Consider the following 67,977-nt stretch of genomic DNA (forward strand, 5'->3'; position numbering starts at 1 on the left):
CTCGGTCCAATCCACTCTGCATCAATCCAATCCCCATTGATCTAAGCCAACAACCCCCCGCCGATCCACGCTGTCGACAAGTACCGCAAGTCCAGAACCAAAATCCGACACCCAACTCAGCCTTCCTCTTCCAAATAGCCACCTCGAACACACCAGACTCACACATAGTCGACAAAGCCCGTCCGACGACGGGGCAAGGCTCGCCGTCGGACAGGGACGATAATGCCCACTTTTTCTCTCTCTAGGGTTTTGTATGGGATGAAAAGTTATCATTTCCTAAATTATATTTAAGTTAAAAACATCATTTTTTATTAAAAATTTCAGAAATTTAAAAAAAATTGAAAAAAAGTCTAATAAATGTAGTTTTTTTTTTTTTTTTAAAGTTAAAAATGATTTTAAAATGTTTTGACAAATATACCCTCAATTTTAACTGCTTCTAACAATAGAATTAACGGCAGTGAGTTAAATGAAACACGGGTGTAAAACTGAGTGAGTTAAGTGATATTGTTGAAAATACATTGAGTTAAGTGTTGAATAAGTCATAACTCAATGACCATTGGTGATATTTCCCCTAGAAAGAATTGGTGTTATTAATGGAGCAAAATTACACCTATCATCTATTTAGAAAATAAATACAAAAACTTAGGAAGGTCTTTGTCACGCCCCCAAATCCAAGGCCAATATTGTACTGAAATATGGCTCGTGAATTTGTGACGTGAGTCAAAACAAATAAAATTTTCTTCTTGAATAAATCAACAGGAAGTAAAAGAAATTATATACATGTTTGAATAGTACTTTTATTAGAAAACAAATATCGGTAATATATTTACATAACCAAAGTTAAGCAAAATTCAAATCAGTACAGGTATTCACTAGAAATAGTAGTAGAAAAATATTATTTTATCTAGTAGGTTCATCCTGTTTCCCCAAGCATCTACTCAATACCTGAAAACAAGAAGGTGTAGCATCATGAGCAACACAAGCCTAGTAAGTACACAACTTACATTCTTATATTAATGTGTCTTAAGAAATCAAAACTGAACAACCAATTAAAATGTACCAAGAACCATTTATATGTTCATACGAATTCTTAAATATGTATATATATACACACAATACATACACACATATATACAAATATATTCATTCGTATGAATGGTTTATGAGACTGGTAATAAATCACTTAATCACATCTCCTTATTGAACCAACAAATATTGCAGCATTAATATGTGAAATAAACTTTAAGCAATACATGCTTGATTCTCTTTTCACTTAGCACCATAACATATTGATAATATATATATCGCAGACAGATATTTGATCAAAATAATATAAGTACACTTCTCTTCTTAGTGAACTTTCGGATTAACTGGTAACAAATCATAAATCCACGTGTTAGGGTCCATAATACCAAAACACGGGAAAGTCAGGTTGACTGGTAACAATTCATAAATCCACGTGCTAGGGTCCATAATACCAAAGCACATGAATCCACATGCTAGGGTCCATAATACCAAAGCATGGGTAAGCCGCAGTATACCGAGGACACTACCAAAGTATGTATACTCAAAGTAAGCACCCTTCCTAAGAGTATAATAGTGCACTATCTGAAGGGACTAGGGCCCACAGCTTAACTCCTCATAACACCAAAACAGTTTTACCAGTAATTCACTTAAGCACGGGGTTGTAGTAATCACCCGGCTTCACAACTGTACTTTTCAGACATAATCAAATTCACAACATACAATCTTTATGAATTATAGATCATAATATATGTATATGTACACACACATATAGATACATATACTTAGGAATAATCTTATATGAAAACATGTGTAACATAATTGTATATCACAAATAAGTAAATTCACTAGCAAACAACATAATTAAAAAGAAGTTTATACATAATTGAAATCAAGTAAAATAGGTAATAATAAAGCACAAGCATTAAATAAGTAACTATAAACAATTTAACAAAATTATATTATAGTTAGTATTTCAGTCCTTAGGTCCAAATCCATTGAAGTTCATCAACCATGTTCATGGTTCTCCGATTAGAGTCATCAAATTTCAAGATGTGTTATGTTGTCCATCACAAGTCCGAATTAGTCAAATGAGTACACCGTTTCAAAGGGTTTTTCACAAGGAATCCAATGGAATAATTCATGTAGTCCAAATCAGAGTGATATAGTCCAGAAATGGTGAAGAACCATAACAGTGCAGAAACCGATATTTTTGATACTGTCCTTTGATGTCTAAGTAATTACGTATTGTGTATTTTACCATTACTTCTCAAACTCTCCAGATCAGAAGTAGAGGTCCTAAGCTTCAAATTGATATAAAGTTTGTAGAAAATGGATAAGAAATGAGTGAGATATGATCGTTTGAAGTTATGAACATCATATGAGTTTTCCGGTGAAACCGACCGGAAAAGTTTTGAAAGATTCATTGTTTAATGCTTTAAAAATCATTTAAAATATAAAATTAAGATAAAAAATCAATTAGAAATCATCTATATGAACTTGATTAGATAAAGCAAGAGTAAGACCAGAATTTTAGTATTTCCGGCAGCCGGAAAATGCATGAACTCACCGGTTTCTGGAAAAAGTTGCCGGATTCTGGAAAAAGAATATGGAAAGTAACAATTTTCTTTTAACCATAACTTCTTCGTTTCTTAACCTTTTTCAGTGATTCAGAATCCCAAAATGAGCCATTTTTCATGTAGATTAAGGTAGCATAACTTTCATCAGCAAATACATAAGTTTTATGCACGAAAAATTGGATTATGCAGCAGTGACGTTTTTACACCATTTTATTCTTGGTTCTTCAAATTGATCAAAATTTAAGGCAAAAGACTATAAGAGAGTTTTCATATACTTACTTAAGGAAATCAGAAGGTCTTGTGATCAAACTTTGGACTTCTTTCACAAAAAGGAAACTTCTTAAGAGAAATAGGATGAAGGATTTGTGTGAAGAACTTCTAGTTGAGTTTTCTCTTCAACTAAGGGAGTTTTTGATCAATTTTGCATTTGATCTTCAAGCTTGTAGGAAGTATGATCAGATCATATGCTTAAATAGGCTAGAATTAAGCATAAAATAAGTAAGTGACTAATTATTATAAGGTGAGTGACTAATTACTATTTAGGTTAAATGATTAAAAGGATAAGATAAAATTAAAAAAAATAATAAAAGAAAGAAAGCATAAATCAGATCATAAATCCACTTGCTAAATATATATATATATGTGTGTGTGTGTGTGTGTGTGTATATGTATGTATGTATGTACACACACACACATCCATATGCACATTTACCCAATTAATAAGCAAAGAACTTTAGTGCTTTCTTAAGGTAAAAAAAATGGCAATAATTAGTACTAAAATGACATGCATCATAAAAATAACATAGATGAGAGTCTTGAGCTCAATAACAAAGATTTTTTGAATATAGTTAATAATATAGTGTTCTATAGTTGGCACTAATTTTCAGGTTATTACAGTCTTGTTGCCGGTGAGTTATAATCTACTTTTTTTTTTTAACCAAATTAATCATTTCATTCAACTCAAGCCAGAATGGCACGGATACATAAGTTTCCTTACCATCTCTAGACAAGTTTAGGACGTGGTATGCTAGCACCACCCATTAGACAACCAGTGCTCACTTATTCAAAAGTGAGCGTAACAACTATGAAAACTAAACATAGTAATTAGGCAAAGTTTAGAAAGAAAAAAAAAATTAGATTCCTCCTTTCCCATAACAATTAAGGCTGGGAGGTCTGGAAAACTCCATTACTGCATGCTGCAGGCAAAAACACTGCTATGGATCAAACCACCAGGATCCCAAATACGAAACCCTAGAGAATTAGGATCCCTCATTTCGGTCCACAAATGGGTCATAATCCAAGAAACAGTTCCAAATATTTAGGACACCCAATACTCCCAATCTGATTTGGGCCACCCACTTGACCTGGGCCACAGAAATGATTTGGGCCTCCAATTGGTGGGTCTCCCAATTGATCTGGGCACCCCTCTTCTGCACCAAATCTCGTCATGGCTACTGCCTCCGTCGCCGCTTGTACACTGTCATCAATTATGCAGGCGATGGCCTGCACCCCAGCACATACAACCAGCTGGACCTTCACCTTCCTGCAATGAGCATGGGAAGTACATCTAGGCCTGGAGCAAAGCTGTCCCACGGCCATACTGCCTGCCTCTACTCCTGCAGACCGGACCACCACCGCTCATGCAGATCGGATCCAACCCACATCAGTAGATGTTATTCTTTGTGATCGCGCCATTCCCACCAAGGTAGCCACCCCAATTCCAGTCCGCCTTCTCTGCCAAATTGGAAATCTTCTCCAAACTGCCATCTCAGCAACTCGGAGCCAATCCCACCTCGTCGCCTTGCTTTGAGTACAGAGGAATTGTCCCTGCCATGGCTGGAACAACCCACCGGATCTAGATATCCCCTACATCCTTTAGCCTCACTCGACTTGGTCGGATCCGACCTGAAGTAACCTGCCTTGCAAACCGGCGCTGGACGGCCTCAACGCCCCAACACTGGGGGCCAGTTCTCTTTCGAGAATCCCCATTAGAAGGTTCAGGTTCATGGTCGAGAGATCCTTTCTGATAAAAAGGTTTCTTTGGAGGGGTGTTCGCCGAAGACAACCAGCGTTGCAGGGCTGAAGAGAAGCCACAAAGTGTGGAGAGGAAGGTTCCACTTAGGGGCGAGGCCGGAGATGGCCGCCATTGGAAAACCCCGAAACCGGGGCGATTAGGGTTTAGGGCTGCCATTCTAGCTTGAGTTATAATCTACTTAGTTATATGGAATAATATTTAAATTAGACATATCATCTAATAATAAAATTTACACGATAATTATATGTGATGTCTTACAAATAAATCAAAGGATTATATATGCTTTAAATTGGTAGCTATAAAAGGATATGAAGTGAAGTGACTTAATCACTAATGAGGTGCATATGGTAAGTGATAGATTCTCTTTGATGTATGGATTTTATCATATGGCATCTACAAAAGTCAAGGTCCCTGTTCTCCCAATACTACTCTCGCCCCGTTGAGAAATAGAATAGTGTTTTAGGGAATTAGAAATTGATAGGAATTTGCTGTGTATTCTCATTGATAATAGGGGCCTCTTTATATAGAGGATTACAATGCATAGAGTTAGAATCATACAAGGAAAGATAATCTCTAGATTTTTCTAATTGAACCCTATTACCACTAGGTCAAGTAACCTAGAGTTTGGATCAAACACAAATAGAGATATCCTTAAACACTCCCCCTTGTGTTGTCCAAACGCGGTGCTTCTCTCGTTGCCTAGTTAAAAACCTTGCCGAGTAACAAAAACCCAGTGGGACAAAAATAACCTCGGTCGAAGGGGGAAAAGAGCACAACACACCCTTCATGATTCGAGACGAACATGTAGACATCTCCCCCTGATGTCTGCGCCTCCCCCTGATGACCATGGTCATAGGAATTCAGATAATTTCTGCAAGTCAATTCTTGCCACATGTTTCTCGAACGTGGATTTGGGCAATGACTTAGTAAACAAGTCTGCCTCACTGTCCACAGATCAAATCTAGTTCACTTTGATCTCGAGGAGAGTCTGTTGTTGCTGATTATGCTTGGTGTTATTGCTTTTGATGTAGCCTTGCCTCATTTTTTCAAAACAAGCAGCACTATCCTAAATGCTTGTAGGCTCATATGTGGTAAACTTCAAACCACAATTGTTCGAACATGCGTAATTATTAATCCAATCCATATTCATTCACGAACCACTTCATGAAGAGCAATGATCTCTGCATTGTTCGAAGATATAGCGATTAGAGTCTATTCTGTAGACCTCCAAGATGTCGCGGTCTTTTCCCATGGTGAACACTTGACCGGATTGGGAATGACCTTTGTGTGGGTCAAAGAGATACCCAACATCAGCAAAACCTTCCAAAACACATGTCGTTTTGGGATGGGGATGGTGGACGCAGGCCAATGTTGGCGGCGTATCTGGTGTGTGATGGGTCCGAATCCATCATCTCTTTGTAGGGATAAAACAAGCTCATATCAATCATACATCTCAAATATCGAAAGATATCTTTTACACCAATCCAATGGCGTCGCGTTGGCGCAGAGTTATATCTAGCTAACAAGTTCACAACATATGAGATGTCCGGTCTTGTGCATTGGGATAAGTACAAAAATGCGCCTATTGTACTAAGTAAGACACTTCTGCCTCTAGCACATCTTCGTCGTCATCCTTTCGACAAAGAGGATCCTTTTCAGGATCAAGACTATGGACGATCATGGGGGTACTTGAAGGCTTGACCTTGTCAAAATGCCTAAGCATCTATCGACACGATGCTCAAGTTCCAAACCGAGACATAATCGTGTTCTCCCAAAATCCTTCATCTCAAACTCGGATTTCAAATGTTCAGCGGTTTCCTTTAACTCTTTAAGGGCTTCTAATGAAGATCATGTCCAACATGAACCGCGATAGAATTCGAAACTTGTTATGGAAACGCGTGGGCATATCAAGTAGTCACTTTAGTGAGCGTTTCAACCTCTTTGTAAACGCGCTCCATGGTCTAGAGCCACTTGACTTGGGTAAATGAAGTTCACCATGAACCTTCATGTATATTCTGTATCTAGATCCCTATAGAGATACGTAGTGACCACATTTGTAAGCTGCATGTTCAGTTATTCAGAAACTACCAAACTGATAAGGTAGTGGAGTGCAATGACATCCAATACGAGAGAATCTGTCTTATCGTAGTCGATTTCAGAGCGTTTTATGAGAAGCCTTGCGCCATAAGGCGAGATTACCATCTCTTTTTCTCACTACGCTTTCTAACGAAGACCCATTAGTCAACAGGTTTTATGTTAGGAGGTGTTGGCATCTCTAGCTCGAAAACCTTCCTCTTCGTTAGAGAATCCATCTTAACCTGGATCGCATCTTTCCATTTAGGCCAAATCTCTCTACGTTGGCATTCATTCATCAACGGAGTGTGGTTCGATATCATCGGACTCAACAAACTCATGTGCAACGAAGTGCGTGACTACATCATCAATTATGATGGAGTTTCTATCCCACGTCTCATGTACACTAGTGTAAGTTTCATAGAGCTCTATATTCTCATGAATAGGTTCTGACGTTGAGGCGTCCCCCAAAGATAACCATAACCCGAAAGATACTCATGAGACGGATTTTGAGTCTTGATGATCAAAGGATTGAAATGTGCCAAAGTATCCTTCGAACCCACGGGCCTCCCACGCATCCTAGCTGGGGCTATGGCCTGTAACGCCAAAGTGCCACTCTCTTTGGCGTTGGCGCCATGCCTACCTCGGTGTAGGGTGGCACTACGTCCTCTCATAGGAACGTCCTTCCTTGCAGGCATGTTTGCAGCATATTTGTGTGATCTCGTCACTGTAATAGGGATCGAGATGAGACATAGTGGAGACAGGCCACGACAATTTCTGTCGTTCCTGCTGAACATCCGTGTTCTTATCTCCCCCTAACGACAGGAAGACTGTCTCATCAAATTGACAACCCTCAAATCTAGCGGTAATGAGATCGCCTTGCAAGTGCATTAAGTGGCGGACAATAGTTGGAGTCTCAAATCCAACCGAGTGGCCAATTTGTCTATAAGGACCTATCATAGTGCGCTGTGGCGGCGCAATGGGCACATAAATGGCTCACTCAAATGTGCATAAGTACAAAATACGTGTACCCAGTCACTAGCTGTAACGCAGAGGTACATTGAGTGGCGGTAGGTCGTAGACGAATTAGCATAGCTGCATGCGATATTGCATCACCTCAAGCGGATGTAAGAAGATTGGTGCGCATTACCAATGTTCGGACTACCATCGTAGAAGTTTCCACGAGACCAATTGGGTGTGTTTATGGGAATATGATGTCCAACATTAGTCCTAATGCAATAACCATCGAAAGTCTTCGATGTAAACACTCTAGCATAGTCAAATCCAATTGACTGAATATGATGATCTGGGGAGTGAGCCCGTTGTCATATGATATGTGCTAGGAGTGTAGCATAAGCAGCATTTCAAGTGGACAATGGCATAACACGTGACCAGCGTGTGTGCGTGTCAACCAACATTATGAGATATTTAAATGTCCGCAAGTTGGTTGAACTAGTCCACAGAATCCCTAAGGATTCTATGTAAGAACATAATGAGTATTTTTATAACCTTTGCAGAGGACAGTGTCAGTCCTAAGTTCCCTAAGGAACGGGCTTTGTAAAAACGAGCGAGAGGTTTTAGAAGCAACCAATGAGGATTTTGGTTGGGCATGAGCGTCTAAAACGCTATTTGAAGCAAGTTGGTGATTGCAGCATCACCTGGGGCGCCATCACCATGATGGACGCCAGGGAACGCCATCCATGGCATCATGGATAGGGACTACGCTAGCCCTAGGCTGGTGGTGGACGGAGGCGGTGCCTTAGGCAGTAGCGTCGGTCACACTTAGTCCAGGAATCAACTTTTGATTCATGCTTCATTTGGCTCGAGAGAAAAAAAATGTCCTTGTGAAGTCTTTAGTAGACGGATCATCATATCATGACCAGGATGACCTATCCTGTCGTGACAAAGCCAATATGTGTCTAAATCCAAGAGATCTTCTCTCATCACTTTTATTGGATTAATAGCTCGAATAGTGACATAGAGTCCACTAGAGAGACACATAAACTTCTCTAAGATGCGTCTTTGTTCGCAATCATTAGAGGTATTGCAAAGGAACTCATCTCCGTTCTTTACATGCATTTTTGCATGGAATTCGTTGGCTATTCATAGGGTACGATTTGCCCTAAGATCGTAGAGAGTTTCTGTGACAGCAGTAATCAAGGTGCCATTTGGTAAGTGGAACTTGGGCTATTCCATGTCTTTGAATTAATATTGATGGCCCAGCCATCGTAGTCACAAAGTCATATGCTCAGAATCAAAATTGAGTCATAATGAAAAGAACTCGAAATTTTATTCATAAGCCAACATAGTACATCATTGTCTCTTAACCATAAGGAGAATCTAATCCAAATGCTAGCTAATGCAAAACAATGGTAGTCGTCTAACTTCTTTCGGTAATTCCAAAATAAATGTGACCAGGTGAGTAGAGAGATGTCGGTGGAGCAAGGCTCGCTTAAGTACCACTAATCTCAGAACCTTCCTAGACATCACACTTACTTTCTTTGAAGAAAGACTAAACCATTGGCATTTGCTAGAAAGTATATGGCAATTGCCTATTACACCTCTTGGAAAAATAAAGAGTTAAACAGAATTGGTGATCTATTTATCCCAGCTAGATTTGTAGTCTTCAACCCTTCACTTTAGATCATCTTCTTGATCTTCTTGTTCCACATAGTGAGCTTCTCTTGCTTCACAATATGCTTTGTAGGCGGTGACAAGTTCTTCACGAGCTCTACAAATGTGTGCCCAATGGTCAGACACTCCACATCGAGAACATACATCTCTTTGCTCGAACTCCATTGATTGAGGCGCTTTGAAAGCGTCATTTAGATGGCTCTTAGTGTTGGTGGCGCCACCAACATGCATGGCCAGAGGCTTTGCCTCCCTCTCTCTTTCCACGTTTACCTCTTCGGTTCCGTGTTCGCCTATTTTGGTGGTTACCTTCCCAAGTAGAGCCATTATATGGACCAGAATGTCCAGAACTATCCCTAAGATTATGGTTTCGCTCTTGGGGCCCTCTTTTAGAGGTGCGACTATAATTGGATTCCCGAATATGCTCTGTTTCCACGGATCTTGAATTATAGTTCTTCACAAGGATATTGTCATGCTTTTCAGCGACATTCATAGCTCCAATGAGCTCATGAAACCTTGTGATCTGTCTTGTATTAACATCGATTCGATGGTTCTTAGCAACCATCAATGCAGAGACGGGGAAGGTAGAGAGAGTCTTCTCAATCAACATCGCATCTGTGATCTGTTTACCACAGAATTTCATTAAGGATTTAATGCGAAGTGCTTCCGAGTTATAGTCAAGAACTGACTTGAAATCACAGAAGCGGAGGCTATGCCATCTCACTTCTAGGTCAGGAAGTAAGGAGTCACGGACGTTGCCAAATCTTTCTTCGAGTGAGACCCGTAGCCTTCTGGGGTCTTCTTCGTTCATATACTCGTATTGGAGCGAATCATCCTTATGACGAGTCATTAGGATGATGGCTTTCGCCTTATTTGCCTCTAAGGCTGCTCTATTTGCTTCCAAAGCTTGAGCTTGCTCAACAGTTAGCACGTCCTGGTTAGGCTCGAGAATCATATCCAAGATTCCATCAGCCTTGAGATGCTGGCGGATATCACGAACCCACCTGTGATATCCAGAGCCTGTCGTTCCCAATAGAGCAAAATCCAATTTGTTCAGGTTACTCATCCTGAAAGAGAACAAGAAATTAGGGTTAGTTTCAGAGCGAAATAGGCTACCACGAAAACATATGAAATTTCTGAGCGTAGTCGCTTCCAAGAAATTAGGAATTTCCGAGCGTAGTCACTTCCAAGAAATTCGATTCCAAGAGATATTGGATTAGATCGAAACAATGATGTAAATGGTCGATCATAAATTCTCTACAAACTCTAAGTTTGGAGATCTCAACAAGCTCTAAGCTTGGAGTGAGCACGAACCCTCACAGTTCGGCTTAATTTGGTCTCCCTTATAATGAAGAAAGGGGGTAGAAGAAGGGAGGTTGCAAGTCCCCGAAAAAGAAGAGAAATTGAATTTAAAAACTCTAAAAACGGGAATGTTTAATAAAAAATACCTCGAAATAGGTCGCCAGAAAATTTGATGGAAAAGTCACCGGAAAGTTGTTGATCGTTGACTGTTGACCGTTGACCTATGCTGACGTGTCAGTGGGTCCCTGGTTGCTGACGTGGCGTGTGTCCCTGTTTGCTGACGTGGCGTGTGTCCCTGTTTGCTGACGTGGCGTGTGTCCCTGTTTGCTGATGTGGCAGTGGGTCAGTGTAACAACGTGGCAGTGGGCCAGGGTGCTGACGTGGCTTGTCTGTGGGCTCGGCTTCCTTTTTTTATATTTTCTTCTTTCTCTTCTGGGCCGCGGGCCTGCCACCCTTTATTTCTCTTCTTCTATTCTGGGCCCGCACCATTTTTCTTCTTTCTTCCTTTCTTTTCTTCTTCTTCCTTTTCTTCTTTTGACAATGGGGCCGTTCCCCTCTTTTTTTTTTCATTCTTTTCTTCTTCTTCTGGTGGGTGTCGCGCTTCCTTCCTCGCTCTCTCTCTCAGCTCTTTGTTTTTTTTTTCTTGTGGCAGCACGTGGCTTACTTCATCTTCTTCTTTTGGTGCCTTTTTTTTTTTTTTCTTTTTGTCTTTCTCTTTTGGCAGTGGGCCGCGTCTCCCATTCTCTTTCTTTTTTCTTTCTTTTCTCTTCTGCCTTTGACCGAGAGTGTCTACTTCCTTCATCTTCTGGTATTTTTTTTTTCCTTTTGATGTAGTAGAGGCGATAGGCAGTTGCTGGGTAGTAGTGAGGTTGCAGACGCTGGGTGCAGGCACACATTTTTTCAAGGGTTTTGGATTTTTAAGATTTCAGGGTTAGGGATTCGTGCTGATAACGTGTTTAAGGGAATCAGAAATTGATAGGAATTTGCTGTGTATTCTCATTGATAATAGGGGCCTCTTTATATAGAGGATTACAATGCATAGAGTTAGAATCATACAAGGAAAGATAATCTCTAGATTCTTCTAATTGAACCCTATTACCACTAGGTCAAGTAACCTAGAGTTTGGATCAAACACAAATAGAGATATCCTTAAACAAATAGACAATTGTTGGAGATAGTAGAAGACTTTATCTTACCAAATCTTTGCTTGAAGAAGATGGACTCTATAGATATTCATTCTATCTATGAATATTTGTAATCTTTGTTTTTTTTTTGGTAAACTAATGAGGATTAGACGATATTAGCTCCTTTGTAACGGTCTGATAGGGGCACCAAGGTACCTTTATTATATGAAAACTCTATCTCTATGCAGATTATGACATGTTCATATTTATTATGCATGTGATCTTACATAATCAACACCGTAGAAGTTATAAGTTCAATTCTAATGAAAACTCAACTGGTGCCACTTCTGCGTCCCTAAGAGCACCGTACCAGTTGGCCTGAATATTGTTTCACATCAATGGTTCCCATACGAAGACAACTCTAGGGCCGAAATAGATGCAAGCAACGTGTGGTGCACTCAACTATTCAGCGTTGGCTCCTCTGGACCAAAATATTTAGAAATTGTCATGGAGTAAGACTTTAATGCACTAAGGAGTAAATTTTTTTTATTGATGTTGTCAATCAAAAGCTTTGTCACCTTCAGAAAACCCAATACGTTGTGTAGCCATGTAATTTAATAGTAAGAAGTCCTTCTCTTAAGCCTAAAGCTTCTATGGTTATAACATCAGAGCAAGAAGCCAGAATAGGGATACGCTGATCATTTTCGATAACAAAACCTGCTATACGCTGTTGATGGTGCTTAAGAGAACAATCAAAATTGATCTTTACTGACTTTTATTTGAGGTATGAGAATTTATATATAGGAGGAAATAAAAGATAGCTACCAAACATTTCATTGAGAAAAAAAAAGGCCACACACAGAAAGGATTACAAATTACCAGACCCGACAAACTAGGTCGGGGAAGAAAAGAGAAGAAAAAGAAAACGACCCAACTTGGGTTTATTAATTAGGAAACACCAAAAACTAGCTAAAAGCAGAAGTAAAGAAACAACCAACACACAAACTGGGGTTTATTACAACATGAAGCGTAAAGATGATAAGGTCTGGAGTTACCACGCGAGAACAGCTTGCCTTGCTTTCAAAATTCTAGAGCTGCATTCCTCTGTTTTCTCCTCCAAAGCGTTAATTTTATCCAAAAACTTCTTCAGGTCAAGCTTAATATTCTTGATTGCCACTTCTACATTTCCACCATTTGCAAAGTTTGTACTTACAGCAAGGAGAGAGTCAATGGAATTTACTACCTTAAAGATGAGAACTTCAATTTCCCCCATTTCTTTTATGGAATGAAAAGCTCCTTCCTGTATTGTGTTCATTGCATCATTCTTCAGCATAAAATCATTTTGACATACTTCAAGGCGGGAGCTACTCCAGTGATCTGCTATTTCTACTATACTAGAGACCTCAAAGTAACATGCTGCTTTGATTTTCAAATCCCCAACTATATCAGACGAACCATCTCTAACAGATTTGATAGAATTGGCCAATGTCACAACTAGAACAACGATAATGAGGCACTTAGCACCCATGAATATATAATTCAAGAGCTTCTTCCAACCATTAATAGTCTTCTGATCCTTCCCAAGCTTCTCTTGTTCAATGCGACATTTGTCAATCATTTCTTCCTGCTTCTCAAGCAAACAACGAGCCTTTTCGACCAACTTTTCACCAGAGTAGTCATTGACATTAGTCTTCATAATGTTACTCAATATATTCAAAATCATCTTGGCCTCCTCCCTTCCTACTCCATGTTTACTCCCCAAGCTGCTACACTCTTCAATCGCATGTTCGATATGTGAATGGCTCCGACTAGCTGAGTCTAGAAACTTTTCCAGTTCAGTAAAGAACTCCAGCAGCTCCAAGCTGCTGCTCAAGTACTCCTTCACCACAAGCTTATAGCTATCGTCCTTCATGGGAATCATCTTACTACTTTTGAAATCCAAGATCGCGTCAGCTGTTTTTTGCCCCAAATCAGACATACTTGTCAGCACATTGTCCAAAACATCCAAGGAAAGACCTCCATCCTCCTTAAATTTGGTAATGATCTCATTGGTACCGGTTTTGAGGCTGGCATCATTGAAGGACCGGAACTCTGCATCACTCTTGCAGTCCTCCTGATTTGCTGCCGTCAACCCTAGATGTTGCATTAAAACGTTCTTGCATGCCCACAAAGCATTAGTTAGTTGCATTGGAATAATTTTCGATTTCGTTTCCTTCATTGCCAGAGAAACTCAAGTTGGATCTGTTTTCCTGAAATAGCAAGAGCAACTATAAAGTTAATTTATTGTCATTTCAAGTGGTCACTGAGTGCCTGCAATATGAACTTATTACCTAGAAAATTATACTCTATAGTCTATACTAAAACCTAAAAGGGAAATCATTGTTCATTCCGCACAAGAACAAACGAAATGAATAGAGCACTGATCCTTCTACCCCTCTTCTGCTTGCTTTTACGGAATTGTCCCTCTAGTTGTTCAATTCCTGTGACACCGACTGATTTCGGCGTGGCACTGCGTCTTTGCTCCACAGAAGAGAGAGAGAGAGAGACATAGCGAAGGGAGTAGAGGAAGAAGTTTCATTCTGCTTTCATATTGTAAGATCAGCAATATCCAATAAACTGGTTGAATTGATTCCTCTACTAATTATATCAATGTATGCCAATTATACATAACCCTTTTTTGTTTTGGTTGGTTGTTTCAGTTCCTGTTTCTTTCTCTGTTTGTTCCAGCTATGGTGATTATGGGATAGAATCAATAGAAATTGGGTCTGTTACTGCCTTCCGCAGATCCTAGAATCGCCAATTTGTACATGGTTCTGTAAAAGCTTAGTTAAGATTTTTAATCTTTGTTGCGACCCAATTTCAATTCAAGCATTGTGTTTGTGAATTGAGAGGGTTGGAATATGGAATTGATGTACTTCGAGTTGTGAATCATAAAGTTATTTTCTTTCTGACAATTGGAACCGTAATTGCTATTGAAGCACAATTCATAGTAGAAAGAACAAATTTCAAATTTTAAAGAATAGTTTTTGCAGCATTTAAAAAAAAAAAAAAAAAGTGGTTTGGAATCCAGTCTAGCTGGGAGGCTCATCCCCACACCTGAATTATTATTAATATGAATATGTCTCATCGAGGGGGACACATTGCCAATACCTCGAGCGCTCGTTAATATGAGTTTGGTTTTGATTGGCTCATACCCACACCTGCAAGTTTGCCAATACCTCGAGCGCTCGAGGTATATGAATTTAAAAGGGATGAGAGAAATGAACCAATACCACACAATGCATTTCTCTTCTGCACCAGAGAGAGACTCAAATCGGGAATGAATCAAAGCCACCGAAATGGGACAGAAGACAATAGCAAAGAAAAAATTTAATAGTGAATGGGGGGTGAAACACCCATGCCTGAGCACTCATGCATACTCCTCTAGGTAAGTGTTTCTCACTTTTAAGAGGTAGCCACAGAATCCTTCATGGAGTCTTTGGTAGGTGGAGGGGAGTTGGTGTGACGTAATGGGTGAGGGGAATCATGGTGTTTTTTGGATCTGAAATTTTTTTGGGATGATCGACAAAGAAAGGAGGCCGGAATGAAGTCCTCTAAAACTAAACATATGCCAGCAAAATCACCACAAAATGGGTGTAAATCACTACAGGGGGTATGAGAGGAAGCAAGAGAAAGAGATTAAGAGTAGGGGAACTGAGAAAAAGAGAGGCCAAACGTGAGAGGCTGCCCCCAACTCTCAAGCCTTCGATTTAGATCGGAGGGTTCAAGATCTGAGCAAGAGAGAAGGGAGAGGGAGATTGTTTTTTTTTTTTTTGAACTTTTTTTTCAGATCTGTTTTGTGTCTCTAGGTTTTAGTGAGAGACGCTCTCATTTGTTTGTTTTGTTTAAATTAAAAACTACGGGTTTCATGTCTTGATATTGTTGTTTTTTTTTGCAGTATAGCAACTTTGGCTGAAACATTGAAGGAAGCTTATTGTCTCAGTCCTCATATTTGTACATGTAGAGAACTTTGTATGATTTAGCTCTTTCATTTCAATGGATGAATCGTCACAGACTCACAATAGAACACGATTAGTTATAAGTTACCAGTTAAATACGATTAGTACAAATTCGAGAGAGAAAAAAAAAAAAACCAAGCAATCCTACAGCATCGCGCGGGGAGGTGCTAGTAACGTACTATAGATAACTATACATAAGCCAAAGCCTTTAGTAAAATTTGATGAAATTTTCATTATTGACAAATTAAAATAGTAAATACAATGATTTAGAGATATTGTGAAATCTGACCTCTAACCAAGAAGAAGACCTTTGGAGCTTTGGATCGAGCTGAAGAGCAAGTGATAAAAGAGAAGAAAGTTAGCTAGTGCATATATGAGTGTGAAGCACAACTCCTGGGCTGCTTATATGGTAGTTGTCCGAGGTTCTGAGTAATAGGTTATTGGAATGCATGATAGAGAAAGTCTTGTGTGGTAAAGGAAAGCATGACAGAGAAAATCTTGTGTGGGGCGGCCGCACCACGTGGCGGTGTGGCGGTCCAATCAGTGTCCAACATGAGATATTTTAGGTATTTTATTTTTTAAAAATAGGGGTAATTTCAGAATGAAGCTAAAAAATTTTGATGTGTGATTGGTAAGGCGTACCACGTGTCTGGTACGCCTGACATACGCAAGAATTTTTCCTGCATGATAAGGAACGTGCCTAGGAAGGTATTAGAGAAAGCAAAAGGTTTTAAAAAGGAACAATTAAAGCAGCAGTTTCTTCGAAAGCAGGTGGAAAAGAATTATGAACTTGCCAAGGAAGGCGATAGGCAAAAGGGGAATAATTAAAGCAGCAGTTCTTTCACCTTCTCCACCACCGACAAACCTTGTCCTCCTCCTCTTTATGACTCTCAATGAGGTTGCTGTTGACCTGGTAGCGCTTGGTTGATGTTTGCTTTCGAGCTACCTATATACGCCTAGAGACATTCGGGTAGTCAATTGATTTCCTACTCAATTATGCTCAACTATCATTGAATTTAGATCCAAGAATGGAGAACAATGAAGTAGTTGCGATGAGTTTATTTGTGTCATTATTCTATGTCCTTTGATTTAGATTCAATGACAATAGAGCACAACTGAGTATGAATTTGTTACCTAAAAACTTATGAAAGAGTCTGATTGGATCACTGTAATCTTGTAGTGTCAAAATAAGTCAAATGAGATGACCATTATCTACATGGGCATTTCGACATTTGGTCAAACTTACGAGAACTTGCAGCACTTTGTCCATCACAGAATGACGAGTCTAGGCACCATCTAATACCAACCATAACTAATTTTGCTTCTTGAATGATGAGCTAAAAGATGAATTTCCTTTATTTATTTAACTCGTTTTGTCAAGGAGAAGGAATTTAAGACCTCTTCCATCAGGGAAGAAAAACAGCAGTCGAACACATGCTAGTTGAAGCTCTCTGATTTCCCCCATTGATACATGTTGAGACGAACCACACAAATAATCTTGGGGTGTTCTCTTATAATTACATTACTGCACATCAGTAACTCTAACATCAGATTTAAATTACTATCGTACAAATACAACAAGCACACTCCGCAAACTGGCTACCACGACAGACCACTAACTTGGTGGCTTTACACAGGCATGCAGCAATCTCAAAACAACATATTTTCCCTCCGAGGGACTCATGAATGATGAAAGCGATTCAGCAAGAATCCCAGCAGCTGGTCTGTATTCTTTAAACTGAAGAGACTAATGAAGGATGTATAAGTTTTTCTCACCCTTCAGACCAAAAAAAGTTTTTCTCACCCTTTTTTCAATGAGCCACTTCTAGACCTTTTAAACTCCCATGGTGGTAGGCAGCCTTTATAATGCGAATGTAGAAATAATGACGACATCGATACTTCCCTCTGAGGCATTGAGATTGATGACAAGCAAGTGAAGGCACTTCTTAGTCTCTTTTTTTCACTTTCATATCCTGGGAAATTGGGGTCATGTGGAACAGTGGTCGACTTAAGGGCATCTGGGAGTATACAGTTGCAAAATGAACCTACAAGGAAGTAGAAAAGAATTTTAAAAAAAAAAAAAAAACATAAATTTGATCGTACCAACATAAACATTCCTCGAGATAAAATTGGATGAAAACCAAATTTATATATCCTAATTATATATTGTTCAAGCTTGACAGATAATATTCATGTAAAAAGGTGACCCTCATGGCATTTTTGAGCAAGTCATGAAAGCTTTAATCACTTAAAAGTAGCATTGGCAGTGACAAAACTAACCCAAAATACTTTTCGTTCAAACATCCTTTTGGGTCAGTTGATAGAACCATTTGATTTTCAAGTGTCCAAGGTTGTGTGAAAAAGTGTGATTAATGAAACTCAAACCTCAAAGAAACAGCATGGTGAGACATTTAACATCATATACCTATTTTTGCGAGGCGATTGACCCATTTTGGTGTCGATTTTCCAGTCAGCTTATAGCATATATCTTGACAGAAATGGTTGCAGTTCTTAACAATCAAGTGGTATGTGTCACCATTGTAGTTTGCAGATTGACGCTCCATGAACTCTCTAACCTGGAAAGGATCCAAGCATGTTGTGCCAATGAAAATTGACCTTCTAAACTTGAAGCCAGGGCATTGTCGAGGTTCAACCTCAAAGACACCACTTGATGAGTACTCATGGGCTCCAAAGGCATATTCTACACCATAGACTGAAAGTATGCAAAAATGATTGATGAGCAACTTTATCATATTGAGAAAAAAGAGATTCAGTTTGCAACATAAACTATTTCAATGACCTGGATTTTCAATGGATATGCGTGCAACTTGATACACAAGTAAATTTCTATCCTTAAGTTATATCCAAGCAGGGAGCACAGGTATTCATGCTTAAGTAAGAGCAGAAGCAAGGCATATTTTCAGTAGGACTAACCCCATGGAACAATATGATATTTAAACACCTTTGGAAATGAAGCAAAATCAATTCAGAAAAATATTTCAATAATGATTTTCAAACATCAAACACTGACATATCGTTATAGGCTGAAGCAGCTGTAACCAAATTGGATATGAGTTGTGTTGAAATGTGAAAATAGTTGTCCTACAACTCAGCTTTTGAGGATTGTGGTAAACAAATAAATTCTATCTTGGTATCATATCATAGAAGGAGATCCAGAATTTAAATTCCTACAAAGGTAACCACTTATGATATTCAAGATAGTGGGTTCTAGGTGGTCACTATGATGTCAGACAGAATGTTTAGAATATAATCTGTTCACCAGCTTTTGAAAACAGTGATAAACCAGCAAACATTGTCGAGATCTCATGGTAAAAACAAGGCAATTTATATATATTTTTTATGATCAATGCATTCAGTACTCAACTTTAAAGACCAAGAACATAATGCATTTAAAATTCAAGACAAGCCATACAAAATTATGATAACCTAAAACTCCAATCTTAGCTTCTTTTGCAAACACTCAAGAAAAAGTGATTATTGCTCGTGTACATCTACTGTTGAATAGCAGGTTCTTACTGTTTTCAACTAGGAATTGAGCATCACCAGCTCTGCTAATTAATTCTTCTATCAAGGCTTACACCATATGGAATTATGTATAAAGAGAAAAAAAAAAATAAGCAATACCAAGGTAAAAGTATGCCTGTTTAAATTCATTGATCAACAGTTATACATCATCAGATAACTTTGCATGGGCAGAGGAAGTCATTTTTCAAAACAACACTGATATTACTATTAGAGATATGAATAATGATAAGGGTATGCTAACCTTCCACCCCAGAGTGAAAGATACCAACACCTGCCCAATAAACATAGCCATTTGCAGGTGTCAAGTCATAAACATTTAGATAGACAGGTACGTTTCCTGGACTGCAGTCTGCTGCCTTCAAATTTGGAAACATGCAAAAACGTGAAGCTGATTTCCCTCTCAAACATAGAGGCATGATAGAGTGCCAGCCATCCTTTGGTCCTGATTTCATGCTGAAAGTGAAACCAGGATCAATAAATAATTAATTTGGACCTGCAGATATGGACAAACGTACAAAAGTAAGAGCTTGAAATACCGCTTGTAATCATAATACATCAAAGATCAGAGTTGGTGTCATTGGATTCCACTGTTTGATATTGTAAAGTATTTTGTTTTTATTTTTGTGAGAGAACACAAATACGTTATTCTATCATCTTCTTAAACAATTGGAGCCTTGTTTCAGAAAAGCACCTCATGATATAGGAGAAGAAATCTTCTGCGATCCTTGGTCATTTAAAGTTTTTATTTTAGTCGATAACAAGTTCATAAATCCAAAATTTAGTTCTGTTGCATGGACGTATAAATTCCATAACTTTGACAGAGTTGACAGTATATGCCTTGAGATAAATAACCACTACCTCACCAGCTCAGCTTTAAACCACTGTTTGCACCAACACTACTCTAATATATTGTTTTATTTATGTCAATTTGCCATAACACAAAATGCATAGAACTTACCATTTTATGTTATCAGTAATACAAATCCTGCAAGACTACAGTCTATTACTATATAGCTAACTGGTCATATATTGGACACCACACGAACAAACCTCAGAGGTTTCTATCTCTCAGTGTTAATGAGTTTAACAAGTCCTAAATAGGAGGTTTTCAGCAGTAGGAAACTTGTTTACTTTATAATATGCACCTGATAAGTATCATGAAATTTCATGTAGATGGGAGATCCCCATTGGACCTGAAGGGAGTAAATGAGGATCTGACTAATTAGGACCATACAATTGCTTGTGAAAAATTGCAATTCATCCGTCACAAGTTGTGTATAGAACAGTTAGAACTTCACATTTTCAGCTTCTCTATTATTGCTGGGATCAAGAGAGTAACAACTATAATTTTAAAATTCATTCTTCATTTAATTAGTCCTCAAGACCTATATCTTGAATGAATAAATGCGTGGTCCATCACTCCTCCCTTGGAATCTGCTGTCTAACCCCATTTTGATCGCCATTCATCTAGAGGACCACATCACCCACGAGACAATCATATACTACTTGGCCTCAATATAGTAAACCCAGTTTAGCTCCCATTCATAACCATCACTGACTCTCTATGAGAGCATCAACTTGAATCATTCTGATATATTACCATACACCAATGCCTATAGTTATCTACACAACGGAGTCCAAATACCAATGGTAAAAAATAATAAAAGAGAGTCAAATTGCTGAAATTTCCCAAGAAATTTCCTGCCTTCAAAATCCCCAATTTCTTAGTCATTTATTCGTTTAGAGTAGGACCAATAACTTCAAGCTTCCTATATCATTTAAGACAACCAAATTGCTAAAACATACACTCAACTGTAAATGCACATCTTTGATTGCTCGGTATCTTCAAACTACTAGTCCAGATTACATGCAACTTAAAAGTTTCATACTTTAAAATTAACCCATCAACAAATGATGCCCAGAAGTGACACATTTACTCGGTTACTCATTAAGAGCAGCCCAGAAAAGCATAAACAGATAAATCTTTTGAAGAACCATATCAGATTCACAAGGAAACACGTGAAGTAAACAATCAAAGAAGAAAATCAAGAATGTGCTAGCTAAAGAGAAACACCAAAACCGAATCAAGAACCGCCAAACTTGACAAAACAATCCACACCCATCAGACAGAAATGAAAACCCAGAAAGACCCACTAACCTGTTTGAAGAATGAGGGTCATCAGAGAGTGAAGCAAATGCAGCCACCAAAACACAAAGCGGCCATTTTCAAAATTCAAAAAGAGAGTGGAGGAGGACTGTGTGTGCCTGAATGTGGGCACATTGTTTGTTTTTGTTGTTTGTGGCAGAAATGAAAGCTGGCCAGAGTACAGAAAGTGAGAAACTAGTGTCCTTTGTGGAACCCAATAAGGAAAAGAGATGGAAAGAGACAGAAGAATGAAAGTGAGTGAGGAAAAAAGGATAATGCTCAAAATTTGGTATTGTGCGTTAAAGGTGAAACCGTGAAACAAATCTTGTCTCTATTATTTTGACCGTCTCGCTTTACGTTTCTCTGTGCCTCTTCTATTTTGGCAAGCACTATTGGGTCCCTTCTAAGAAGAAATTTGACCAAAATTGAAAAGCACAGCTTCATTTTTTTTTTTTTTTAATCTTGTTACATCGTCGGTGCATAGAATAATTTCCAATGCTTAAGTTGAAACTTGAAACAAAATAATCCAACTACATTAAAAATTGATTTTGAGTCTTTCATTTGTTACGTATAAAAGCATCTCTGATTATATCAAAAATTTTGTGTTAAATTTGAATTTGAAGGCTAATGACATTTTACTAAACTTTAACTTCAACATATAGGTCCAATTGATATATTATTTTATAGAAGAGGCTGTACTGAGAACCATTCAAATGAAGACTTCATGATGACATTCTAATTAACGGTTGTGAGATCCATTGTTCGATTATATATCGACAAATCAACCGTTAGATATTTAGATATTCATGATTATATTAGTTCTGCAAATTTTCAACCAAATTGGGGTACTGAACTAAAACAAATCTATAAACAAATCAAATCTGTGAAACATGAACATTTTGTGTTTATATTATGAATGTTTTAGCTATTTCCAGTTTGGTTGAAAATTTGCAGAGATTATCTGCTAATTAATCTAACTGTTGATTTGCCGAAATGTGATCGAAAAGTAGATCTTACAGCTGTTAATTAGAAAGTCATCATTATAATAGTCTTCATCAGAGCGCCACCCATTATTTTATTGTTATCAATAGCTTCTTCAAATCTTCTCTGATCACATCCTCTCTAAGACAAGGGTCATCCAAACTCAGCCTTGCTCCATTCTCAAGTTCTGGGTAGGAACGCCCCTCATTCAAAGTGTTCATTGATAGATCTGAAATGCCCCACAAAATCTGAAAACAGTGCCCACCCAGATCCCAAAATCCCTAATTTGACCCTGCAAATTAAAAGTTGCACTCAACTTTAAAATATCTACTCTTATTCAAATATATTGATCTAGAGAATAATGAAAAGAACTATATTAAAAATATGATAAATCAATGCCCGATCTATTTCAATATAACAAAAACAAAATGCAATTACTATGACCAACATTGAGCGACTATTTCATCATAATGAGCTGTATCTTGATGTCTACAAGTACATATGAGTCCTACAATGTATCCTGTACTAATGTACCAGTTCAAATTACCTGTTAGATGCGTAGCTGATGCTAATATTCTTGTTATGTTAATAATCTATATTGTACACAATTCTCATACATTGCATACCACCATTGAAAGCTCAAAACAACATTCTCATAACTTGAGTTCTGAACATTTTTGTTGGTCATATAGGAAACAGAAGTTGTCTTGACAGCATTACCATTGAGAAAAAGAAGTATTTTGTTTATTCTATTGGTGGATTTGGATGGTATCATAAAAACTGGCATCCTCCATGATCATGCTTAAGATACTGGTCAATCATGGAAATGATTCAAATGATTAGTACTCATCCTTTTTTAATTAAGTTGTGTTGTAAAAGCATTGACTAGACTAATGAGTTATGGCAGGACGGCATGCACCTAATCCAATGGGCATCAGTCAAAATTTATTTACAAAAATAGATAAATTTTTGCCGAAGTAAAAATCTCCAATAAAAATAAATAAAATAAAATATATGCGCAGCTATGAATTACTTGCATTAAAAGCCGTCATAAAAAATAAAATAGAATATATTTCAAATGTGATCCCCCATATTATTAAATGTATCGGAAAGTCAGGAGTGCAGTGAGTTTATGTTGCCTTGAGTGGGAGTGTGTTCCATGCACCGTCAGTGCACGGTGCATGGGTACTTGCAAATGAATGGATGTATTTTTTTGATATTAAAATATATAAATGAGTGGATTAGATGAGTGGCTGGATTAGATGGTGCATACAATCCTCTCCAGCCTTGAGCCTCCAAATTCTTGAGGTCATTCTAAGCTGCACTCTTCTAATTCTGTCTTTCTGAATCAGAGTTGATGTTTCCCTAACTTGGCTCTAGCATCAAATCAGATTGCTCCATTGTGTTTTGTAGTCGCTTCACAATCCTGCTTCTCAATGGTTCTCCCTAAGCTACATTGTTCTAGTTTTTCCTTTGTGAATCAAAGTTGATGTCTCCCTGGCTTGGCTCTAGCATCCAGTGGGATTGCTCCAATGGCGGATGCAGGATTAGACTTATTAGGGTGGGGGGTGGGAATTTTTCTTTGAAAGAAATAGCATGAACCTTAATGAATGAGCTAGGTTAATATTTGCTATTTATACTTTCACAATTTCATAGTAAGAAAAAAATTTCAATCGATACATTTCTTGGTAGGAAAGAAAGGAGGAAAACAAATTGCATTTCTGAGTAAAACAAAACAATTACCAATTAATAAAACTGTAATTATATAGAAGAAGAAAAGAATTTTCGAAAAAAAAAAGAGAGTAAGAGGATCGCAACCAACAACTTGGAAAGCACATGTAAATAATAATACATCTATAGAAACTAGAAATTATGGTTTTTATGGAGCCCAAGACTGAACTGTCTGATCACCGCCTCAGCCCACCATACCGTGAACCCATCTGCCAATAAATATGGACGTGGAGGCGACAAGAACCTCCATGGAAATTTCAAATTAGAAGGGATTGGGCTTGGCTGACTTTTGTTAGTGAATTGCTTTGAACCTACTATTGCTGCAAGTGATGTTGGATGGTGGCGGCTTTGTGATTTTACATCGTTCTTTGTCGAAATCGGGTTGGGTTCAGCCTTGGTCAACATTGCAGTTGTCGGAGTTGCAGATGATACCTGAAGAGATGGGTGTTAACAACTTCACTAAGGCCATCAATCTTGATGCTAAGTCTGTTTGGGCACCGCTAGTCATGGCCTCCAACATCTCAACGACATCGGTTCTTCTAAATGTCAGTTCGTTGCGGCCCGACAGGGTGGTGATTCAAAGTGGCGACGCCAGGGATCAGATTTAGCTCTAGGTGTCCAGATCAATATGGTTTGCTTCGTATATGGGTTGTGTTTGGACCCAAATTCAACCCCGGTTCTGGGGGATTTCGACGACAAGGGTTCTCTCGTTGTGGTGGCTGTTTGATCGACCAAAGATGATAATGGCGCCGCACTCATGGTGATGTCCAACAGGGTTGCTAGATTTGGGCCTCAATAGGCTTCTTGGGCCTCTAGTTGGTTTTGGAGCCCTAATAGTGTTGGGGTCCATGATGTCTAGTGGGTCTCTTGTCCTTGATGGCCTTCATGGGCTGCTGGTTGGGCTTAAAGCTTTGAAGATAAATTTTGGGCCTAGTTCTCTTGGATCCAAAATGACTTTTGGTTTTTTATACCCACGTTTTAGTTAGTTTTCTACTTAAACTAGCCTATTACTATGCTTACTGGTTCATAGTTGAATAGGTTTGCTTGAATAAGTGGCATGACTTGTCAAATGAATGGTCCTATCCTATGTATCACCGTGGTGAGTTCATCACAACTTCTTGTCTATCTGTACATGATAGCGGAAAGATATGTAATGGTTATTTTGGCCTTACCCCTATATTAATGAAAATCTCTATGATGCTTTTATTCAAAAAAAAAAAAAAAAAGTTTTTCATTCATTTTGTTTTATGTTTGTGGGTCAACAAACATAGTTTTCTGAGAAATTTTATATACACATCTCTTTATATGAATACACATCTTACCTTTTTTTTGTAAACTTTTATATTCCCATTTCACCCCTCAACACCAATAATAATAATAATAATAATAATAATAACTATGCAATCTATTGGTGTCAGGTCAAGGCGGTCTGGGCCCTAATGTATTAGGGTATTGAGCGTGTGTAAGGTTGGATAAATTTCTATGAGTCTTCTATGACGTTTCTAGTATCTTGTTTGTACCACAATTGCGTAATTGACAAGTGAGGGCTAATTAAATGATTTCTTTTCTGTAGGAGGCGATGTTTTTCATTCTTGTATAGGCTCGCTTAAATGTGAGTGTCCCAGAGATTTTAATGATCTGCTCTAGCTTAGGTAGGTAGTTCGGATTTTCTTGCCGAATTTCTTATGTAAGTTCTTGTAGACTCTAGCCTTTGGCTATTGATCTAATGCATTCAACTTCTATTTCAAAAAAAAAATGACAAGGAGGAGGGCAAGAGGCATGTGATGACGACGGAGGCGGACAAAGCGATGCCATGCAGTTGGCAGAATGAGAAAAAAGAGTGACATGATTGATTAGAAGTCCAAAATAAAAATATTGAAATTCATTACAAATACAACAATAAGAGTTTCAAAGGAAAATTTAAGATTGTATAAGAGATTGTGAATGATCGATTAGAGGAATGACTTAAAACTTGAAAATTGGTTTTTTTTTTTTTTAAATTAACTACCGTATAAAAAGAAACTCCAACTCAGAGCAACTTCACCTATTGAACCATTGATTTTATATGTTTGTTTCCACCTGTTGGGTCTGAGTCACTGAGTCAATTTGAAAATTGACCTAAGTCCCTTTGGGGCAGTTTGTAGGTCAGAAAACTGACCTAGACTCAACGAGTGGAAACAAATATAAAAAAGCGGTGAACAATGTTTGAGCTAATGACCCAGTGACCCTGATCGAGTGACCTAACGGGTGAATTTGCTCTTAAAATTCTCTTAGAATGAAGAGAATATGAAGAAAGAGGCAGAGAACAAATCATAAAACTAATGCGCACGTAGTGATCAAGGCTAATTTTGGGTCTGCAAATTACACCAGAAACCTAGCTAGATGTTTCAAGTTCTGTTGTTAGTTTGAAGTTTAAACCTATCTTGTAAACTCTTATATATGAATTGCATATATTGATTGAGTACGCTTTGTATAATGAATCACTCAATTTTATCTTTCAATATTGATAATAGTGCATTATAGACTTGGTTTTTGCTTTATATAATTATATATGAATTCTTTCTTTTCTCTCATTTCGCTTAGAAATCACCACAGGTGTGTTGTTTGATATTTTTTATAAGAAAAATTATTTATATTGCAAAGTGAATAGAGATGACATTTGTAAAATAGAGTGGTTAAAACTGTGATTCCAATATGCGGGAGAAAAACTATAAGGTGACCCTCAAGTAATTACATAACATAGCCGGGATGATGAACAATGTCAATTGATCAGAAGAAAGGGACAGAGAAAGAGTATAAAATGAAATATTAGGGGAAAATGGATATAAAAAAAATAGGGGATGTGTATTGTAATGGTTTTTTTTTTTTTGATGCAAAAAGACTATATTAGATGCGGAAGCCTCTTCGGCAACCAAGGTTTACAACATCAAACAACAGGGCATTAGACGCATTTCTGGGAATGGTGTTCGTCCAGAAAAGGCCGTCTATAGAGGTGTGCCCAAGGTGAGCAATAGAGTCAGCTACAGAATTTGCCTCTCTAAAAATATGTTGGAAAGAAATAGTAGTAAAGTTAGAGGCAAGATGTCTAATATCTTGTATAATCTTGGCAGTCCTCCAAGGGGGGGGGGGGGGGGGGGGGGGGGGGGTAGTTCTTCCGTTGATAGCGTCAATCACTATCTTGGCATCACCTTCAACTTGTGCATTGGTATGATTCAACCTCAAGGCACACTCCAAGCTATTCCTTAGGGCAGTAGCTTCTGCCATCGATACTGTAGTATTACTGAAACCTTTGGCCGCCACATACAGGGGTTTACCATCTTGATTGCGGATTACAAAACCCCCCACCATAGAAGATCCTTTTTTTAATCCGTCAAAATTGATTTTAACAGCTCCTGCAGGTGGAGGGGACCATGCAATGTTGTGGTTAGCAATTTGTGGGGTGCCTCCACCCAAGGGGCATGCTACTGGAGCTACCAGGTTTTGGAAGGCCGTTGCTGCTGCAATAATGGATTTGGGGCAAGAGATCACTCCACTGAAAATGGCATCATTCCTAGCTTTCCAAATCTGCCAGCATAATGTTAAGATTTTGACAAAAAGCCCCCGATCACAAGCTTGTTCAACATACAATTTCTTGAAAACTTGAAGGTATCCTTCATTCCAAGATAGATCATTAAGATTAGCCAGCTTCCAGACTTCTTTTGTGAATTCACAGCACCCACACAAGTGGTCTGCTGTTTCATTATCATTGTCACACAGTGGACAAGAGTTGTCATCAACATAGCCAAATCTAGAAAGGCGATCCCTTGTCTTGAACCGTCCTCTAAAGAGGAGCCATCCAAAGAGTTGAACTTTAGGGGGAACATTAAGCTTCCAGAGCTTCTTTAGTAATTCTAAGCTGCTATGATTATCTATTTCTGGTCATTGCAACCCAGTAGCAGTTTTAATTGTATAGTTACCACTGGTGGAATGACCCCAAATGTATTCATCTTCCTGGTTGGATACAGGAATCAGAATACCCTGTATTTGGTTCACCACCATTGAGAAATCGTAATAATTTATTACTGTTCCAATTATGATTTTGAATGTAATCTGCTACCATTTCATCCATGTTTATCCCTGTTCTAGCATCCTTAGGTAAAAAGTTAATAAGGGGAAAATCAAACACCCAATTAAAAGTCCAAAACTTAATCGACTTACCATTGCCTACTAACCATCTCATTCCCTTGAGAATAAGTGGTCTCATGTCAAGTATTCCTTTCCAGGCTAGGGAATGAGATTGCTTCTTCTTTGCTTGGAAGAAAGTAGTCTGCCGAAGATATTTTTTCCTAACAATCTGCGACGACCACCAGTTATCCTGGTCAATTAACAGTTTCCAGGCCAGCTTACCAATGGCAGCATTATTAAAATAGGTCGTAGGCCAGATTCACAAGCCTCCCAAATCCTTGGGGGTGCACACCTTTCTCCAGGCCACCGGGGATGAATTGGAGCTTGTACCCCAGAAGAAGTTCCTTGCAAGCTTGTCTATATGAGTCGTGACCTTATTGGAACATCTAAAACAAGACATTACATGGTTCGGCATTGTAAGTAAATTTGCCTTGATTAAAGTCAATCTACCTGCTCTTGAGAGAGTATCCTTTTTCCAACCTGCAATCTTGTTTGTAATCCTGAGAAGAAGTTCTTTTCAGTTAATCAGATCCTTCCAGAAAATTACATTATGAATACCCAGATATTTTCCTATAGTAGCTTTCTGTTGAATGTTTAGAATATTAACAATGTCCCTTTTGAGGCTAGATTGAGAATTAGGTGAAAAGAACAGTGATGATTTATGGAAGTTAATTCTTTGACCAGATGCTAAGGAGAACAAGGACAACACCTTAGATATCTGCCTTGCAGCCTTTCTAGTAGCTTTTGCAAAAATGAAATAGTCATATGCAAACTTGAGGTTTGAAATTCTGAAGCCAAGTGGAGAGAAAAGCATACCTACCTGGGTCATATGTGTGCTAGCCAGTTTATTAAGTTGCCTTATCAGAGGTTCCATAGCCAGTATAAACAGGTATGGAGAAAGTGGATCTCCTTGTCTAATGCCTCTTGTGGGAGAGAAGTGGCTCTGCGGAATTCCATTAAGAAGAATAGAAAACGACATCGAGGAAATACAATTCCTTACTTGATCAATCCAGCTTTGATGGAAACCAAATCTCTGTAAGCAAGTAAACAGATAATTCCAATTCAAATAGTCATAGGCTTTTTTCTAAATCCAGTTTAACAGCCATTGCACCAACTGTTCCTTTCTTTTTCTGAAAATAAGAAAACAGTTCATGTGCAATCAAAATATTGTCCTAAATTAAACGTCCCGGTGCAAAGGCTCCCTGGTTTTTGGAAATACATTTATGTAACAAGGGTCTCAAACGCTTGATCATGATTTTTGTTGTAATATTATAAGAGACATTGCAAAGGCTAATTGGTCTAAAATCAGAAACCTTTTCAGGTTGATCAACTTTTGGGATAAGTGCTATATTTGTATGATTCAAAAGAGTTAAAGGGGTATTGTCAGCAAAGAAAGATTGGATCATAGGGACAACCATTTCTTTCACCTTAGTCCAGCAATTCTGGTAAAAGCTTGCGTGTAAGCCATCCGGTCCTGGAGCTTTTAACGGCCCTATCGATTTGACCGCCTTCCAAATTTCCTCATCTGAAACAGGCTGCAAAAGAAAGGCATTATCAATGTCAATAACACAAGGTTGGATCAGATTAGTAAAGTTTTGCAAGTGGTCATTAGTAGTGGGTATATCAAGGTGAAATCGTTTCTTAAAATCCTAGACAAAGATCCTTGTGATGTCCTCTTCATTTTCAATCTAGCTGCCAGTTGAGTCTTGCATTATTGTAATTTTATTTGCCCTGGTTTGAAAGAATCTAGTATTCCTGTCTCCTAGTTTCAGCCAATTCACCTTTGCCTTCTGGGCCCAATAAAGTTCTTCCTCTCTATAGCATTATAGCAGTTCTGTTGTGATCAGGTAGTGTCGTTCCTGTAAGAAAGTAGAAGATGGTGAGAAGATCAATTGATTTTGGATATCTTTACACCTATCATTGAGGTTCTCGATCCTTTTAAAAATGTTACCGAAGACATTTTTATTCCAAACCTTTGCCTGATGGCAAAATTGATTTCTAATAGTAATGAAATTTAGTATAGGGCTAGTATCCTTTCTTTGATTCCAAATCTTCTGTACCAAGGGCTTGAAGTCCATATGGGATAACCACATGGCTTCAAACTTGAAAGTCTTACCCTTCTTTTCCTTATTATTCATAATTGTCAAGCAAATAGGTCCATGATCCGAACCAATAATGGGAAGATTCTCTAAATGAACATGTACAAAATTGTTTAGAAAAGCAGCATTCACACAAGCTCTATCAAGTCTCTCATAAATTAAAGTTTCATCATTATGGTTGTTCGTCCAAGTATAAGGTAGTCCATGTGCCTGTAGAGACATAGGACTTGCATTATTCAGGAAGGCTGAGAAGTTGAGCATATAGTTTGTCACCCTTTGGCTTCCCCCTAATTTTTCATCCAGGTTGGCAATATTATTCAAGTCACCAAGTAGCAACCAACTGTCATCACAATTCGGTTGTACAGCTAGTAACTGTGACCACAAATCTGCTCGTTTTTCCTTTTGGGGATAGGCATAAACAAAAGTTTTAAACCAAGACCTATTAACAGTGTTATCCTTAATCAGGCAGTGTATAAATCTATCATGTGGTTTAACTAACTCAACAGTAATAGTTCTAGTTTTCCAAAATAAAATCAAACCACCACACTGATCATGAGCGGAAATTAAGATAAAATCATCAAAGGGAAACTTCCTCAATTTATTTAAAGAAGTACTTGATGCCCTAATATCTAGCAGGCAAAAAACATCAAGGTCAAAAGAGGAAGAATAAAAGAGGCATTGCGCCACAAAACCAGGTCAAGCGCTGCCCCTACAGTTCCAATAAAGAATTTTCATGGTTTGGCCATCTTTGGTGAAGAGGCACTGTCCTCCTCATCCTGTGCCTCAGCCATAGTCTGATCTTCAGCCATTTTCCTAGTCCTTTTCTTCTAGCCAGAGCTCATTGCAGAGTCACTTTCAGCTATCATAATCACCCACTTGCCATTAATCACCTTAACTTCATACTCATTCAGATTGTCCCTATTATCCTTCATGAGGTCAGAAGCCCTAGCATCACTAAAGTTTTCAAACTGCATAAAGGGTTCAACATCATTAGAATAAAAATAATTAACCGCAGCGGTAGGAGAATAGATCTCTCCTAGATGGTACCGTTCCGTGAGTAAATTAGAATCATAGAGTTTAGCAATTTTAGGAAAAGAAGAGTAAGATAAGACAGAAGAGTCATTGGAATCAAAATCGCTCACCAACTCCTCACTGGAGGAATCAATAGGGGTCTTGTTTCCCGACAAAGCCGGTGGGTTTGTTATGACAATGGTACCATGGCCAACAGTAGCATCCTTGAAGGATATTCCTGGCTTAATATTGTTGCGCTTGTTGGATTCAGCTTTCCCTTTGTTAGCATGGGTTGTGTTGGGGTCTTGTGCAGTTGAGGACGCCTTCTTTACCTTCGGTTGTACAGGGGTCCAACCTGGGGATGAGTGGTGCCTTTCCTCCTTGGAAAGGTCCTACAGCTCGGCCTCCAAGTCTCCTTTAGCGGGCTGAGGGAAGTAAACCATCACATTTTCACTAACCAACTCTTTAATCTTAGGGTCCACCCCCATGCCTTGTGGTGCAACATCATCATCGCCTTGCTCTTTATCAACCAGGACAAAGTGTTGTTCTTTCTTCCTCCTAGGACAGTTCCTGATTCTATGCCGATAGCTTCCACATTCAAAGTAGACTTCAAAGATGGCTTCATAAGACGGGAAAAGCCTAGCTGGATTAGACACCAAATCAAAAGGGAGATCCCCTGCATCTTCTTCACGAATAATCAGAGTCCTTTTCAGCGGGGTGCGGAGATCAATTTCCATGCAAACACGAGCAAAGATGTAGTTTTCATTGAACTCAGTCCTTTCATCTAGCTTGATGAAACGACCCAGGACCTTAGTAATCGGTTGAATTGCATTCTTGTTCCAGAACTGAAGGGGAAGATTTGGAAGCCGCACCCAAAGGATCAGAGTTTCGATTTTTGCAGTACGCGAATCAAAGTTGGGGGACTATCGTCTAATATGAAAGATTCAGCCTTTAACAAACCACGGTCTATTATCTAGCACAAAATCAACATCTTGGAGATAGGTGAACTCCAGCGACTAGTTGGCACATGCAAACCGAACCCTGAAGGTTCGCCCAGTGCTGATTACACTTCCTGACAATCTTCCTCGGGGAGACACGTTTACCAAAGACCTTGGCAATCAAGACATAGTTTTTCAAATGCTCCTTGCTGGTGAGAGCATGTTGAGGTACTAACACAGTGGTATCATTCTGATCAACAATGATTTTGGTACCACCAATATGGGTGACCAGAGGTGGCTCGTTTTGGCGAGGTCTTGGGTAAGAATTAAAGACAATGGGGCTATGAGGACGTGAAGAGCTAGTCTGAGCACGAGCATTTGGGCTGTAAGCCATGGTGAAGAAACAGGGTGTATGACAAAGGATAGCAGAGGTAAGGGGTATCTGGGTTCCTAAAGTGAGACGAGCAGAATTTAAAGGCCAGTTTGGGAGGATAGAATCCGTAAATTTTCTTCGATTTAGGGAATGCAGGCATGCGTACCCTCAGAAAATCAAAATATTAACACCAAATGCAATGCACAACGTCATGTATTACCTTAAAATAGCTCTAGGATACTGAGGGAATAGCAAACGATACAATCTATTAACAAGGCTATAGTCGGATCTAGGAACTATAAGCAAGCAATGATGAGGATTAAAGATGTCCGGGGAAGGAGGAAAACTGACCTAGATACATACCTGGTTGGCGAGAGAAATCTCGGAAGGGGCAAACAAACCGCTACTTGGCAATAAATGCAGTAACCGAGAAATTTTTCAAAGCAAGATCTTAGCTTTCCCATGGTCGAACATCATAATGAAAGTGATCCTAAACGCCACCGAAAATCTAAATAGGTTATTATTACTAGAGTAATAATGGATACAGTTCTGGTTGTGGGTCACAGGATGAAGTATGGGATAGAGAAGTGAAACCAGGTGGTTTGAGCTAGAAGGGTAACCAGGCGGTGGTGCGGGGGCCGAGCCATGGCGGCCACCACCATCCCACTTCGGCGGCAATGAAATGAGATTGAACAAACCCTAATCGAGCTCTAGGGTTTTGGAGAGAAGCGCGTGTCATAGCTCATTTTTGACGTGGTCTAGGTGTTGTGTATTGGAATGGTAATGTTGGAATTTGGCTTTTAGTGGGTGATAGACACAATGTGGTGGTCGATTGTGGGTCACATTGGCTATCTGGGGAAATGCAAGGCTTCAGTGGCCATTGTTGAGATCTATGGCTTGTACGTTGTAGATGGTACAGGTAGGTGCACCTGGTGAGAAAGTATTTGATGCGTCTTATTGGTCATCTAAGAAGATGGAACCTCTTTTATTTTTTTCTTTTACATAAGCAAGTCGGACTCTTTTTGCAACAAATACAAGAGAAAAAAAAGTACTATGAACATGAAGTTACAGCTACTAACCATAACCAGAAATAAAGTTAGGGAACTAAGAAAAGTAGCATGATGACACGTCTTGACCATAAAGACTAGCAATAAAATGAGGGGGTGAACACCACCAAATAAAACTAATATTAGTGGCACCATAATTAGCAAGCTTATGGATAATACGGTGAACCTCTATCTTCACCCTTTCCCCAATAACCAATCATGTAATGACATACATATTTTTAATTTTTCAGGGTTAAATCTGTCAAAAATTTTAATTTTGGTTAACAAAATCTCATCTCTTAATAATAGTATAAATGAGATACCTTAAAAACTACGGAAGAAGTATAATGCAAACAGTTAAACCACACCATCCTTAACCTCCAAGGGATAAAGTTAGGTGATTTTAAATAGTTTACTACAACAGTCGAGTCCGTCTCAAGCCAAAAATTGATCCAACCTCTTGCCCAAGCTGCGCTTAATGCTTCAATGACCGCGAAACTCTAGACTCCACCGCATTGAGCCATTGACTGAGACACTATGAGGATACGGTCATATAAATAAGCCTTCAGAGTCCCTGAAGATCCCATCGAAGCCTATTACATGGAGGCCTGTAAAAGAGCCGTCCGTATTCAATTTCAACCATCCAAAAGGGGGAGTTTGCAACAAATTGGTATGAAATTTGGTGCCTTAATTCAAAGGGGAGAAATCTAGTCTCAATTCTCAATTTTCTTTGACCAGTTAGGCTAACCAAAAGAATATTTCCTTATTTTTGAATCTTCACAAGTTTCCTAGTTGTATTTTTTTCTTTCAGTAAACACAATAATATTTTCCCCACCCCATCAGTCCCAAGATGCATCTAGCAAATCAGAGGGCCACGATGTCAGTTATTCCAAATAACCAATAGGTCACAGTTCACCAACTTTTCTAGTTATATTTCATTTTTAAACATGAGTAAATAAAGTCAAAATAATTATACGAATGTGTAACTTTAACTTTATTTTTTAATTAAATGAATGAAATTTAAAAAAAGAATAAGTACTTGTTGGTGAACAACTGAACATATTTCTCTAATGTTCACGTGTTCAATAAAAAAACAATAAAAAAAATTAAAAAAAAAACAAAGGAGAGTTTTCCTAGTTGCATAAGATAGGAAGAAAAATAAATAAAAGAAAGAAAAGCAGAAGTTATAGGCGGTGGAATGAACGGCTTCTTCTGGACCGTTGATATTACCGTTCAACATATTATCTTACACTACTTGCTCTCTCCATATGTATAACAAGCTCCAGCTCTACCCTGCAAAAAACCGAAACCTACTGTCTCTACTCCCTCTCCTTCTCTTTCTCTTGTTTGGCGCCACAAACACTTTGACAGGTCTCTCTCTCATTCTCTGTTTAGTTTTCTTGGTATCAGATTTCGGCCCTTGTTTTCTTTTTGTGTTTAGTTATGAACTCAGTTATGAGGTTTGTGGTTTTACAAAGAACAGTTCTTTTTCTTGTTTTGACTCTACTTCTGTACTTCATAAGCAAGTTAGTAGTCTTCTTAGTTCTATATAGGTGTGGTTAAGTGAGAATCTTAGTATAGGAAGTGCACATTGGTCTTGAGAGGGCTCTTTATTGGATTTTGGTTTGTTTTAGTGTACAATTCCTTTTGAACTTTGGTGGGTTTCTGGAAAAAAATAAAATTGATGTCAATGTGTTATGTTTCAATCTGAGCAAGTGTTCCTTAACTTTGATGTCATACGTGCGTTAGTGAAACCCCTCTAACTAGTTTTTGGTTGGGCTTGCTGTTCAATTCAAATTTGATAACTTATACCAAGAAGGTCTTATCAATGGGCGTTTGAGCTCAGAGCTTTTGTTCAATTGAGAACCATTATGTGTTTTCAAGTTTTTATTTTTTTATTTTTATTTGTTATTATTATTATTTTAATGAACCGTCATGCTCCATTGTTACTCATATTAGATTCTTTTGCTTGTCTTAATCTTTTAGGATTGCAAATTTGCTATACCATGGAGACTAGGGAAACCAGTGCTGCTTCAACTCAGGTCTCTTTCTCTTTCCCTCTCTCCATATGTTTATGCGTATCCTAATTATATAGTATCATTCGTGTCTTAGTTTCAGCCTCTTAGCTGCCTTTCATCATTCAAAACTTTAGTAGGTTTCATAAAGTACATTCATAAATTTGTTGTGCAATAGCTGATTCTTGCATTGATAGAGTAAATAACTTACTGTATATATAGATGGATGCATTTTTATAACCCACTAATGTAAATGGTCAGGGTGTGGCATTAGAAATTCAAGATAAAGAAGAAAGGGTTCTCAATGAGAAGGACTTGGAACCAATGACACCAATGACAACAACTAAGGAAGGCTCAGTAGACATTGAGTTGGTAGGCAATAGAGTTGCAGATAGCGAAAAGGATACTTCTTTTTCTGGAAATAGTGGTGACGGTGTTTCACAGGGGTAATCGTAGTTCCTTTGTACCCGGCTAAGATAGCCCCTCTGGTCCCATATCAGCTTATCCTGATCTTCCCTAACATGTATTTATTTCTTACTATTTACATGTTTCATCAATCATTAAGTTTAAATTATTCTACACAGTGCTGCAGGCAGAGGCGAGGATTCATCAGATGAGAATGCTGACACTAACCGAGTATGTCACTTATATAATTTTCTTATTTTTAAAACGTTTGTTGTTTGGTTACTTGTACGCCTTACCTGGCAGATTAATACTATTTTCTAATGAGATCGTGGGGCTTACTGAGAAGCATTGTATATCATTTGGTTTTGGACATGATGATTTTACTAATATGGCACACCCTTCAATTTATTCCAGGATTTTTCTGCAATTCAAAAGCAAATTTTTAACCAGATGGGGGCAGTTCAGAATAATTCTAGAGTCCTTTACAGTGCCACGGATACAAATTTGAAATTGTTGAATATTGAGGTAAACATGCCTGAAACTCATCCGAATTCGGGACTGGACCTGAATGTATCCAGTGCTCATGCCATACGCACAGAGGTAAGGCAACATGGATCTGGTTAACTCTAGTGGCTTCAGCAATGATGCTTGAGTGAGAAATCATGCATATGAAGTGGATGTACAAATATAAAAAAGAAATTGTGCAGCCGTTTCTACAGTTTGATCTCATGTTTAAAAGACCTAGATAGAATATTAGAATCCCTAGACAATACCAATGTTGCTCATGCTCAATTTCGACTTTAGAATTGTTGATCCCTAACGGAGACTAGCTTATGCATCAGTACTTATATTTTTGTTTTTTGGATAGCTCATTGATGTTTGAGATGATTATCATGTTCACATTGTTAAGTTATTTTTTGTATCTTACTCTTCATGAGGATTTATGTACAATTGTCGCTCAACCTAGATTAGAATATGGCACACATGATTAATAGGCATGCAAGATGGTCTGTTTATAACAATATAAAGATATAAGTTACAGGAACATTAGGATTGTTTTACCATGTTTATCTATGTATCAGTGATAATACTGTGTTCTATTATTTGAACCGATGGTCCCATGGGCTGCCCATCATTTTGGTGAAGTTAAAATACTTCAGCGCCCTGCCAACTTTGTTAGTCACTTCCATTGAGTGGTATATGCTCTCTTTTGCTTTAACAGGAAGATCACGACCGGAGAAGAAGAGAAAAGAGAAAGCAGTCTAATAGGGAGTCAGCTAAGAGGTCAAGATTCCGTAGGCAGGTAATAAATATCATCAGCCTTTCAGGTACAAATGTGTGTGTATGTATGCATGAGTTTGAGTGTGTGCATATATGTAATTTGTAGAGGTTCTTTCCTTGTTTTCAAGGGCGAGACCATGATATTTTTTGTGATCAGATCGTATCATTGTTTAGAATGTGTTCATAGTTTTAATTTCAGTATCAAGCAAGCAATACCTAATTGTGCAAATGAATAACATGTTGATTTGCAAAATATTTATTTATAGAATGTGCTCTAAAAAACAAACGCCCATTTATAGAAATTTTCACAGTGATTTTAAGATATCAGATAAAGATAAATTCTATACATATTAGTAGGTGTGCGCTCAGCTACCATTTTTATGGTTCTCTATGTAATATTTATACACATGTTGGTTATCCCAACATGACCAACTAAACTTCTGACTTCCTGCTATCACGGTGAAGATAGTTTCTGAATATAGAATTCATGTGTGAACTTAAAATGTATTGCTCATTCCAGGATTATTCATTTATTCCTGTTTTAGTAGATGTAGCTATATGGTCATGACTTATGAGATCAGTTCTGAGGCAGCAAAAAGATAACCGTTTAAGTTCTGTTAATCCAGCGTTCCTTATTCATTGCTTGTATGTTGCTTGAGTGGTAGCAAAGAAGCATAAAGTTGTGATTAGAGTACAGTGGAATAATACTTGATGCAAATGTTTCTGAGCTTTCAAAGAAAAAAAAAATCTAATTGGTCTTGAACAATGGATTTTAGCTTTAACAGCAATCTCTTTCCTCCAAAAGTATGACTAGGACTATTTAGGGGCATCCAGCTACTAGTTTCATTCTGGTACCATCTAATATGATTTAAGTTTTTGCTTTTATCAGAAGAACTTCTTGATTTCCTATTTGGTTGGTGTCATTTGTTACATAATTTTCTTTATTTCTCTTGGATTTTTGTTGTGTTGGATATTATACTTTTGGTTTTGTTTCTCTTGCAGCAAGAATGTGAGAAACTACGAGAAACTGCAGCAATGCTGAATGGTGAAATCTCGGAGCTCCCAAATGAGTTAAGAAGGCTTTCTGAGGAGTGTGGGAAACTTGATGAAGAAAACAGTTCCCTAATTGTTCGTCATCTAAACTTTACTTATTCATTATTCAGTATCCCTTGTTTATCTCTCTTTTCTCCTGATATTAATGTTTCAATGAAACAGGATGAGATGGAGAAGATGTATGGTCCAGATGCAGTTGCTGATCTCAGAGCTGTGAAAGTCAACTCTTCCGATGATGGAAGCAACAGCATCGAATCAAAAACTCCAAGCAGAGACAACTCAACTTCTCCTACTCCTTCTCATCGAAAAGAGACTTCTCCTACTCCTCCTGAGCCTCGATTATTTGGTGTCAGCCTACGACCAAACTTGGCTGATTGTTTACATAGTTCAAAGGTCCAGTAAAGAAGGTCTTAATGTACCAAGGCATTTCATAACTTGATAGTAGTTGTACAGTCGTATTGCACATCATTTTCAAGTAACAGTTTGTCCTCTCAGTTGGTGTCAGCCTACGGCCTAACTTTTGGGTTCTTTTTAGCTTTAGACCTGCTTTCCGATTTTATAAGAGTTGCTTATTATGAATGCCAAGTCAAAGATCAAGTTACCAGCTAAATGAAGTCACTGCTTGACTGAAAACACGTCATGTAAGAGATTAAAAGATACTATTGTGACAACATGTGTTACTCATTGTACTGTGGATGCTCCAGCGTAACTTAAGAGGTATTTGTAAACAAAAGAAATGGGAATCTGAGTCCTATCGAAAGGTTATCTATGCACATACATTATGTCATTTCCAAAAACTGCAAACTTTGATACAAGTGAGGAGTGAAACGAACATGCCTATTTCTGAATAGATTTTGATCAATTATAGAAAGAAGATAAGTCACTTATATAGCCTGACAAAAGTAACATGCACCTGTAATTATGCAACAGCACAGAGGTATAGTTACATATAAATATAAAGCATCCAAAATTTAACAATCCAGACAAGGCATATGAAATATGCTCTTGGAACCTTCCTTACAATTCTTTAAGAGTTGCTTCCTACATGTATGCTGTTGGAGTCACCTTATAATTCTTTTGAACACAAAGCATCAAAATCCCAGAATGTATGATCTCGTCTTTTGCCCAATGCCAGAATGTATGATCAGAAGAATCTTTACTACTCTGAGCCATCAGGAAAAGATTTCAGTGCATCCTGCTTCCCATTAACATAAAATTCCACAACCGCTAGCATACGTGGAAATTTATCGGGATGGTAATTGACATGAACAATTACCGGCTTCAACTTGCTTAGATTAGCATTTTTCCTCACAGTCTTAAAGAGGACCTTGCTATTCATAAAGAGATAGAAATCCATAGTTCTCCTGGAAGCATGAAGGCCATCGTACCCAGGATGAGAAGGGAAAAAGAGTTCCTCATTGAAAACTGCCTGGTCCCAAGAGTTTGGCTCCCTAGAAAGCCGACCAGCCACGCGATCCAACAGTTCAATTGAAGGAATTGTTGGTCGAATGTAGAAGAAGCCAGAGTTATAAACCCAAATACGCATTGTATGAGCATATCGAGCCCAACCCATCTTGGGTTCATCAAAGACATCATTGAAGCCATAAGCAGTTCTATTATCATGCCCATCCGTCATGGACTCCACGTCCGAATCACGATAGAGATGATTAAAAGGGTTTTGCAGGTACACAATATCCACATCTGACAGAAGGACACTATATCCCAGCTGCAAAAACTCCCTCAAGATATGAAATTTCATACCAGAGACAGCATGGTTCCCTCCAGTTCTCGCGACAGAATCGATGTCTTTATCTGGGTCTCTCTTATATACTGGCACATCTTTTGCCTCACAGTATCTGGCAGTTTCTTCATCCAAAGCAACAACCAGATAATTGGTTATTCCCACTCTTTTAATATTATTGAACCATAACTCCAACATCGCCTTAACATTTGAGTTTGCAAGAGCAACTATGAGCTCTTTATTAACAGCCACTTTCTCCAAAATCTTTGCCAATCTTGGATTCACAGATTCATCAGGAACAACAGAGGGGTTGGTTCTTAAGCCTTTGACAGTACCAAAAGGCCCAGCTTTCTTCTGATCACCCAAGACAAGAACTTGCTTCTCAGCCTGATCTTTCCTTTGCTCAGCCAACCGAAACTTCTCCGTCAATTCCCTAACCTTCTTTTTCAACTCGGAATTTTCCTCTGATGCCGCAACAAACTCCGATTTCAGCATGTTGAGCCGTTCAGACGATTCACACAGGGTGGAACCAACCTAATGCACAAATGACTAAAAACATGAACATCATTGTATTTATAAACCTCAAAATATTGCACCCCAAACCATTCTGCTATAAGCTATTAGAACACCAGAACACATATTCATGACCATCAAATGATCACAAGGACCCCACAATTTTGTAAGCATTCACACAAATGCACAAATGGGTACCTCAAAATCCAATCAAACTAATATCTAGTATTGAAAGACTGTAACTTCATCATCTTTGGTATCATAAAAGTCAGTGTCTTTCTACAGAGACACATCACACAAACATCAAATGTTCAGTTACAGTTAATGGGTTTGATTCAGAAGTACATACACACCAAAAGCCAAAGTCAACTGGCATCATTTTGCACCAGAATCTCAAGCAGTGATCACCCAGTTCATTCAAATAGTAAACAATGAGGGAAACAAAGAGAGGAAATAAGAGGAAGCCAGAATCGGAGGAGTGAGGAAGCGAACCTGGGCAATGGAGTGGGCGAAGCGGCGGTTGAGCATAGGGGCAGGATTGGAAATGGAGATGAAGCCATTGGGGAAGCACAAGGCGAAGACACAACCGAGAAGGACTCCAATGGCTATGGCAATTCCGACCCTCGATTTGCAGAGAGACTGGGCGTTGTGTCTCCGACCCCCCATCATTTTTTCTCTTCCTCTGATCAGCTATTCAGCTATTGTGGCTACACACTAGAGAGAGATGGTTGACTATTTAGAGAGGAGCAATGGAAAGCACTATGTTAAAATTAATTATTAATCACTTTATTGGTCAAATTTAATTAATTATCTCATGCTTTCAGACTCTGGTGTTCTGTGCCATAATAAAAATTCAATCGATAATTATTATCTCATAATAATGTGAAATAGCAGCTCTTGACATAACTATTTTCATCAAGAACTCATTTGGTTTGTGGAAATAAGCATCAGAAAAGGAAAGTTGTTCATTTCTTATGTTTGGAATGCAAATTGAAAGGGAAAATGGTTCATACGGTACCTGAACTTTTCCTCTTTATAACTTTTGATACTTAAACTTCAAAAAATATCAATTCGGTACTTGAGGTTCTTTACCTGACCGAAGATTGGTATATATGGCCGTTAGCTCCGTTATGGAACTTGCCATCTGACAATTTTTAAGGGTACTTTCGTCATTTTATGTCTTCATCCTCCCTAATCCCAGCCATGTACCCAATGTTAATAGATTGATGGTAGTGATCATCTAAACCTCTGCACCCGAGTCGCACCAAATCCAACCCCCCCCCCCTTCTCCTCCTCCACCGCCGCCGCTCCAGGAGTCAATGATCATTCAAAGTGACAAAAAGCAAACAGAAAGGAAGAAAGACAAAGACCCAGACCGTTCAAAGTACCATGTTGAATCAAAATCTCTCAAACAATAACAAAACCCACAAGATACAATTTCATCTTTTGCAACCAAAAAACCAGTTTTTTGAATCAAAATCCCTCAATTCTTGCATAACCTTGATCAAGACTTGTGCTTTTTCAACAAAATATAGGAACCATTTCTTCATTACTACTGCTGCAGAACAAAGGATGATTAAGACAACAAAAGAAGAATAATCAAGTTTGAATCTTGACACCAGCCAGTCTCCGCCGTCGATTCCGAAGACGACGACGAGGATCAGCATCTCCATTACCGCCATTGCCCTTTACCTCACCATCTCCGTCCTCCTCCACCTCCTCCGCTGCCCGGGTCGACTCGTCCCTCTCGGACCTATCCCCACCCTCCGCTCCCTCCTCATGACCCTCCTCTGCTTCACCATCTTCGTCGGCATCAACCTCTTCCGCTGGTTCTTGCGGCACTCCAAAACCCATGAAATTGATGGTGAGATTCAAATAGATTGGGATAGAGAAATGAGAGGGGAATCAAGGAAAACAAGATCGGAGGAAATTGAAAGGAGTGATGGATTTGGAAGGGAAAAAAAATTGAAACTAAAATGTTGGGTTTCTGTTTGTATTTGTTTGCTTTATTTTGATAGAGCTTTTGGTAGTGTAACTGAAGAAGAAGAAGAAGAAGAAGAAGAAGAAGAAGAAGAAGAAGAAGAAGAAGAAGGGGAGAGAAAGGGGGGAGACAGAGAGAGAGAGGAAAAAATGTTAAGAGAAAAAAAATAATAACTAAGATATGAATGGACAAAAGTGCCCTTCTAAGATTGCCAGCTGGCAAGCTCCGTAACGGAGGTAAAGGTCATATGTACCAATCCTCGGTCAGACAAAGAACCTCAGGAACCGAATTGATATTTTTTGAAGTTTAGGTACCAAAAGTTATAAGGAGGAAAAGTTCAGGTACCGTACGGACCATTTTTTTTTTTTTTGAAATAGAAGTTGATTGCATTAGATGAACAGTCAAAGGCCAAAGTCTACAAAGTTTACATAAGCCATCCGGCAAGAAAATCTGAATTACCTACCTAAACCAAAGCAAACTCTTAAGAATCACTGGGACGCTCACATTTAAGCGAGCCTATACAAGAATTGAACAAACCTCGCCTCCTACGGAAAGGAAATCATTCAACTAGCCCTATCTTGCCAATCACTCAATTGTGGTACAAACTAAAAACTAGAAATGTCATAGAAGACTCCCAGAGGCTTATCCCTGCTCACATAGGCTCATACCCAACAGAAATAAATTAGTAAATAACTAGCTCCTTCCTTTTCGAGGTGGAGCGCATACCATCAGATACCTTCTTCACTTTCTCTTTCTTGGAGGCTTTTTTCCCTTTCGCAGCCTCACCAAGCAGTGCAACTTTTTTCTTCTCCCCATATGGCAATTTGTTTCTACTGCCCACAGGACGTCCTCGCTTCCTTTTCCCATTACTTGAGCTACCATCCTCTGGCATAGGAACCAAGCAAAGGCTTTCCGGCTCCAAATTCAGATTGCCCTTGCCCACGGCCAAACTAAATTTCAGTTTCTTTGGAGATATATTCACTCCATCATTAGAGTGACCTCTACGCTTCCCAATAATCCTTTCCGGTGTCATAGTATCTTCTTGCAACGCTCGGATCACCACTTGACGTCGAGGTCTAGGCAAGAAGGAGCTCAAAGCTGGTTCCGGAATTAAACTTGGAAAATTGAAATGAAATACTTTCCTCAAACAAAGAAAATAGAGGGGAAAATAGTTCATTCCATACTCCAAGTGTGATTCATTTTTTCATTGCATTTATTACTCACAATATGTTGAAGGAAACCCGAATTATGTGTGCCTGACCCAAACATGATGACTTATTCAAGTTGTAATAGGATATAATATTCTAGATCTCCTAATCAATGTCTGATTAAGTTTTCTTGTACTCAAAGATATTGTACATGTAATTCTCTATATAAAGAGACTCTTATTATCAATAAAAACACCCAAGTATTCTCCCGAATTCTTTTTTCTTAAACATATTATCAGCACGAAGCCCTTACTCTAAATAAAAAAGCCAAAACTCTAGAAAGTTAAAAATCTCACACTTTGGCCACACCTTCGGCTAGACGCGGCTAGACCCAACCACACACCAGTCAAGCCTCGGCCAGCCACTAACCTAGCTAGCATGCGCCTCCTCGCGCCCCCGCACCTTCTAAACATAGTGCTCATTAGTACCCTATTGACATATAAACTGCAGAAGAATGTTGACAAACAGTAATTCAGAACCCAAGGGAAAAAAAAGGAGCAAGAAATAGAAGAGAACTGAGAAGGGATGAGAAAACAAGAAGGTAGTAACCTGATTTAAATTTTAAATTAAAAGGTCTGTCAGAAGAGTTGCACTACGGTCAAAGAAGCCATTCCAAAACCAACTCAGCTAACATTCCCTAAACAAATCCATAGCTAAATAATCATCTTAATCATGCCAAATTCCCCAAAGTCTTTTGTCTGAATGGTATGGTTCACATGGTGTGCTTTGTAAAAGGGTACTTTGTCATAAATGTGCAGACTGAAAACAAAAACAAAAAAATCATGTAAAATAGAAAACTAGAGAACTTTATTTTCACTGAAAACAATTCTGCACATACAAACGGTTATTGTAGGAACGGCAATTATCATAAAAAAAAAAATAAAAAAAAAGCGAACGACAATTAGGACAATTTTTCCACGAGTATGAGGACATATATGAATAAAGACTATTAGGACAAGATCTATAAGCTGCAAATAGGAAAAAGAGTCAACATTAAATCCTGGATAGGCAATTAAACTGTACAGTTCCACAATGTATTGTAACTAAGAACTACTAGGCAAATACTTAAACATAACTTGGTGCCTCAATAACGACCTCTTGAGTACAACTTTTTTTCTACCAACTTTTTACACAGTTTGTTCTCTATAATCTGCACCATCCAATTAATCTCAAATAGGCAACATTTTTTTTTTTTTGGTTTAAAAGATTTCCATTGATGAAAGGCCAAAACGACACATAGAAACGGTCCTTATACGACACATGGTACCATTTACTATTACATATTCATGCTCAAAGGTGAATAACTGTTCATCTTGGCCCAAAGTGGAGTGACGCTTTTGCCCTTGATCTTTTCTCTCAATTACAGTTTGCATTGCTTTTTGCACTGTGATTGGTTTCCATGTGCCGCTGTTTGCTTGCTCCACAAAGAGAGAGGTCAAGAAGGATCGAGAGAGCCAGACAGGTCAAGAGAAAAAAGAGAAGCAAGAAATAGAAGGGAATTGAGAAGGGATGAGAAAACAAGAGGGTAGTAACCTGATTTAAATTTTAAATTAAAAGGTCTGTCAGAAGAGTTGCAGTCAAAGAAGCCATTCCAAAACCAACTCAGCTAACATTCCCTAAACAAATCCACAGCTAAATAATGATCTTAATCATGCCAAATTCCCCAAAGTTTTTCTCTAAATGGTATGGTTCACATGGTGTGCTTTGTAAAGGGGTACTTTGTCATATATGTGCAGACTGAAAACAAAAACAAAAAAACATGTAAAATAGAAAACTAAACAACTTTATTTTCTCTGAAAACAATTCTGCACATACAAACAGTCATTATACGAACGACAATTGTCATAAAAAAAATATACAAACGGCAAGTATGTGCACATATATGAATAAAGGCAATTAGGACAAGATCTATAAGTTGCAAATAGGAAAAAGAATCAACATTAAAGAATGACAAATGCTAGAGAGGCAATTAAATTGTACAGTTCCACAATGTGTTGTAACTAAGAACTACTAGGCAAATACCTAAACGTAACTTGGTGCCTCAATAACGACCTCTTGTAGTACAACTTTTTTCTACCAACTTTTTACAACAGTTTGTTCATCTATAATCTGCACCATCCAATTAATCTCAAATAGGCAACATTATTTTTTTTTGGTTTAAAAGGTTTTCATTGATGAAAGGCCAAAACGGCACATAGAAATGGTCCTTATACGACACTTGGTACCATTCACTATTACATACTCATGCTCAATTATTCAAAGAGCTTGCAAACTAAACTTAACTAAGCTTACTCAAAATAATTGTGACTTGAACTTCCCTTTGCCAATGCATGCAGTTGTAGTGTGCTAGGAAGTTCAAATATTTAGTGCAAAAACATAAGAGAATTTTAGCAAGCAAGCAGCAAAACAGCTCACAAAATTAAACGGTTTCTTGGTGACGTAAAAAATGTCATTTTTCAAAATTTCTCAATAGGCAACACTAGTAAAGTGTAACACACACACACCCCCACAACCCTAGTCCTGTTGCATTAATAGCAGGGATATCGCCTGTAGCAGAGGAAGCAGTAGATTCATACGCAGTTTGAGGTAAAGCACCACCCGAGATGTACATACATTGTGTTAAAACGAGAAACTTCGCAGCCACCCATTAGATCCAATTCACTCCGATTGACTTGGTGCTTGTCTATTTAGCTCCGGTTTCTAAACGTAACAAGGGCCAGATGCAAAAATGCGGATGGGGCTTAGAACCACTCAGGGCGGTGCAGATGGCACCGCTAGTCTTGCGGATGCTAAACCGGGCCTCCATCTTGAGCTTCTTCTTGCTAGTGGACTCGTCATCGATGAGTTCAAAGTCGATTGAGGTGGTTGAAGTTTATGTTGAGCTTCTAGCATGAACCTTCAAATTCGACCACCTTGGCCTTCACTTTGATGGTGACACCGTTCGGGATGTCCATGATCTCTAAGGACAAAACCAACAACGCCATCTGCACCGCCTTAAGTCAATATGTAGTTTTGCATCAAGTGCGGACGTCCGCTTCAGATACGCACACAGACAAAAACACTAAGATGAACTCCGTCATTTTCATAAGCCTATTATTTGACGGATAAATAGTTTCTATTCCTTAAGTTAACCATTTTCCCAGAAATTTGTACACAAAATAAATCTCATCAAGAAATAATTAAAACAATATCATAGTCAATTCATTACATATGAAACAAAATACAATTAATATAAAAGGTCCTTGGTCTATGTGGTTGAACAAGCTCTTAGAACTTGACTACATTAAAAGGAACAACTGTCGTGCTCATACTATCCCATAAATGCCATGGGACAACCCAAAGCTATAATGTACATCACATCACCAAAACCTGACGCTCCAAAGATCCGCAAGAGAGAGAAAGCGAGAGAATCGCACCTCTAGTTTTGCATCATTTACACAATTAGCAGTTCATGGATGCAGATGGGGAGCTCAGTCGACAGCTTCTTCCTTAATAGCAACTTTACTTCTATTTTCCTTTCGTGCAGCTTTTCGCATGGATTGAATTTGGTGTACATATTCTGCCAGTATTACATGGAACTTAGGAGCAAGCTTACTTGATGAGGAAACATTAAGACCTGCCTTCCGCAAGGCCCTGGTAACATGCTTCTGAGCCTTTTGGAAGTGGACAGCACAAAGAGAAGGAGTAGTGGATCTTAATATTGGCTTCCCGCATGTTATAGGTCCTGCCTGAGCACTGCACATGCATAAACAAGTGAACCAATTAATTGTCAGTCAAAAGATCAATATCTGCTATTCATTGATGCTTGGAGTATACACAATTATATAAATAGAAAGAAAATTCAACTGGCATGGAGTATTAACATATAATGAGCTTACTCTTTAAAATAAAATATCATGAGACAGTTACTCACGGTTCTCTTTCTTTTCTAAAGTAAAAATTATCCCAGTACAGCCAAAGAGCCCTTTATTCTTTTCTCCAAATGAGCATTTCAACTTAAATTATTTGTGGAAGCAGACATTGGAAAACATAGGACTACTTGGTATTAGTTTGTACCTAGCTGTTGGAGTTCATTTACTACTCTGCCATATCAGATTGTATATCAGTAGTAGTTGCCAATGCTAAGTTATAGGATGAGAAGTAGAGCACCAAAGAAATAGCACATACCAGTTCTTATCTATAAATAACCTCTTTCAACATCTATCAACCTACTTGAAGACATTATGCTAATACTACAATTCAAACCGCGTGCAAACTTCTACTCATTTAATAGCACCATCACCCTTCTGGTGCAGAAGAGATACAGAACGTAATGTTTTTCCCTCAGTATGACTTTTTGTTTTTCCTTACCTCATTCCTCATCTCTTTTTTATCATTCTTGTTGTTTTATTTTGGAAAAGGAACAAAAATTTTCATTACTAACAACGAAAAACAACAGCTCATCCACAAGAACAAATGTTCCATCACATCAAACTCAAATTTGACTACGTTCTTTCTGGCACAACATTCATTCATCTTTCTTACATGTGATTTGGCAGCTATCCTTTTTTGTTTGCTACTCCAACTAGCTTAACAATATGTAATTATGCACCCTAAATGACAAGAATGAGAGAAAATATATAAATTGTAACCATTTGTACTAAGGTATAAAAGATGAGCCTCCTTTAAATTACAACTTTTATAGCAAATGGGTAGTGATTATGTCAGAAAAAAAGAGTGTTGATATATTGACATTAGTAGGCCTCTCGCACCAGCAGTTGTGTATGCAAAGAGGCTAGTTGCACTTAAACAATGTGAGGCTAGTTGCACTTAAAAAATGTATGTGTGTGTGTGATGCATCAACGAAAACAAAATTGTGTGTGTGTGTGTGTGTGTGTGCAAGTTGTCCACAATAGCAATGCATCAACGAAGACAAAATATGATCAAATTAAACATTATCTTACTACAAACCAAATTCAAAAAGCAGAATTAGTCAAAAGTGAAAATAGCTTCAATCTGCCAAAATAGAAGAAACCACAAGGTCCTAAAACTCAGAAGATACTAAACACCAAAATGAGACTTTATCTCATAAAACCACCTCTCCTCCCAGCCAAGATTCTCACGAGTCCTAATATTCCCTCCACCACCAAATTTCCCAAAACACTGATAGCTCACAACAGCAGCTATACCCTGAAACTCCAGACACTTCTTTTTGAGCCCATAACATTATTCTCACCCCAGATATAAATTATAGCTCACTATACCAACTATAACCGAAACGTTCCATACATGTATGCCCAATAATTTTGGCTGACAATATAAGAAATGAACTTTATTGCATGAGATTAAGTTTTAGTGCGATGCCCCTAAACCTTATTGGAAATTTTCTAAATTAATAAATCCAGCTCAAAAAAAATTTATTGTTGACTATCATTCTAGCAATGGGTTCATCAGAAAGATGGAAAGTCTATTATTAGTTCTTTTGGTTGTAGCTGTCAAACTGCACGACGGCAAAGATGGTCAGTTATATAAATGAGCAAACTAAACTAACAAAGATCGTCTCGCAACCTAATTATCCTCCCAAAACCTAACTCCTCCCCCATTTGCCAATACGAACTGGAAGCAAGAACAGGTATAACAACCTTGGGAAATGCCCTTCCAAGAACAACAACTCAAATCTCTTACAATTGATTAGAATCCCCCCACAATTGCATGTCCCCCAAATTGATTCTAGTGCCAGCAAGCCATAAACTCCTTCCAATGGAAATCTCCACAACCACTTCACATGTAGAGCATTATTGTTCTTAACCAAATTACCGATTGCCAGGCTACATTTCTCCTTGAAAACAACCATCTGATTAAGTGTTTCTTCTTCCCTCCGCAGACCTGCCCACAAAAACTTCATTAACTTTCCAACTTCAGAACCACTTGGAATCTTGAACAATAAATTATATAGGTTTTACATACTATGTAAAACTGCAGATTGGCCTTCACCATATTGAGAGAAACACTTTCTCACACCCTCCAATTGTCTCTCTACATTCTCCAAATCTCCACAATCAGACTCCAAAGCTATCTGACTATGAATTAACACCGAGTGTATGTCTTAAAACATATTCATAGACTATAACCCACTCCACAACCCAAACAACTGCTAAGCTGTCCGCTTTACTCTCTTGTAAATTTATTCCTACAAGTAATAATTGGCTTTGTTAATTTTTCAACCTTCTCGTACACAAAAAATCCCAAAACTAGCAAAAAAGCTGTTCCATTTCTGGTCATCCCCTCACAAGTAAAATAGACATCAGCAAAATGCACATGAGAAATCTCCAACACATCCAATGCCTGCTTTTCTCTGTAAGGAAAAGTATTTGAAAACTTCACATCCAAAGAATCACTGCTGGTGAAAAACTGCCTTATCCTCTGATTGGAAATGTTTCAAAGAAACTCAAACATGTCACAGCTCTATAGGTTAACTCGAGAGAGGTTGGATGCTTCCCTCCAAATCAACTTGCATGGGAGCATTAGAGCACTTGCCTAAATTGACTCAGGTAAGACAAAGTTTTCACCCTCAAAACCCAACTCTGCCATGCACCCTTAAATTTGGTCTGAGAATAAACCTGCCGTGGAAATCCCAAACTACCCACTTGCCGCCTCTCCACTAATTTCGCCTCCTTTTCTCTACTCACTGGTCTGATCAAATCCCTCAATGCACCAACTCTCTTGGCCTCTCATTTCTCATTTACAGGACTTCACACAACCCAAATCCACTCGCTCCATCTTTCCCCCCACACTCTCCTCTCTCCAAGACATGTCGTCAAATCCACCGCTCTCATGATCATATGCCTCTTCAAAATCCAACACTCAAATTCAAAAATAAATAACAGCTAGTTCGTTTCTGTGGTAAATTACATTTTCTTTTTTCCGAAAAAGAAACTGTTTCTTATTAACAAAACAACCATTTAGAACATGAAAATGCAAGAAACACAATTAAAAATAAAAATAAAATTCATGAGCTATATTTGCAAGCCTAGAATCATCTACAAACATATATTCATGAATTCGAAAATACCTCTTGATAACATAATCGCAAGCCTTATAGAGCCTCTGCTTGGAATCCGAGAGAATATGGAGATGACAAAAGCTCGTCAAGGCCATGGCGGTCAATTTACAGCCGACGGAAGCGCAGCGGCGGTTGATATTTCCGTCATCGGCATTGTCTTGCAGCGGTTTAAACTGGAGGGGGCTGACACCGTAGTTCCAGTAGTAGTCCCTGTAGTGGATCTTGAGGTCCTCCATCAAGGCCCAGTAGTGGTCTCTGTAGCATTTGGTCAGTTGCTTCAGGTTCTGAGAACGGCGGCGGAGGACCTCTTGGCGCGGGACCATGGATTGTACGGGAGAGACGGCGGCGGAGGTGGAAGGGATTTCGGCGGCGGTGATGGGGTGATCCTCCGGTGGGGGTCTGGAAGCAGAGGAGGCGCCACCAGTCATGGTAAGTTGGTAGCGGTGTGAATGAGCGAGCGAAATCTTCAGTCAGAGTATCTATGTTTTATTGACCAAACAAAAAGAATATAAATGTTTTGGCTTTAGTCAATTACACATAACCCTCCACCTTTTACCCATATGCCCACTCAGTATTTTATTTATTTATTTTTGTCTTTTTTTTAATAGAATTTATTATTATTATTTACCTTTTTTGTAAGTGAAAATTCTTTGTTTTTCGACTTGACTTAAACTAAGTCATCATACTTGATAGAGATAATTTTATGCACTTCTATTTGTGATGTCTCTAATCAGCGATAAGGTAATTAGCAGTATTTTGTTTTGTTTTCATATAGTTATGCTGATTTTTTTATTTTTTTATTTGTGAATTTATGTTGAAATTGTTTGTCTTTGGTGCTTTGACTTACAAATGATGTTACTATATACAACGCTTGGGACTTTATACAAGCAGAGAATGTAAAGTCCCAACAAGAAATTATGTTTGTGATTGATATTAAAGTTGGTATTTTTTGAAGGCTTGGAAAGAACCAAGTCATTCACCTTCCCCAACATCTTCGATCATTGTAATGTTTCGTCTTCTCTATCTCTCATTTGATTAGTGAAATCAAGCTCAAGGTCCATTTTGATGGTTTGTGTTCCTTCTCTTGAACTCCTAGTAGGTTTCAAGACTCATGGCCATACTCATCAAGGTCTCACTTATGGCTTCAACATCATGGAACTTACTGATGATGTGCTGAACTCAATCAAGAATATTGATGAACATGTCTTCAACTTGATTGATTTTCATGATGATGATGATGATGCACTGCAGAACTCTTGTGCAAGAATAGAGCCACTTCCACACATCCGCAAGGAAATTTTTTATTGAAGAGCTACTAACTTGGGTTACACGCTCCGTAACAGTAGTTGAATTTTGTAGATATGAAGAGCTACTAGTTCCCTTTTCTGGATATCATATAGAATTTTTATGTTGTAAAGTGAAGTCCTCTTGGCCAAAAGGTAAGTTTAGCCAACAGGCTAGCTGCATTGAACAGTTTTTTTGGGTCTAGGAATAGATTAGCTATATCAGCTGGCAAATAAAGCAGGTTGTCTACATTATGAAGATATGCAGGTATTTGGATTTCCAGGTCTTTGATAGAATTGCAGTAGTAACATGTCAGTTTGTAAGTTGGGGTAGTTTTTCAATTATGCAGATAGGATAGGAAGAGCTACTAGTTCCCTTTAAAAGAAATAATTAACCAAGATAATACATACATTAATTGTACCCAATGCCCCCTTGTATTCAAGAAAAAAAAAAACACAGAAAAAACAAAGCCACCTTATATACAAGAAGATGCTTGTGAATGATATGAATCTGATGTGTTCATGACTGTTCACTTCCATATATAGCTGATAACCAGTTTTCTTCTTCTGTGAAGATCTTGCAGACAGATGGGAGTGGGGAAATAACAGCAAGGCTTTAACCACTTTCTTGGGGAAAAGGGAATCCTGCATTACATTACCTGTCAACTTTTTGGTAAACGTCCTGTCCCTATATTCCTCGAAGTTTTTGGTACAGAATGCTATCCATTACATGGGCCTTACAAACAGTGATAAACTGGAACCCAGAACCAACCCCTCAATCTGTTTTCTTGGGTGTAAAGGAGATCTTTTCTCATGATACCTTTGAAATTAAAATCGTGGAAATGAAGACATGCTGTTCATTATGAGTCTTGGTTTCCTTTTCAAAATCATCTGGAGTCTTCCGCTACAAAATATTATACCATCTACATCATCATAAATTCAACCAAAATCTTGTTCTCCGTTGGTTCACTACCCTATTTCATCACATCATCAGTTTCTGAGAGAACACCAGTTCATTATCATTTTTCAGTCACTAGTAATGGTCAAAAATCACCTTCCCCCAGTGATGATTCTGTTCTTCCAACTTTGCCTCTTGAAATTCATCAAATTCAGCTGACACCAGTACTTGCAATCCATCAGTCAAACCCTTCGGATTCTTCTGATGCTGCTACTTCCTAGACTATACCTTTTCTCACAGAAGAGGACCAATGCAGGCTTATTTGCCTTCTTCCTTCTACATAGAACAGAGAAAATACAGGCTTCACCAGATTCTTATAGTTCTGCAGGTTTTTTTTTCTGAGGATTCTAGTTCTTTAAGTACTCTTTTTTCCCCATAATGGTCGTTCAATGAGAACTAGATCTTGTTTTAAGGATTATTCTTGTTATTCTAGATCTATTAAGAGTATCCTTTCTATTTGGATACACTTGTTTACAGATATTCATGACTATACTGAAGCAAGATCCTTTTAAGGTTACATCTACACATCCTCAGTGGCAAAATGTCAATGCTTGAAGAAATTAAAGAACTTCAGACTCAAGGCACTTGGTGTCTTTTACCTCTCTCGGCCCCTAAATATAAACATTCTGTAAACTAACCAGGTCTGCATAATCAAGAAAAATTCTGATGGTAGCATATCCAGGTATAAAGCTCAATTGGTTGCTCGGACTTGCAGTAAAGAAAAGGGTCTAAACTATGAAGAGACATTCAGCCTATGGTTAGGCTCAGCACAGTTTAACTGTTTACTAGTTATTAACCTGGCAACCTGCCCTTGGCGGCTAGGCTTCAAAGGTATAAAGGTAAAAGGTTTTAACACTCTCTTGCTCTTTGTAGATACTAGGAGGCAATGCAACAGGTTATTGATAAGTTAAGTGCTGACATTGATAATTGATATGGAAGACCTCGATCCTCTCACCTAATTCTTAGGTTTGTAGATCTCTTGTCAAGGGAATGGTATTCTTCTCAATCAGACTGAATATGCTAAAAATTTATGACTAATACCATTTAGTGAAAGGCATTCTAAAGATACGTGCTGAAGGGACGATGAACCTTTAATACAAGTGACTCTGATGATCTCACTGTGTCAGCCTTCTTGATGCTGATTACTGGCTTTATCCAAGAACTTATTCTACCTAAAGAAGCTGAGTATAGATCACTTTTTAACACTGCTGCAGATAACTCTTGGATAACCCAGGGCATGTGCCAATTTCATAATGACTTCGAGTAGGTAATTTTCCCATATTCAGCCTTTTCAGTATTTTAGCCTCATAGAATGATTAGAATCAGAGGACCTGGTGTTGTTGCAACACAAGTGACAATCTCCTTGGGCAATGTAATTACACCTAAATTCGACACCCAACTCAGATGAACAACTCTATAAACACCAGAGCTTAGAACAAAGAAATCTTACGGTTGCCCTCCCCCAATGAGAAAATGTAGCTCCGACTGTTACCTTTCTACAAGGCTACAGGATACTGAGTCTGCATTATTTTATATAAGCGGTGCAACTCTCTATATTTGCAGTTATGTTTGGTGTATGAAACTGTCACTTATAGGATTATACATTTATACTAAAGCATGCTCAACGTTTAAAGCTTATCTCCCACTCATCAAAATCAATGAAAATGATATTTGCACCTCCAAAAGTAACTTCTCATGCTTTATCCATACGCTTATTAGAAGTGCAGAGACCTACTTCAAAATGCAGCATATGTTCACAAAAGTGACAAAACTATGGAAAAACAATGGAATAGTAGGACAAGGCGAAGAAACAATATCAACCATGTCAGGGTATAAACAATTGGATGTCATTTCATATATGAACTTGTTTACCTCAAGGTCTAAAACAAAGTTACAAGGGAAATATATGTACAAGGTGTAATAAGCATCGAAAATAAAATCTGAACGACGGATTCTATTATATGTGGCTTGGTCAGTGCTTGCTAAGAATACTCTAATCGTCTTTATCTGATTCAGTGTCCTCACTTTGTTCTTCAGGGCCTCGAATTGCACGATTTGGTTGTTTTTGTCCTGGGTGCGCAAGTTGCCTAACTACTCCACTTGCTGATTCAAGAGAATAGCAAAAAGAATGTATAATTATCTGTTTTATCAATAAAAAGTACGGATTTGCTAAAAATTCTACAATATGTGTCCTAATAATATATTAGAGAATATTAAGTAAGGAAACAATCAGTATGACAGTATATTAGATGAAGGTACTTATAGAGGAGCTACTTAAGCTGACAATAATGTTTGCTAATAGATATATCAGTAAATACGGCCGCATTCATACCTGAGCCCACAATTTTCATAAAAAGATCCCTTGCAAACTGTAATTCTCCTTGGTGTGAACTGATGAATTTACTCTGCAAATTCACAAATATAGGTATGTCAAGTTTAAGCAACTCATACAAGCCTCTAAATCTCACCAGAGGCAAAACTGGAGGAAGTAAATGTCAATTTAAACTTGAGATCTTAATGGCCTGTGGCGTGGCATCATAATGCAAATATCATGGCACAACAAATCTTAAGATATCTACTAATGCAAGATCAAGCCCAATTATGATAAACAAGTCCATCCCAGTAATAGCAGAACAAGATTAAAATCCATTGTACTAAATTCCAACAGAGTTTTCTTGTTTTTTTCTTTTTTTGGTGATACATTTACTCATGCATTTCAGGTTCATTGTTTTGCAGTCCCATATTTATTGTCTTTATGTCTCTGTTGGTCACGTAATCATAATTAGTCTTTCCACATCTCTAAATGCACTACATAGGACACCTTCATGAGATATCAGAATTTTCACACTAAACTTGATTGTTACTGAAGCATCTGGAATATTCATTTTTCTCCTACATCACTAATTTCTTCCAGAAAAAGGCTAGGTAAATATGTAAAACCAGCACAAGAAAATAAAAGATGAAAATTAAGCAAGTAGGGTCCACAGTAGCATCTGGAATATTCATTTTTCTCCTATATCACTAATTTCTTCAAGAAAAAGGCTAGGTAAATGTAAAACAAACACAAGAAAATGAAAGATGAAAATTTACCGTTTCAGCATATAAAAACTCTACAACTTGATCAAGTCGTGCTTGATGCCTCAACAGGAATGGACGCAGATGCCTCATATACAAATGCTTTGCCCCCTGTTAGACACAGAAAGCAGTTGATCAAGATATCTAAAAGCTTGCCTAACTATCAACTTTGAGCTTTATTTTTCTGGTCGACCCACATAAGATCAGATAGAATTTCACATATAATAAGATCAAACTCAGAAAAAAGAAGAACAGATTTAGCATGAAAAGTAGCAAAACACCACTCATATTAAGATCAAACTCATCAGCACAGTGCTAGTATTCTCTAACTAACATCCATATCACAAACAAACATATTAGAGATATCCATGATTTAACAAAAGGAACAACAGAGTAAAAGCAATCCAGCAGCTTACATTTGCACTTGGAAGTTGTAACCAAACGAGAAATGCAAACTTCATGTGATAGTAGAGTGGAACCCTGATTAAGAGAAGGAAAAAAGAGGCAGGTAGCCTTCATTAGATTCCAGTAACTTATTCAGGAAGCAGTAAAACAACTTTTGCTTAAAAATGCCACCAACTGAAGAATAAAGAGCATCTTTATTGTCAAATTATTATAACTCAACAAATATGAAACCAGAAAATTAAAAGCTGTGCATATTTCCACCATTACTTTTAAAGGAGAATGCACTAGTCTGATCTTTGCAAAGAAACAATCTGTAAGGTTTTAACAGTTAGCATGATTCGAACTTTTAAGCTTCAAAATCATCTAGCCAGCAGAAGTATATTGGCAAACACAAAAAGCAGAACCCCAAGGGAAAAGAGAGGATGAAGAAATAGAAGAGGGAAAAAGAAAGAAGAGAGAAGAACAGGAGGCTAGTAATCAGATTTCAATTTCCTACTAGAGGTCTGTGAAAAGAGTTACGCTATGGTCAATATACAAAAGTGAATCCAAAAACAACTGATAACAATCCCTGATCAACTCCATAACTAACTAATGCCCTGATCAAGTCTTTTCTTGAAAGATTATGGTTTTTAAGAGAACACTTTATTAATTAAGCAAGCAGACTAGAAAAGAAAACAAGAAAAATTTACCAGGAGATAAGTTTGTCTGAAAACACTTCTGCTATACTGAAAGATCCATAAGCTGCAAGTAGCAAGAAAAGTTCACATCAATTATAAAAAGAGAAAAAAGGTACAGCACAATCAAACTGTGCACTTCCACAATGTGGTGCAACCAGCAACTACAATTTGGCAAAGACCAACAGAGAAACAATGAACTTGGTAAGCTGACCTAATACCCCAACAATAAACTCTCAGTAGTCCAACTTTTCCACCAATCCTGTATTATCACTTCCCCAAAGGCACTGAATATGGTCTTCAGTATATAATTTAACTCATTATTTCTTTATATTCTTTAAAGAGGAAAACTTACTAGCCCCTTTACTACTCGTGATCACCAAATAGTCTGGTAATAACTAAGAACATCCTCCAAGTCTTTTGCCTAAAAATTCATGTAGATGGCTCTACGAAACGATAGTAATTCAATTTAAGGGAATACAGTGAACAACACCTTCCCATAAATTATTTTGTATGTGGTATTAATCTAACATCAAGAAACATTAAAATTTACATCTTCAGTCAATTCATTCAAAACCCATTAACGATTTTGTTGCGAATATCAAACAAATCCCAATTGTGCTATAGTAACAACAGCTTGCATTAGAATTTCTGACCTGCCCAGTAAAGAAGCCACCGCTGCTGTTCATCTCGGTCTTTGCTCTCAATAGCTTTGAAAGTAGAGTAAACAGGCAAAGCGACCCCCACAGAGCAGCTGCAATTTCATAATTCCAATAAACACCAACTACTCAGTCGCATCCCAATTCACTAATCAAGTAAATTCAACACCGTAAGAACCCTAAACCCTAAAAAAAGATTAAAGCTTTTACCAAGCAGTGCGGACGATGACGTTGGAACCCAGAGGGCAGAGCAGCACGCGCAATCCGACCTGCGCGAATCAAACATGTCACAATTTTGAAGAATATGGAAATGGAGAAGCGATTCTTGGATGGGTTGAAATGAGATCATAGGTTAAAAATAAATGAGGGGATTGAATCTATATGTATCGGAATTCAGGAACAGAGTGAAAGTATATATAGAGAGAGAGAGAGAGAGAGATGGCGGACCTCGCTCGGAAAAGCCATGGAAGAAGGAGGATTAAATCTTTGAAGAACTGTTGGGGCTTCGATCAGTAGGAGCCTTTGCACCAGATCAAAAAAAAAAAGTAGTAGTCTTTGCTTTGCTGTGTGTTAAAGTAGCTAGCACATACGTATAGTTTCCCCACCGTTTTCACTATACGGTAGTCGACTCTTTTTTTTCTTTTATATTCACTTTTTCTTTTTTTCTTTTATATTCACTAAATTTATCAAATATTTTAGTGACTACTGCTATTCAGACATCCACATTTGCTATATAGACTTCCTCAAATTTCTCTAAAAAATTTTATCTTATTTTGACCCTCTAAAAACTAAATATAAAAAGTCTTTGACTCTATCTTCTTCTCCTAGTTCTTTCTCACGTACACTCCTCTCTGTGATTCTTCTTTTCTCTTGATAGTGGTTCTAGTTGGACCTCTAAATTCGCTACTTTGACCTCTCATACTTAATACATCTCTAATTTACTTTTTAGAATACTTGAAAAGCTAAGTAAACCTCCTTATTTTTATCAAAACATCCTCGAACATGAGATACAAGAATTTGTTACTCTACTTTTTATTTGTTTCAACCACAAAAAGAAGAAGGAATCAAAATCACATGATATTGCTTTCTTATGAGTAGGTCTCTCCTCCACCAAAATTAATCAGAGGGTTGGTTCTCGATCTTGCTATGTTGCTGGAATCCCTTTGCATTTGCTAAAAGAAAGATTTCAAGGGCTTTGGGTTGGAAGATCAAGTAATAATTATATCATAATATTCAATTAATTTAGTTTAAGGAAATTCCAAATCAGATTGTTTCAATTTACTTTTGTATTAAATGATAATTATTATTTTTACTTAACTGTTTTAGGTAGATTATAAAACTATATAGGCAATATAAGAAAATTCCGAAAAAAAAAAAAAATTAATTAAATGTTATATTTCCGGCAATATAAGAAGAGTTTTTTTTTTTTTTTTTTCTCTCTTTGTCCTTATTTGTTTTTTCATATGACTTGACAAAGTCTATTAATAATTGAAAAAAAGTTGGAGGTCAAAATATCAAATTTGAAGGTCCAACTAGACAGTATTGCATTTGCTAAAATTGCATATCATTTAGACCATAGTATAAAACTTCATATCAAATCAAAACACCAATTAGATATATATAATTAAAACAAGCAATTTTACGGACTTCTATAATAAATCTTTACCCTTGTCCTCTGTTCTTATAAGGAGAAAGAAAACTTTACCCAAATCTAAAATCAAAACCCTTAAAATCTCCACACCCATCAAAATTAAATAATAAAATAACTCATCAACCAAAGAGTAAACAAAGAGAAGAATGTGGAGAAACAAAATGAGGAGAAAGTCTAAGCGAAGAAGAAGACGAGGGAAGACGAGGTTTTTTTATTAATTTTGTTTTTTTAAGTTTATTAAAAGGTAGAATGAGATAAAAGAAATTACAAAAATTTGTGGAGATCCACATACGAAATGTGGAGGTATGAATAGAAGCACACCCATCTTTAAATTTTGTAGTTGTTAAAAGATAAAATTGTATGGATTTGTTAGACAATACGTTGTGAAAAGTGAATTCCCGAAAAGAATGATGTTGATGTTGATGCTGATGTCATTGAGATGTGTAAGCAAATACTAAAGAGGAAGCGACAAATCAGTGTATATATCACTGGTGGTGGTCGAAGGAAACTTAGAGAAGCTGAGATAGATGATAATATGCCAACTGCAGATGATTAGCATAATCCCTTGAATGATGTTCTATATGTAGAGGCTACGAATGTCGTCATGGCAGCTAATTTGATTGTTAACCAAATTAATAGATCATTTATGGAAACAATGCAGGGATTTGTGGTGGTCACAATGTAAGTGGGAGTGTGGAAGGTAAAGGTGTGAATGAAACAATACATGAAAGTAGAGGTGGCAAAAGGACCAGCCCGGCCAGACCCATTTTAAGCGGGCTTAATCGTGTTTCGTGTCGTGTTTGGGCCGGCCCATTTATTTTCGTGTCGGGCTTGTGCTGGCCCATTTACTTAAACATTAAGCCCCGCCCGGCCCATGGCCCGAGCCCATATCGTGTCGGGCCGTGCTCGTGCCGGGTCAATAACGGGCCGTGCTCGTGCCTATCCACTATAAAGCACGATTTCAAAATCTTAATTTGAACAAATAAAAATTAATTTTATTTAACTATTTAGAAAATTAAAATAAATTAAGTTCTACAACGTTTTTCTTAATCTCAGTTTTTTAAGATTAGATTTCTAATAATTTTTTATATTCCACTATAAGAAAGAAAGAAGAAAAAAAACTCAAAATATATTGTTTTTAGTATATTATTGTGAGATTAATCTTTATTAATATAATGAAGATTTAGTATCTATTATTATTTCCTTCATTCTATAGTTGTATTATTATGAGATTAGTCTTTATTAATAAACATATATTTAATATTTAGAAAAAATACTTATGTCAAAACAAGGATATAATGTTTTGTTTCTGTTTAAGGATATCTCTATTTTGTGTTTAGTCCAAACTCTAGGTTACTTGACCTAGTGGTAATAGGATTTAATTAGAAGGATCTAGAATCCTAATCAATGTAGAATTACTTTCCTTGTATGATTGAGATTCTATGCATTGTAATCCTCTATATAAAGAGACCCCTATTATCAATGAGAATACACAGCGATTATCTCTCAATTTCTGATTTCCTAAAACACGTTTTCAGCACGAAGCCCCAACCCTGAAACAAATAGCCAAAACTCTAAATCCGAATACAAAACCTTAAAACTCTTTTGCCCCCGAAGCACACCTTGAAGATCTCAATCCCAGAAACCCAGAACCGCCGGCGGCGTCACCAAAACCAGCCAGAAAAGTACCGAACCGGCCTAAAGAAGATAACAACAAACTCTGCCCGGTTCGCAATCTTTCAGACCCTATTCCACCATCATATTTGGTCAACACCGAGTTCCTGACTCCAGAATCCACCATCGAAAATTTCACTTCCAGAACCGGCCGGAAAGTGGCCGGACCGACCTGCAGAAGTTCAGAACCTCCTTGAACCGCCAGAAGTTGCTGCCATGTTGTTCCAGCCCAGTAAAGAAAGAAAAGAAGAAGGTGGCCCGGAAGAAGACAAAGGAAGAGAAAGAAAAAAAGGAGACGGGGCCCAGAAGAAGAAAAGAAAGAAAAAAAAATAAGGGAGCCAAGCCCATGTGCGGCAGAAGGGAAAAGAAGAAAAAGAAAAAAAAAATGGGGAAAGAAGAAGGAGGCGGGCCCAGAAGGAGAAAGAAGAAAGAGAAAGAAAAAGAAAAGAAAAGGAAGTGGGCCTGCAGCCCAGCCGGAGGAGAAAGAAACAAAGAAAAAAAAAGAGGGCCTGCAGCCCAGCCAGAGAAGAAGAAGAATAAAAAAAGGGAAAAGAAAAAAAGAAAAAGGAGGAAGCCCACATTCAAGGTATTTTCTTTTATTTAATTCCTTTTGCTTCCGTAATTTCAATTTCTTTTCTTTTTCTCGGGGACTTGCAACCTCCCTTCTTCTACCCTCCTTTCTTTATCATAGGGGAGATCAAATTAAGCCGAACTGTGGGGGTTCGTGCTCACTCCAAGCTTGGAGCTTGTAGAGTTCTCCAAACTTAGAGTTTATCGAGATAAAACGATCGACCACAAACATCATTGTTTCGATTTAATCCAATATCTCTTGGAATCGAATTTCTTGGAAGCGACTACGCTCGGAAATTCCTAATTTCTTGGAAGCGATTACGCTTATAAATTTCATATGTTTTTGCGGTAGCCTATTGTACCTACATGTGCTAGAACGAGCATAATTAGCTATAATGAGCCACGCTCATTGTACCGCCAGAGGTACCGACTCTCACCAAGGGGATGACCTGCGAAGTCACGGCCAGGCGGGCTACCGCTCGAGCCCCGGATCGCCCCCAGATCACCGCTGACGCGCCGCCACGCTCCGCGTCAAGATAGCATCAGAAGCTCCTGACGCTGGGAATCGAAGCACATCAGTCCCACATCGAAAATAAGAAGAAGATCAACCTCTTCCTCACCTATAAAAGGTTCTCTCCTCTCTCCTAATTAATTACGCAATTACTACTCATTTATTGTTATGCTGCGCATATACAGTGATTGACTTAGGCATCGGAGAAGTGAAGACCGCCCAACGCGGTCTCCCTCTGACGCCCTGTCTATCGTGTTGTAGCTAACAGGAATCACCTAATCCTAGGAGTAGCGGTCCGCCCACCGGACCCGGGTTAAGCAAGGAATCGGCTACCGCCGGACTTGAGCATTAACACCTATTTCGCTCCGAAACTAACCCTAATTTCTTGTTCTCTTTCAGGATGAGTAACCTGAACAAATTGGACTTTGCTCCATTGGGAACAACTGGCTCTGTATATCACAGGTGGGTTCGTGATATCCGCCAGCATCTCAAGGCTGTAGGAATCTTGGATATGATTCTCGAGCCTAGCCAGGACGTGATAACTGTTGAGCAAGCTCAAGGTTTGGAAGCAAATAAAACAGCCTTAAAGGCAAATAAGGCAAAAGCCATCATCCTAATGACTCGTCATATGGATGATTCGCTCCAGTACGAGTATATGAATGAAGAAGACCCCAGAAGGCTGTGGGTCTCACTCGAAGATAGATTTGGCAACGTCTGTGACTCCTTGCTTCCTGACCTAGAAGTGAGATGGCATAGCCTCCGCTTCTGTGATTTCAAGTCAGTTCTTGACTATAACTCAGAAGCACTTAGCATTAAATCCTTAATGGAATTCTGTGGTAAAGAGATCACAGATGCGATGTTGATTGAGAAGACTCTCTCTACCTTCCTCGTCTCTGCATTGATGGTTGCTAAGAACTATCGAATCGATGTAAATGCAAGACGGATCACAAGGTTTCATGAGCTCATTGGAGCTATGAATGTCGCTGAAAAGTATGACAATATCCTTGTGAAGAACTATAATTCGAGATCCGTAGAAACAGAGCATATTCCGGAATCCAATTATAGTCGCACCTCTAAGAGAGGGCTTTAAGAGCGAAACCCTAATCTTAGGTATACTTCTGGACATTCTGATCCATATAATAGCTCTACTTGGGAAGGTAACCGCCAAAATAGGCGAACACGGAACCGAAGAGGTAAACGTGGAAAGAGAGAGGGAGGCAATGCCTCTGGCCATGTTGGTGGCGCCACCAACACTAAGAGCCATCTAAATGATGCTTTCAAAGCGCCTCAATCAATGGAGTTCAAGTAAAGAGATGTATGTTCTCGATGTGGAGTGTCTGAGCATTGGGCACACATTTGTAGAGCTCGTGAAGAACTTGTCACCGCCTACAAAGCATATTGTGAAGCAATAGAAGCTCACTATGTGGAACAAGAAGATCAAGAAGATGATCTAGAGTAAAGGGTTGAAGACTACAAATCTGGCTAGGATCAATAGATCGCCAATTCTGTTTAAAGTCTTTATTTTTCCAAGAGATGTAAGAGGCAATTGCCATATACTTTATAGTAGATGCCAATAGTTTAGTCTTTCTTCAAAGTAGGCTCACCCAAAACAAATGTGATGTCTAGGAAGGTTTTGAGATTAGTGGTACTTGAGAGAGCTTTGCTCTACCGACATCTCTCTACTCACCTGGTCACATATGCGTTGGAATTACCGAAAGAAGTTTGACGACATTGTTTTGCATTAGCTAGTTTTTGGATTAGATTTTCTTTGGTCAAAGAGACAATGATGTAACTCCGTTGGCTTATGAATAAAATTTCGAGTTCTTTTCATTATGACTCCATTTTGATTCTGAGCATATGACTTTGTGACTACGATGGCTGGGCCATCAATATGAATTCAAGGACATGGAATAGCCCAAGTTCCCCTTGCTAAATAGCACCTTGATTAGTGTCACAGAAACTCTCTACTCTTCTAGGGCAAATCGCACCTATGAATAACCAACGGATTTCATGCGACAACGCATGTAGAGAACATAAATGAGTTCCTTTGCAAATGCCTCTAACGATTGTAAATAAAGGCACATCTTAGAGAAGTTTATGTGTCTCTCTAGTGGACTCTATGTCACTATTCGAGCTATTAAATCTAATAAAGTTATGAGAAAAGTTGTCTTGGATTTAGGCACATATTGGCTTTGTCACAACAGGATGGATCATCCTAGTCATGATATGATGATCCATCTACCAAAGACTTCACATGGACATCCTTTTTCTCGAGCGAAATGAAGCATGAATCAAAAGTTGATTCCTGGACTAAATGTGACCGGCGCTGCTGCTTAGGGCACTGCCTCCGTCCACCACCAGCCTAGGGCTGGCGCAGTCCCTATCCATGACGCCATGGATGGCGTCCATCATTGTGATGGTGCCCTAGGTGATGCTGCAATCACCAACTTGCTTCGAATAGCGTTTAAGACGCTCAGGCCCAACCAAAATTCTCATTGGTTACTTCTAAAGCCTCTCGCTCGTTTTACAAAGCCCGTTCCTTAGGGAAATTAGGACTAAGACCGTCCTACGCAAAGGAAATGAACATACTCATTCTGTTCTTACGTAGAATCCATGGGGATTATGTGGATTAATTCAACCAACTTGCGGATGCTTAAATATTTTATGATGTTGGTTGACACGCAAACACGCTGGTCACGTGTTGTGCCATTGTCCACCTATAAATGCTGCTTATGCTACACTCCTAGCACATATCATATGACAATGGGCTCACTCCCCAGATCATCCTATTCAGTCACTTGGATTTGACTATGCTAGAGAGTTTACATCGAAAGACTTTCAATGGATATTGCAATGGGCTTGATGTTGGACATCACATTCCCATGTACACACCCAATTGGTCTCACGGAAATGACTACGATGGTCATCCGAACGTTGGTAATGTGCACCAATCTTCTTCCATCCGCTTGGGGTGATGTGATATCGCATGCAGCTATGCTAATTCGTCTACGACCTGCCGCCACTCAATGTACCTCTGCGTTACAACTAGTGACTGGGTACACGTCTTTTGTACTTACGCACATTTGAGTGTGCCATTTATGTGCCAATTGCGCCGCCACAGTGCTCTACGATGGGTCCTTACAGACGAACGGGCAACTACGTTGGATTTGAGACTCCAACAATCGTCCGCCACTTAATGCCCTTGCAAGGCGATCTCTTTACCGCTAGATTTGCAAGTTGTCACTTTGATGAGACAGTTTTCCCATCGTTCGGGGGAGATAAGAACACAGATGTTCAACAGGAACAACAAGAATTGTCATGGTCTGTCCCCACTATGTCTCATCTTGATCCCTATTAAAGTGACGAGATCACACAAATATGCTGCAAACATGCCTGTAAGGAAGGACGTCCCTACGAGAGGACGTAGCGCCACCCTACACGGAGGTAGGCATGGCGCCAATGCCAAAGAGAGTGGCACTCTGGCGTTACAGGCCATGGCCCCAGCTAGGATGCGTGGAGAGGCCCATGGGTTCGAAGGATACTTTGGCACATTCCAATCCTTTGATCATCAAGACTCAAAATCCGTCTCATGAGTATCTTCCAGGTTATGGTTATCGTTGGGGGACGCCTCAACGTCAGAACCTATTCCTGAGAATATAGAGCTTTTTAAAAATTACACTAGTGTACATGAGACGTGGGATAGAAACTCCATCATAATTGATGATGTAGTTGCGCATGAGTTTGTTAAGTCTAATGATATCGAACCACGCTCCGTTGATGAATGAATACCAATGTAGAGACTTTTTGGCCAAAACGGAAAAATGCGATCCAGGTTAAGATGGATTCTCTAACGAAGAGGAAGGTTTTCGAGCTAGAGATGCCAACACCTCCTAACATAGAACCTGTTGACTAATGGGGTCTTCGTTAGAAAGCGTAGTGAGAAAAAGAGATGGTAATCTCGCCTTATGGCTCAAGGATTCTCACAAAACGCCCTGGAATCGACTATGATGAGACATACTCTCTCGTAATGGATGTCATTGCACTCCACTACCCTGTCAGTTTGGTAGTTTCCGAATAACTGAACATGCAGCTTACAAATGTGGTCATTACGTATCTCTATAGGGATCTAGATACGGAATATACATGAAGGTTCATGGTGAACTTCATTTATCCAAGTCAAGTGGCTCTAGACCACGGAGCGCGTTTACAATAAGGTTGAAACGCTCACTAAAGTGACTACTTGATTGGGAAGGGATATGCCCACGCGTTTCTATAACAAGTTTCGGATTCTATCGCGGTTCATGTTGGACATGATCTTCATTAAAAGCCCTTAAAGAGTTAAGAGAAACCGCTGAACACTTGAAATTCGATTTTGAGATGAAGGATTATCGGAGAACACGATCATGTCTCAGTTTAGAACTTGAGCATCGTGTTGATAGATTCTTAGGCATTTTGACAAGGTCAAGCCTTCAAGCACCCCCATGATCGTCCGTAGTCTTGATCCTGAAAAGGATCATCTTCGTCGAAAGGATGATGACGAAGATGTGCTAGAGGCAGAAGTGCCTTACTTAGTACAATAGGCGCATTATTGTACTTATCCCAATGCACAAGACCGGACATCTCATATGTTGTGAACTTGTTAGCTAGATATAGCTCTGCGCCAACGCAACTCCATTGGATTGGTGTAAAAGATATCTTTCGATATTTGAGATGTACGATTGATATGGGCTTGTTCTATCCCTACAAAGAGATGATGGATTCGGACCCATCACACACAAGAAACGCCGCCAATGTTGGCCTGTGTTCTCTATCCCCATCCCAAAACAATATAAGTGTTTTGGAAGGTTTTGCTGATGCTGGGTACCTCTCTGACCCACACAAAGGTCGCCCCCAAACTGATTAAGTGTTCACCATGGGAAAAGACCGTGATATCTTAGAGGTCTACAAAACAGACCTTAGTCGCTGTATCTTCGAACAATGCAGAGATTATTGCTCTTCATGAAGTGGTTCGTGAATGAATATGGATTGCATTCATGATTACACATGTTTGAACAATTGTGGTTTGAAGTCTACCACAGATAAGCCTACAAGCATTTAGGATAATGCTGCTTGTTTTGAACAAATGAGGCAAGGCTACATCAAAAGCGATAACACCAAGCATAATCAGCAACAACATACTCTCCTCGAGATCAAAGTGAACTAGGTTCAATCTGAGGACAGTGAGGCAGACATGTTTACTAAGTCATTGCCCAAATCTGCGTTCGAGAAACATGTGGCAAGAATTGACTTGTGGAAATTATCTGAACTCCAATGATCGTAGTCATCAGGGGGAGGCGCAGACATCAGGGGGAGATGTCTACATGTTCACCTCGAAATGTGAAGGGTGTGTTGTGCTCTTTTTTCCCTTCGACCGAGGTTATTTTTGTCCCACTGGGTTTTTGTTACTCGGCAAGGTTTTTAAGAAGGCAACGAGAGAA

At 38.4% G+C, this 67,977-nt stretch overlaps 6 protein-coding genes across 6 annotated transcripts; 1 reads left to right on the forward strand and 5 right to left on the reverse strand.

Annotated features, from left to right (window-relative positions):
* Positions 1-12,586: 12,586 nt before the first annotated feature.
* LOC112173846 lies at positions 12,587-16,201 on the reverse strand. The gene is made up of 2 exons (XM_024311535.2): positions 16,056-16,201; positions 12,587-14,017 (listed from the first exon to the last, which is right to left on the reverse strand). Exon 2 carries the CDS (start codon positions 13,984-13,986, stop codon positions 12,820-12,822), a length of 1,167 nt encoding a protein of 388 aa, XP_024167303.1. The 5' UTR covers positions 13,987-14,017; positions 16,056-16,201; the 3' UTR covers positions 12,587-12,819.
* Positions 16,202-17,115: 914 nt separating this feature from the next.
* LOC112173510 (deSI-like protein At4g17486) lies at positions 17,116-21,697 on the reverse strand. The gene is made up of 4 exons (XM_024311148.2): positions 21,471-21,697; positions 19,554-19,805; positions 18,192-18,479; positions 17,116-17,811 (listed from the first exon to the last, which is right to left on the reverse strand). Exons 2-4 carry the CDS (start codon positions 19,762-19,764, stop codon positions 17,567-17,569), a joined length of 744 nt encoding a protein of 247 aa, XP_024166916.1. The 5' UTR covers positions 19,765-19,805; positions 21,471-21,697; the 3' UTR covers positions 17,116-17,566.
* A 13,335-nt stretch (positions 21,698-35,032) lies between these two features.
* LOC112173664 (G-box-binding factor 1) lies at positions 35,033-39,312 on the forward strand. The gene is made up of 8 exons (XM_024311346.2): positions 35,033-35,172; positions 35,788-35,843; positions 36,078-36,262; positions 36,401-36,452; positions 36,636-36,821; positions 37,444-37,524; positions 38,505-38,630; positions 38,718-39,312. Exons 1-8 carry the CDS (start codon positions 35,070-35,072, stop codon positions 38,955-38,957), a joined length of 1,029 nt encoding a protein of 342 aa, XP_024167114.1. The 5' UTR covers positions 35,033-35,069; the 3' UTR covers positions 38,958-39,312.
* A 105-nt stretch (positions 39,313-39,417) lies between these two features.
* LOC112173268 (arabinosyltransferase RRA2) lies at positions 39,418-41,546 on the reverse strand. The gene is made up of 2 exons (XM_024310869.2): positions 41,302-41,546; positions 39,418-40,830 (listed from the first exon to the last, which is right to left on the reverse strand). The coding sequence occupies exons 1-2, from the start codon at positions 41,476-41,478 to the stop codon at positions 39,715-39,717; spliced, it is 1,293 nt and encodes a 430-aa protein (XP_024166637.1). The 5' UTR covers positions 41,479-41,546; the 3' UTR covers positions 39,418-39,714.
* A 5,598-nt stretch (positions 41,547-47,144) lies between these two features.
* Positions 47,145-51,530, reverse strand: LOC112173139. The gene is made up of 2 exons (XM_024310707.2): positions 51,050-51,530; positions 47,145-47,733 (listed from the first exon to the last, which is right to left on the reverse strand). Exons 1-2 carry the CDS (start codon positions 51,466-51,468, stop codon positions 47,469-47,471), a joined length of 684 nt encoding a protein of 227 aa, XP_024166475.1. The 5' UTR covers positions 51,469-51,530; the 3' UTR covers positions 47,145-47,468.
* Positions 51,531-55,086: 3,556 nt separating this feature from the next.
* Positions 55,087-58,702, reverse strand: LOC112169164 (HVA22-like protein k). Its single transcript, XM_024306147.2, has 8 exons — positions 58,542-58,702; positions 58,305-58,363; positions 58,092-58,189; positions 57,451-57,502; positions 56,773-56,836; positions 56,372-56,467; positions 55,614-55,686; positions 55,087-55,384 (listed from the first exon to the last, which is right to left on the reverse strand). The coding sequence occupies exons 1-8, from the start codon at positions 58,557-58,559 to the stop codon at positions 55,275-55,277; spliced, it is 570 nt and encodes a 189-aa protein (XP_024161915.1). The 5' UTR covers positions 58,560-58,702; the 3' UTR covers positions 55,087-55,274.
* Positions 58,703-67,977: the final 9,275 nt, after the last annotated feature.

The sequence above is a fragment of the Rosa chinensis genome, chromosome 6, assembly GCF_002994745.2.
Source record: "Rosa chinensis cultivar Old Blush chromosome 6, RchiOBHm-V2, whole genome shotgun sequence".
NCBI lineage: Eukaryota > Viridiplantae > Streptophyta > Magnoliopsida > Rosales > Rosaceae > Rosa > Rosa chinensis.

Excerpts from the sequence above, each read along its gene's own strand:
- LOC112173846 (XM_024311535.2), bottom strand. The coding sequence starts at position 13,986 with ATGAAGGAAACGAAATCGAAAATTATTCCAATGCAACTAACTAATGCT.
- LOC112169164 (XM_024306147.2), bottom strand. Across the intron at positions 56,468-56,772 it reads TACAACTTCCAAGTGCAAAT|GGGGCAAAGCATTTGTATAT; the intron begins GTAAGCTGCTGG and ends TGTGTCTAACAG. Across the intron at positions 55,687-56,371 it reads AGTTTTTATATGCTGAAACG|AGTAAATTCATCAGTTCACA; the intron begins GTAAATTTTCAT and ends GTGAATTTGCAG.
- LOC112173139 (XM_024310707.2), bottom strand. The coding sequence starts at position 51,468 with ATGACTGGTGGCGCCTCCTCTGCTTCCAGACCCCCACCGGAGGATCAC. Across the intron at positions 47,734-51,049 it reads TGCGATTATGTTATCAAGAG|TGCTCAGGCAGGACCTATAA; the intron begins GTATTTTCGAAT and ends ATGCATGTGCAG.
- LOC112173664 (XM_024311346.2), top strand. The coding sequence starts at position 35,070 with ATGTATAACAAGCTCCAGCTCTACCCTGCAAAAAACCGAAACCTACTG. Across the intron at positions 36,453-36,635 it reads AGAATGCTGACACTAACCGA|GATTTTTCTGCAATTCAAAA; the intron begins GTATGTCACTTA and ends AATTTATTCCAG. Across the intron at positions 38,631-38,717 it reads AAGAAAACAGTTCCCTAATT|GATGAGATGGAGAAGATGTA; the intron begins GTTCGTCATCTA and ends TCAATGAAACAG.
- LOC112173510 (XM_024311148.2), bottom strand. The coding sequence starts at position 19,764 with ATGAAATCAGGACCAAAGGATGGCTGGCACTCTATCATGCCTCTATGT. Across the intron at positions 18,480-19,553 it reads CTTTCACTCTGGGGTGGAAG|TCTATGGTGTAGAATATGCC; the intron begins GTTAGCATACCC and ends GCATACTTTCAG. Across the intron at positions 17,812-18,191 it reads CAATCGCCTCGCAAAAATAG|GTTCATTTTGCAACTGTATA; the intron begins GTATATGATGTT and ends ACTTCCTTGTAG.
- LOC112173268 (XM_024310869.2), bottom strand. The coding sequence starts at position 41,478 with ATGATGGGGGGTCGGAGACACAACGCCCAGTCTCTCTGCAAATCGAGG. Across the intron at positions 40,831-41,301 it reads TCGCCCACTCCATTGCCCAG|GTTGGTTCCACCCTGTGTGA; the intron begins GTTCGCTTCCTC and ends TTTGTGCATTAG.